The 62,381-nt window shown below is 42.9% G+C and overlaps 4 protein-coding genes across 13 annotated transcripts; 3 read left to right on the top strand and 1 right to left on the bottom strand.

Annotated features, from left to right (window-relative positions):
• The first annotated feature begins 10,995 nt into the window (after nucleotides 1–10,995).
• On the top strand, nucleotides 10,996–27,280 carry si:ch211-214j8.12 (uncharacterized). 9 transcript variants are annotated; one of them, XM_054731416.2, is made up of 6 exons: nucleotides 10,996–13,016; nucleotides 21,016–21,083; nucleotides 23,937–24,208; nucleotides 24,297–24,463; nucleotides 24,532–25,685; nucleotides 25,817–27,280. In XM_054731416.2, exons 3-6 carry the CDS (start codon nucleotides 23,980–23,982, stop codon nucleotides 26,181–26,183), a joined length of 1,917 nt encoding a protein of 638 aa, XP_054587391.2. In that variant the 5' UTR covers nucleotides 10,996–13,016; nucleotides 21,016–21,083; nucleotides 23,937–23,979; the 3' UTR covers nucleotides 26,184–27,280. The 9 variants fall into 9 exon arrangements, with proteins under 9 accessions (XP_054587391.2, XP_054587392.2, XP_070402173.1 ...); XM_054731417.2 differs by lacking the exon at nucleotides 10,996–13,016 and adding an exon at nucleotides 17,499–17,552; XM_070546072.1 differs by lacking the exon at nucleotides 10,996–13,016 and adding an exon at nucleotides 17,505–17,552 and having other exon boundaries at nucleotides 23,956–24,208.
• Nucleotides 27,281–27,299: 19 nt separating this feature from the next.
• On the top strand, nucleotides 27,300–32,754 carry entpd4 (ectonucleoside triphosphate diphosphohydrolase 4). 2 transcript variants are annotated; one of them, XM_015972378.3, is made up of 13 exons: nucleotides 27,300–27,445; nucleotides 27,769–27,879; nucleotides 27,974–28,171; nucleotides 28,254–28,459; nucleotides 28,563–28,713; nucleotides 28,826–28,929; nucleotides 29,100–29,159; nucleotides 29,270–29,400; nucleotides 29,857–30,023; nucleotides 30,101–30,425; nucleotides 30,553–30,638; nucleotides 30,715–30,876; nucleotides 31,674–32,754. In XM_015972378.3, exons 2-13 carry the CDS (start codon nucleotides 27,872–27,874, stop codon nucleotides 31,906–31,908), a joined length of 1,833 nt encoding a protein of 610 aa, XP_015827864.1. In that variant the 5' UTR covers nucleotides 27,300–27,445; nucleotides 27,769–27,871; the 3' UTR covers nucleotides 31,909–32,754. The 2 variants fall into 2 exon arrangements, with proteins under 2 accessions (XP_015827864.1, XP_015827863.1); XM_015972377.3 differs by having other exon boundaries at nucleotides 27,301–27,445; nucleotides 29,270–29,424.
• A 6,751-nt stretch (nucleotides 32,755–39,505) lies between these two features.
• Nucleotides 39,506–47,782, top strand: slc25a37 (solute carrier family 25 member 37). The gene is made up of 4 exons (XM_015972372.3): nucleotides 39,506–39,817; nucleotides 43,136–43,364; nucleotides 43,608–43,664; nucleotides 46,542–47,782. Exons 1-4 carry the CDS (start codon nucleotides 39,623–39,625, stop codon nucleotides 47,069–47,071), a joined length of 1,011 nt encoding a protein of 336 aa, XP_015827858.3. The 5' UTR covers nucleotides 39,506–39,622; the 3' UTR covers nucleotides 47,072–47,782.
• Nucleotides 47,783–61,099: 13,317 nt separating this feature from the next.
• On the bottom strand, nucleotides 61,100–62,087 carry nkx3-1 (NK3 homeobox 1). The gene is made up of 2 exons (XM_015972371.3): nucleotides 61,836–62,087; nucleotides 61,100–61,681 (listed from the first exon to the last, which is right to left on the bottom strand). The coding sequence occupies exons 1-2, from the start codon at nucleotides 62,026–62,028 to the stop codon at nucleotides 61,287–61,289; spliced, it is 588 nt and encodes a 195-aa protein (XP_015827857.1). The 5' UTR covers nucleotides 62,029–62,087; the 3' UTR covers nucleotides 61,100–61,286.
• Between the last annotated feature and the right edge of the window lie 294 nt (nucleotides 62,088–62,381).

The raw sequence follows: 62,381 nt of genomic DNA, 5'->3' as shown, positions 1-62,381 counted from the left end.
GAAATACATTCATGACAACAAGGATACATTTAGTTGTGTTTCTATACAGCATTGTGACACCTTGTATATCTGTAACACAATAAATAAATAAATAAATAAATAAATAAATAAATAAATAAAATGTTCTATAACAAAATTCAACAAAATATAAATTCTGGTCCTTTGGTCCACCTTTGTAAAATAATTCCTCCCTAATCAGTTAGCTTTTATTTATTTTTATTTATCTATTTTTTTTTTATTATTAAATGTTTGGTTAAGGGACGCATTGCTAATTCTATGGCGTTAGCTATAACGCCCCTGAGGACCTTGTACATCTAGGCCGTACCACCATTAACTGGCGGTTTGAGCCGTTAACTCCTGGGAATCCCATATGCCCTACCGCCGTTAACTGGCGGTTTGAGCCGTTAACTCCTATATGCCCTACCACCGTTAACTGGTAGTTTGAGATGTTAACTCCTGGGATCTAACGTCTAGCAGCCCACTGCTGTCACCTCGGTTGCTGTAATTAGCTTTTTGAATTTAATAATTTACTGAATTTAATCTCATTCACTCACCAACGCGCTCCAACGGTTCCCTCCTACAGAGGATTGGTTCACTCTGTCATCTCCACACAAATCTATAAGAATGGAATTAATTTGATAAGCTATTTAAGTTTCCTTTTTTTTTTTTTAAGTTGCATCGTTAGCTTTTTCTCTTCTTTTTTCTTTACTCACCGCGTTGGTTCCAAGTTCCTAGCTCTTATTAGAAGGAGTCAAGTCCGCCTCTCCCTCTATCTATGCGGCACCCAAATCAGGGTTCTTCACGGCCTCGACCGTTGTTTTTTTTTTTTCTCTCTCTCTCTCTCTCTCTAACCGCTCAGTCTTTGCTTTCTGTATCTGCGTGCTGCACAGCCGTTTGTCTCTCCTCTCGCTCAGCTGCGTCGCACGGTTTTATTTCGCGGAGGCGGGACTTATTTCTCTCAGCCAATGAAATTTCAGATTCCCACCTGGACCAATAGTATACAGCTTTCCTCTTCTGTTTCTGTTAGGGATGTTCAAGATTCTTGTTTTAACCGATGTTTAATATTAAACTCGTTATTTTAGTTATTCACCCTTCCAATAATTCATTATGAAATTATCTATTAGTTAATTAGATATCTATTAATTAGTATTGTTAATTTCCTTAATTTATATTTTATATTTTATCTAAATTGAGGATGGATCATATTAGTAAGCCAATTAGTTAATACCTCATTAAGGTTCTAGCTTCTGGGTTACATCCTCCCCCATTAAATATCATGCACGTCCCTGTGCATTGTTTCTACGGGGTACACAACTTCTTGAGTAAGAGAGTCAATAAAAGCTTTATTAAGTCCTTGGAAAAGGGACTTAACTACGGTCACTAGTGGATTGCCCAATTGAGAGTAAGTTAGTCTTTGAGGAGGCTGACTACTTCGTTCAGATCTCCTGACATACATCTCTGGTTGCACAGTATCATGCTCATCCGTTTCGGTTTGATTCTCAACTGAGACAGGACGAAGTGAGCTCTCTGTTTCCGACAGAGCTGATGAGCTATTCTCTAAGACTTTGGTCTTTTCAGATGTATGTGTCTGATCGTGTATGATGGGTTCAAAACTTACATCACGTTGCTGCGACTTTAGGACACCATCCAATTGAGGTAGGTGTGTGTTAGTTTCATCCCCCGTTTCTACGTCAGGTAAGTATACTTCGTTTTTTTTTGTTTTTTCAGGTAAGAATGTCGCAGTTTCACTCATTCTGTCAGGTAAGAATGTTTCGGTGTTGATGCCTTTGTCAAGTAAGGACAATTCAGCATTTTCATTACCAGCTAAGGTTGGTTCCTTGCGATCCCCTGTGTGTAAGGATAGTGTGTTTTGTTGTTGAATATTATTTACCGGTCCTGAATCTGCTATGAGTTCCCTATTTGGCAAGGTGACCGCTATTTGATAGGATGGTCGGTTTAGCACTTGTGGAAGATCAGAGTAATAAAACTCATCTACCTCTTCGTCAAGTGGCTCATCTGGGTAAGGTTCTAAGGCTGAACTCTGTCTTGTATGAGGTCTGCTAGGTTTCGTAACGCGTTCTGTTTCATTTTCTAATGAAGAGAGAAAACCACAAGGCAGTAAAAGATCTCTGTGGAGTGTTCTGTTGGGTCCTTCTCCGTTCTCTGGTTTTACAGTGTATACTGGCAAGTTTTCCATCTGTTTGAGAACTATATACACTGTTTGCTCCCATTTGTCTGCTAATTTATGCTTTTCTCTTAAGCGAAGATTTCGGACTAAAACACGATCTCCCACACCTAGTGTGGACTCACGAATGTTTCTGTCGAACCGTTCTTTGTTCTTCCTCGCTGTTTTTTGAGAGTTTTTTATGACAATGTCATAACTCTGTTCCAGATGACTCTTCAGTTCTTTAACATACTGAGAATGAGTTATAGAGGGCTTGTTCAAATGCGGTAACCCAAAGGCAATATCTATAGGCAACCGAGGCTGCCTACCGAACATTAGCTCGTAGGGAGAGTATCCCGTCACGTCATTTTTTGTACAATTGTACGAGTGAGTAAGTGGTTTTACAAAATCGCGCCAGTGATGTTTCTCAGTGGCTTGTAAAGTTCCCAACATGCTGAGTAATGTACGATTGTACCGTTCAACGGGGTTGCCACGAGGGTGATAAGGGCTCGTTCTGACTTTACGGATACCAAGTAAAGAACAAAGTTCCTTGATTGTACGTGATTTGAAATCCCGTCCCTGATCACTATGAAGACGCTCAGGAAACCCGTAGTGGACTAAAAAATGTTCCCACAGGTTCTTCGCGACGGTGGTGGCTTTCTGATCTTTGGTTGGGATGGACACTGCATACTTTGTAAAATGGTCTGTAATCACTAAGACATCTTTAGTGTTCTTACTGTCTGGTTCTATGGAGAGAAAATCCATGCAAACTAACTCCATAGGTCTGGTGGTGGTAATACTCACCATTGGAGCAGCTTTGTCAGGGAGGGCCTTCCGACGGATACATCTTTCGCAAGTTTTAACTTTGATTTCGATATCACTAGCCATTCTTGGCCAGTAAAAACGGGACCGAATGAGATCTGTCGTACGTTCAACCCCAAGATGCCCCATATCATCATGTAGGCTTTGCATGACTGTTGAACGTAATGAATCAGGCAAGACTAACTGCAATGATGTCTCTGGTCCTAATTGGCGTCTCCGGTACAGTAAATCATTTTGAAACTCAAACCGTTTCCACTCTCTCAAAAGGTTAAGAACCACCGGGGGTTCTGCAATAGTATCAGTTGGCGGTTTATTGTCAGTCATAAGCAGCTGAATGACTCGGCCAATGGTTGGATCTTTCCTCTGCAAGGAGACAAGGTCAGCATGGTTATACTTGGGCACAGCAAAGAAACTGTCACTATTGTCTTCCAACTGGAATAGGTCTGGAATGGCCGCTGCAGACATGGCAAGTGACTGAACTAAACCACAAGGAGAATCAGTCTCATCCAAGACCATGTGCTTTTGGCATGTTGCCTTCACTGCTTCGGCTTGAAGTTGAAGCTCGACTTCTTTGACAGAGGATAAAAGATGAGATCGGAACTCATCTAGTCGTTGGCATTCCTCAGTGAATTTTGAGTTGTCTTCAGGTTTATCATGCAGCCTCCTAGACAGGCCATCCGCGTCAACGTTCTGTGTACCTGCACGGTATCTGATGTCAAAATTATAGGTGGACAACGCAGCTAGCCAACGATAGCTCGTTGCATCGAGTTTTGCCGTTGTTAAGAGGTAAGTTAACGGATTATTATCAGTAATGACAGTGAATGTGTTCCCATACAAATAGTCATGAAACTTATCTGTTATGGCCCACTTTAAGGCTAGAAACTCCAACTTGTGCGCAGGGTACCTAGTTTCACTAGAGCTTAAACCGCGACTTGCATAAGCGATTACCTGTGTGACACCGTTTTGCACTTGGTATAGCGCTGCACCGAGTCCGGTCGTACTAGCATCTGTGTGTACTAGATATGGGAGTTTTGCGTCAGCGTAGCCAAGAACTGGCGAAGTGGTAAGTTTTTCAATAATAGTTTGAAAGGACTTCTCACAGTCTTGGCTCCAACGATTCCCAAAGGGTTCTTTGGGGTTCAAGTACTTTGATCTACATGGTGGTGTTTTAAAGTTTTTCCGTTTGGGTGGATAACCAGCCGTGAGAGATGTTAGTGGCTTGACAATATTTGAGTAATCTTTAACGAAGCGTCGGTAATAACCGGTAAATCCTAAGAAAGATTGGAGTTCCTTCAAAGTCTGAGGCTTCGGCCATGTTTTGAGTGCTTCCACCTTATCTGGATCGGTTTTTATGCCATCTCGAGATACTATATGTCCAAGATAACGCACAGATGTCTGGAAAAAACGACACTTATCTGGTGATAGCTTGAGTCCGTATTCTCTAAGCCGTTCAAGAACGTGAGAAAGTCTGGTTTCGTGTTCTTCCAAGGAGTTGGAAAAGACGATCAAGTCGTCTAGGAAAACTAACACTTCCTTCAGATTAATGTCCTTCATACACTTTTCCATAACCCGTTGGAAAGTGCTTGGAGCATTTGTTATTCCTTGTGGCATACGGTTAAATTCATAAAACCCAAACGGGCAAACAAAAGCAGTTTTAGGTTTATCCTTTTCACACATCTCTATTTGATAGTAACCTGACTTGAGGTCCATCACAGAAAACCACTGTGATCCAGCGAGAGCAGAAAAGGACTCCTCCAAGTTAGGCAGGGCATATGCGTCGCGAATGGTTTGCAGATTAAGCTTTCTATAGTCTATACATAGACGTACCTCACCATTCTTTTTCCGAACTACCACTATTGGTGAGGCAAATGGAGACTCCGACTCTCTTATTATACCGGTTTCCAAGAGGGCTTCCAAATGTTTTCTCACGGCTTCATAATCATGTGGATGGATCGGCCGAGATTTCTGTTTGAATGGGGTCTCGTCTTTTAAGTTGATGTGATGTCTTATCTGTTGTGTATGACCAAAATCAAGATCGTGGTGCGAAAACACATCGGAGTAAGTGTTAAGTTTGTTGGTGATCCTCCCTTTCCATTCTTCGGACAAGGGCGAAGTACCGAAGTCAAAACTGAGAGGAGGGTTTGAAGGTGAAGTCTGTTGCTGCGAACTACACGCCGCAAGTACTTTCTGATCACTTTTGTCAGGTTCTGGATATGGCATAACACGATCGGCTTTAACTAACTCAGCGATCACACAGTTAGTGGGTAATGTGATGTCATGGTTAGTTTCGTTTCTTAGTACAACAGGTACTTTGTATGGACCATGTGAAGGTAAGGAAATGAGGCAACAGTCTACAATTATACCCCCTGGTAGAGAACCATTGGTGGGTTGTTCAATGAGTGCATAAGGCTCATGCTTGTTTTGGCTGGGTTGCATAAACCCTTCTAGTAACAGTTTTTTATTTGCAGGGAGAACTTCTTGGGTTCTCCCTCGAAGCTTCACAACACCAACTCGTCCATCTTTGCTTTGTTTTTTTCTGACTGCTAAGGCTTTTAGCACGTGTTGGTACCCATAAGAGAGTGCCTTGGAATCAGGTAAGTTATTGGCAGACAATTGCTCATACAAAGGATCGAGTGTGTTTGTGCCAATGAGTAGTGGTGTATCAGAGTTTGAGCTTATATCCGGAACCACTAACGCAAGGGTAGGTAACTCAAGTCCAGACTGATCGAGCTCTTTTGGAAATGTGACACTTATCTCTATGTATCCTAAATAAGGAACTGCTTGACCGTTTGCGCCCTCGACTTCTAACAGATTACTGATGGGTTTAATTGAGAGGTCAGGTAAGTGTTCTTGGTAAAAAGAATTGGCAATGGTGGTTACCTGGGACCCTGAATCCAGTAAACAATTACATTCAACACTGTTAACTGAGACTGTAGCTGTGCATCGCCCACCCACTAATCTTTTGGGAAGTTTTGGCACTGAATGAGCGTGAACTGGCTTGCAAAAAAGTCTCTCTGTCCTTTCCTTAGAGGGACTTGGTTCTACTTTAGCACCTATCTGTCCCACGATAGGAGCTTCTACCGGTTTAAAGGAGGAGACTGAGCAATTGGCTTTGACATCTCCCACTCGCGCTGCTTCTGTCTAAGAGCAAGTCTTTTAGTTGCAACTAGTGCTGGATTTGGCTCGTTGCTACAGCTAGAAGCTATGTGCCCATCTTCTCCGCACTTAAAACAGTATCCAGGCTTTGGTCTGGGCACCACTGCTGTTATCTGCTGAATCTGTTTGGGCTCATCTGGAATTTTAGTCCCCACACGGGGTTTTGACTCTTTTTGAGTTTTCTTTGCCTTTTTATCTGTGTTGTTAACCTTAAGCTGTGCAATTTGGCTCCTGAGCTCAGCGATTTGTTTGCGTAAGTCATCACAGTTATCATCTATTTCCAGTTCACAAGTGTTTTTACTCTGAGAGCATGTTGTTTGCACATTTGAATACACTCTAGTTCGTTGTGCCCCTAAGTGTTGTTTCATGCGTGCTGCTTTAGTAGCCTGTTTGTCTTCTTCAGTGCGCAGTTTGAGGAGAAGTGCTGTAAAATGAGGCGGGTTGTCTTTCTTTTGTTCGAGTTGCAGGTTTGAAATCAGCGAGCTGTCCCAACAGCCTCTGCAAAACTGCTTGAGCAGCTGCTGGTCGGCGTCACTGGAGGAAATTCCATTCCTCTGAATAACTAGGTTTAACAAGGTGTATAACCTCTGAAAGTAATCGGAAGGTTTTTCACCACTGTCCTGGTTTGTGTTTAAGAAGCGAGCAAAGAGCTCGTCGCCGTCTTCGACAGCTGCGTAAGCTGAATCGAGATGTTCAAGGTACGTTTCCGGGTCGGATTTTGGACTAAGAGCTTTAACGATGCTCGCTGCTGGGGCTGACAGACTCTCCACGATTCTTCGTACAATTTGGGACTTGGTGAGTGAAGGATCATTTATGCGTAACACTACACTACTACGCCAAGTATCATAGTCAGTTTCAAAAGAAGGGTGTGGAACTCGCCCTGAGAACGGTTTTAGTCTGTATTGTGAAGTAGGCGGAGGGATAACCTCACTGCTTTTAACAATGTGTTCCACAATAACTCGCTGAACCTCAGGTGTGTTTAAAAGATTTGGTGGAATGCAAGGGTTTTGTTTTCCAGTCTCTGTAGGTGGACAATTGTCCTTTGAGTTGTTCATATAGTTAACTTCTGGTGTTAAAGGCAGGGAATATGTAACTTGGTCACTATGGAGCATTGGCTCTGGTTCAGTGACTGGTTCAGATGCATGGGTATCCCTTCCTAAAGATTCCCCAATTTTTGCCAGTTCCTCCATTAGAAGGTCTTTAAATGATTGATTGCTACGCGCAGCTATGTCCCTGAGCTCTGACAGATAGGCATCAGTGGCAGATGTGCTAGTTTCTAGACTGTACGCGCTGGCTAGGTCTTGAATATGGAAGAAAACATCTGGGTTCCTAGTACAAGGTTTGTCATAGGGTAAACATTGTTTCTTTAATTCCTTAACAGTGGCTTCATGTTGAAACTCCACAATAATCTGATCACAGTTTGGTAACTTAATGCGCCTGTTAACTGGTCCGAATCCTTCCATAAACCCAAAGACTTCGTTATCAAGGTCTGTATCAGTTAACCCACTGATTAAAACAGCATTTGAAACTTTGACCTTTTCTGTTTTCACAACTTCCATTTTAAAACACTCAAAAGTACCAATAATGCCAAAATGGCAAACCACTGTGACCTCCAGGCACTCTTATGATGTCAGTCAATGGTTAGCTAAGGTAACAACTCTACAATTCTCCTGGCTGGCTCGCCAAGTTTTATGTAACCGGATTACAGGATACAATAAGATAATTAAAAGAAAAAATAAACAAATGGGCCAATAATTAGGTTCGGGGAGAATTGGAGGTTGTTTAAGAATGACTGGAGTCACGGGTATAGCATGAAACGGTTTATATACTAAATTTTAATAATAATGGGAAATATAACACATAAAGATAACACACAAAAACAGATGAAAACAATCGACAATAGTAAAATGGTCGGTATGAGATTTGATCATATGAGTCACAAGTCAGCCGGCGTCAAGTCAAATCCCCACGCTTGGGGTGAAAGTCAGTCCGGTGGTGCGATTTTTTCCTACCACACCGTTGAGATTGTTCACAGAAGAGAGCAGTCTGCTCTTCAGTTACTTGAGATGTCCTGGTTCGTTCAGTGGTTAAGGCTCGCCATCTCCCTCGTCAGGAAGAAATCCAGTTCTCGTTCCAAGTGAGTGATCATAGGAGTCGGGATCAAACCCAAGGAAAAAAAAAAAACCCAGCCTGTAAACAACAGGACTGTTAGCGAGTTGGCATCGACCCTTCTCGTCACATCACAGCATAAAGTCTTACAGACTTAAACAAATGCTTCACTCTATTGGCATAGCCAATCATGTTTGGGTTCACAGTTCAACTAACATAACATCAATTTGATTGTCTATTAAAATAATTCTCAGTAGCTCTGGAAATATAATTACATATGACAACAATTGTTCAGCTCAATAGGCTCAGTTAGATTCTATTACTCTACACTATTCAACAAGAAATACATTCATGACAACAAGGATACATTTAGTTGTGTTTCTATACAGCATTGTGACACCTTGTATATCTGTAACACAATAAATAAATAAATAAATAAATAAATAAATAAATAAATAAATAAATAAATAAATAAATAAAATGTTCTATAACAAAATTCAACAAAATATAAATTCTGGTCCTTTGGTCCACCTTTGTAAAATAATTCCTCCCTAATCAGTTAGCTTTTATTTATTTTTATTTATCTATTTTTTTTTTATTATTAAATGTTTGGTTAAGGGACGCATTGCTAATTCTATGGCGTTAGCTATAACGCCCCTGAGGACCTTGTACATCTAGGCCGTACCACCATTAACTGGCGGTTTGAGCCGTTAACTCCTGGGAATCCCATATGCCCTACCGCCGTTAACTGGCGGTTTGAGCCGTTAACTCCTATATGCCCTACCACCGTTAACTGGTAGTTTGAGATGTTAACTCCTGGGATCTAACGTCTAGCAGCCCACTGCTGTCACCTCGGTTGCTGTAATTAGCTTTTTGAATTTAATAATTTACTGAATTTAATCTCATTCACTCACCAACGCGCTCCAACGGTTCCCTCCTACAGAGGATTGGTTCACTCTGTCGTCTCCACACAAATCTATAAGAATGGAATTAATTTGATAAGCTATTTAAGTTTCCTTTTTTTTTTTTAAGTTGCATCGTTAGCTTTTTCTCTTCTTTTTTCTTTACTCACCGCGTTGGTTCCAAGTTCCTAGCTCTTATTAGAAGGAGTCAAGTCCGCCTCTCCCTCTATCTATGCGGCACCCAAATCAGGGTTCTTCACGGCCTCGACCGTTGTTGTTTTTTTTTTCTCTCTCTCTCTCTCTCTCTCTAACCGCTCAGTCTTTGCTTTCTGTATCTGCGTGCTGCACAGCCGTTTGTCTCTCCTCTCGCTCAGCTGCGTCGCACGGTTTTATTTCGCGGAGGCGGGACTTATTTCTCTCAGCCAATGAAATTTCAGATTCCCACCTGGACCAATAGTATACAGCTTTCCTCTTCTGTTTCTGTTAGGGATGTTCAAGATTCTTGTTTTAACCGATGTTTAATATTAAACTCGTTATTTTAGTTATTCACCCTTCCAATAATTCATTATGAAATTATCTATTAGTTAATTAGATATCTATTAATTAGTATTGTTAATTTCCTTAATTTATATTTTATATTTTATCTAAATTGAGGATGGATCATATTAGTAAGCCAATTAGTTAATACCTCATTAAGGTTCTAGCTTCTGGGTTACACTAGCAATCAAATGCACATAAAAAGGCTATTAATATCTGGAAGTCTGGTGACATATGAACTTTGATGATCCAAACTTCATGCTTGATTGAATGTGAAATTAGGCTCTAATCAAAATTAATGTCTTCATTATACACTCCATCTAAATGCAACAATTCAACGGTTAAATTTCATAGAATTAATTTGGAGTGCCAACTGTTGCAGTTCACAAAGTTACAGTAAAAGCTATTTTATATTTATTACATGCTGTTGTTTAACATTTATTTAAATAATTCCATTATTCTAATGAGTGAGTTTGTTATGAATCCAGTTTGGTTTATTAGTTTTTCATTTAAACACTGATTCAGAATGCTTTATTGGATATGTGTAAACAAACCTGTGTATTTTTCTTGTAAGAATGTAAGGGAAAGTGTGACCAAAGGGAGTCTCTTTCTGGTCGGCTCATGGGTCCCCAGAAGAACAAAAGAAGAATGTCAATGGAGCTAAATGAGCTATTTTCTAATCTGTTTTGCCTTCTCTCTGAATCACAAATACGCTGTACTTCAATTTAAATAAACAATTAAGTGTGTTTCGACCACGCTTGTCTTGTACGTTGAGATTTGTCAGCTTGTAAAAATTCGTATTTACTATGACTTCAAATCATACGCCGGCGCGTTGCATATATGATGTCACTACAGACCCTCCTCTCCCCCAGCGTTGCAGCCACGTACTAAATTACAAGATTTATGCTGGTTCTTTCCTCCTGAAGAAAGGTTTGAAAGCTCACTGAACTTACAGCCATTTTACCTCTGCTGTTCGTCATTTCTGGTTCGATGACGGCAATTTGGTGATGCACGTTTGTAGTCCTGGATGTACAGTATAGTCACACACAAAACCTAAAACAACTTGTCCTAATATAAAAATAAGAAATTTCTATGCATCAAAATGTGTCTTTAAAAATTCACATCATATGTGAAATCCATGGCACATAACACACGGAAATAGAAAATAGCACTTTTAGCCACATAGACTTGCATTCATTGTTTTCGTTCTTCCAGGGAACCGTGGTCCGGAAGTAGATGGGCGTGACTTGTCCAAATATGAGTTAACAATTGGGGTGGGGGTGGGGGTGGGGGTGGGGTGGGGGGCTCTGAACAGGGACTTCCTCTCCTCACTGACATGTGAAAATCCCCTTTATGTAAACAGTCAACTAAAACACTTTAAAAATCATTGTTTACAAATAAACAAAAAAGAGTTTTTTTTTTAGATAGAAAAGAGGGAAAAACAAAGTTCCAAAAGATAAATACAGAAATAAATTATCACAGAAGACAAATTCAGACAAACTGTGCTGGACTGATTTCAGCCATTAAGCGTGAGGCTTAAAAAAAAAAAATAAAACAGTTAAAACATTTTACGTTTCAGTCACACTAAACAAGTCGATCCTGTTGACATGATGTGCGTTATTAAACCATCTAAACACTATTTTGGCGCTCATGAGAAAATGCGGTTTTGTTGAATCTGTTTAGTTGTGCCAATAATCAAATATTGTGCCCACGTTGTGTTATGAATACCCTAAAATCAATCATTTTGTTTGCAAAGTTGCATGCTATTTATTACGCTTACAAGTGGAAGAGTTTGCTTGTATCCAGGTTATATGATGTAACTTCTGCATTCATTTATTATGATTCCAAAAGTGTTCTGTTTGTTATGGGACTCCACGTGCAACAGGTAGTTAGACCCAGGAACACTAATGGTTCTTCTATGGAGTCCATTGCCTCACTTTTGTTGCACACCCTCTGGGTCGAGGCCAGGGGGGGGGACTGGGACTAAAATTCAGCCCTGGCATTTTCTGTCGAGAACAGCCCACTACAATATCAGTGAAAACTACGTTGAAGTTTACAAATCTCGCAACATCTCGTGAATACGACAGAGTCATGTTCCTTGATAGCGGTTAACAAACAAAGCATGTAACTGAACTCACGGACTAAAGCTGACGAGTGCATCAATCAATCAGTCTTAATTCATTAGTGTCAAATCGCAACAGAAGTCATGTCATGACTAGGAGTGGGACAAGACTGACAGGTAGAACCCTCCTCATAACCTTTCAGTGTATTCTATGTCTGAGAAAATCTTTTGGCGAAATGAATTCGATTTCATGAAACATAGAAAAATTATAAACTCACCTTATTAGAGGAGACTAAACAGCCAAACTTTAGTGCAGTGAAGGCAGAAAATGGAGGCAGAGTGAGAGGAACCTCTCAATCGTGGACAGAGGAGGAACAACTCCTCAAGCTCTTAAATGTCAAGTGGTAAACTTGAGAGGGACATGGATGCATTAAGTCTCAGATCATCACAAATTAAGTATGAGTTCATAAACACGGGAAAATTACAAACTCACCTTATTAGAGGAGACTAAACAGCCAAACTTTTGAGCAGTGAAGGCAGAAAATGGAGGCAGATTTCTAGTCCAGCCACGAGATGCAACCACGATCTGCAGGTTAGATGTTCCACGTCTGAGGTGTTGTAGTGTCTGAAATCACTTGCAAGCCTTGCAGAGAGGCTTTGACCTTGAGGTCACGATGCACACTCCACACGCATCGGAACAGAGTTAAAGTCCAGCCCCCAAGTTTGATTGCAAGTTTCTTGGCTGCAGCTTGTAGCACGGGATGGCCAATATCATCCGGCTAGCCGCTAAAAGGGGTGTTTTTGTTTATAAATGGGAACGCCCACTCCACAACGGGAACATCGTATTTGCTCCTGAAATGTTCACTTCACCTCTGGTGTTTCAAAATAAGACATTTTCTCTGCTCAGCTATCTGTTCTCCATAATTTTTTATTCAGTTTTTGATCGTCTGTGCTCACTCTGCCCTTTCGTTTTGTGTAGGGTGACCCTAATTCAACACAAGGATCATAAACACTGAACAACAGAAATACAAAAGATGGATAAAGGAAGCTATAGAGATAAGGAGACGTGGATGCGGGACTATGAACAGGGACAATGGGGTTTACACATTGGATCGCGCATGGGACTGCATCATCGGAGAGGGGAGAGCGGGCAGCAAAGGGCGACAACGTCCTCTGCTGCCCGCGGATAAACGGAGTAGGAAGTGACGCCACCATCAGCGTCAGCTTGTCAGGCTGATCAGACTGGATGAAGGAGACGAACAAGGTGAGACGTTTAACAGTTTTATTATTTCTCTGGTCGTATCTCGGTGAGGAAGAAACGATGACTGAGATGAGAAGCCGGTCACGGCGTCTTCCATATATAGCCTTGCTTGGCTGTGACGTGGAGGGAATCCCCGCGAGGAGCAAGCTGGGAGCTCCCCACGAGGAGCATGTCGGGAGTTGTGGTCCAAAGGTCAGCCGGGAGATACCTGAGTCCTGACAGGACCCCCCGGTCCAGGGACGGCTCCAGAAGTCCCAGCGCGACCCCGGCGGACCCAGAAGTCAGAGATCAGGGAAGGGTCCAGGATGGACCGAGCCGGCTCCCGGGAGCGTCCCTCGGGGCCATAGTCCTTCCAGTACACCAGGTACTGCCAGCCCCGACCCCTGCGGCGAGCGTCCAGGATGCGCCGGACGGTGTAGATAGGCTCACCGTCGAGGAAGCGGGCAGGAGGCGGCGCCGGAGCCGGAGGCGGGAGAAGGGAGGACTCCACGTAGGGCTTGAGCCGGGAGGTATGGAAGGTGGGATGGATGCGGAGAGTAGCCGGCAGCCGCAACCGGTACGTGACCGGGTTGATGACCCTTTGGATGGGGTATGGGCCGAGGAACCGAGGGGCGAGTTTCTTGGACCCGGCACGGACCCGAAGGTCAGCCGTGGACACCCAGACCTTGTCCCCAGGAGCATAGGAGGGACCAGGACGGTGTCGACGGAGATGCTGGTGAGCATAGCTGGTGTTAGCTCTGGTTATGGAGGCTCGTGCTTTGATCCAGGCGCTCTTGCAGCGTCTCACCATGGCTTCCGCTGCCGGAACGGCGACCTCGGGTTCTTGGTGGGCAAAGACCGGGGGCTGGAAGCCATAGCAGACCTCGAAAGGGGACAGCCGAGTGGCAGATGAGGTGTGAAGATTGTGGGACAGCTCCGCCCAGAGGAGGTATTTAGGCCACTGCGAGGGTTGAGCCGAGACAAAACAACGAAGGTACCGACCCAGCTGTTGGTTAGCCCGCTCCGTCTGGCCATTGGTCTGCGGGTGGTAGCCTGAAGATAGACTGACCGATGCTCCCATCAGCCGACAGAAAGCTTTCCAGAACCGGGCCGTGAACTGGGGCCCCCGATCCGAGACCACGTCGACTGGGAACCCGTGGAGGCGCACCACGTTCTCCAGGAACAGTTCCGCTGTGCGTTGGGCTGAGGGGAGACCCGGAAGGGCGATGAAATGGACAGACTTGGAAAAGCGGTCCGTAACCGTCATGACAGTGTTGAGGTTATTGACCGGCGGGAGACCCGTGACGAAGTCCAGCCCCACGTGGGACCAGGGGCGGCTGGGCACCGGAAGAGGTCGGAGGGCACCAGCCGAGGCCTGGTTGGGGTTCTTGGAGCGGGCACAGACGTCACAGGCGCTGGTGTATTCTTTCACATCCCTCGCCATGCCTGGCCACCAGAGGGCTCGCTGGAGGAATTTAAGAGTTCTGGAGAAACCAGCGTGGCCAGACAGGCGTGATGAGTGGGCCCAGGACAACGCCTCGCTGCGACAGGCCGTGGGGACATAGAGGCGACCCGCGGGGGTCTCTGGAGGCGCGGGGTCGTCCCGGAGGGCGTTCTGGATAGCTTCCTCCAACGGCCACCTCAGTTGGCCCAGGAAGCGGTGTTCCGGGAGGATTGGCGCTGGCTCGGACGAGGGCGTGGAGTGGGTGAATTGGTGGGAGAGGGCGTCCGCCTTCTGGTTCTTGGCTCCCGGGCGGTAGGTGAGATGGAAGTCGTGGGTTCAAAGAAGAGGGCCCAGCGAGCCTGGCGAGGGTTAAGCTGCTTGGCAGATTTAATGTGGGTCAGGTTCTGATGGTCAGTCCAGATCGTGAAAGGCCGAGTGGTGCCCAGAAGCCACTGCCTCCATTCCTCCAATGCCCATTTTATGGCCAGTAACTCACGGTGGCCCACACCATACTTCTGCTGGGTGGTGGAAAACTTCCTGGAGAAGTAGGCGCAGGGATGGAGCCTGTCGTCGGGCCCGCCTTGAGACAGGATGGCGCCGGCGCCGACGTCAGAGGCGTCGACCTCGACCACAAAGGGAACTGCAAGATCTGGATGGCGGAGGATCGGGGCCGAGGTAAAGCGGGTGACCAGGTGGCGGAAGGCCCGAATGGCGTCGGGAGTTAGACGAAACAGCTGGCCAGGGGAGCCTGGTCGAGTGAGAGAGGTGAGAGGGGCTACGAGGGTGCTATAGTTCTTTATAAAACGGCGGTAAAAGTTGCAGAAACCCAGAAAACTCTGCAGTTGTTTCAGGCTGGTTGGCAAGGGCCAGTCCTTCACCGCCTGGATTTTCTGAGGGTCCATGGTTATCCCTTCGTCCGAGATCATGTAGCCCAGGAAGGATATGGACTGCTGATGGAAGGAGCATTTCTCTGGTTTACAGTACAGGTTGTGGTCCAGGAGCCGGGTCAGGACGGCGCGAACATGATGGATGTGTTCGGCCTCGGATTTGGAGTAGATCAGTATATCGTCCAGATAGGCGAACACCCACCGTCCCAGCATGTCGCGGAGGACATCATTAATGAGACGTTGGAAGACAGCAGGGCTATTGCATAGTCCGAAGGGCATAACCAGGTACTCCCAGTGGCCGGTGGGTGTTATGAACGCGGTCTTCCACTCATCCCCGGCCTTTATACAGACCAGATTGTAGGCGCTCCGGAGATCCAGTTTCGTAAAGATCCGTGCCTGGGAGATGGCATCCAGAGCGGTAGTGAGGAGCGGCAGAGGATGGCGGTCCTTGACCGTGATCTTGTTCAGACCCCGATAGTCTATGCAGGGGCGAAGATCGCCTTCCTTTTTCTTCACGAAGAAGAAGCCAGCGGCACCCGGAGAGGAGGAGGGTCGGATGAACCCCTGCTGGAGGGCCTGGGCGATGTATTCTTCCATCGCTTTGGTCTCGGGAGGCGCGAGAGAGAAAAGGCGCCCGCGGGGAGGACTGGTTCCGGGTAGCAGCTTGATCTCCATATCATATGGCCGGTGAGGTGGCAGGGAGGTGGCGCGCCGCTTGTCGAACACCGCGGCCAGGTCCCGATAGGGCAGCGGCAGGTGGGGCGGTGTGGAGCCGGGGCCCCCGTCCGGAAGACCCGCCGAGGATGGAGGAGGAACGAGGTGGGTCTGGCACGAGGTCCCCCAGCCCAACAGGTGGTTCTGGGACCAGGAAATATGAGGGTCGTGGAGACGGAGCCAGGGGAACCCCAGGATTAGAGGAGAAGAGGGAGCAGAAATGACCAGGAAATGGAGGGTCTCCTGGTGGCCTTGGGTGATCATACGGAGTGACTGGGTTCGGTCTCGGACTGGGTAGGGTTGGAGAGGCCTACCGTCCACCGAGGTCACTGGTATAACTCTCTCCAGGGGTTGTAGGGGGATCCGTAGGCGTTTTGCCAGATCTAGGTCCATGAAATTGTCCGCGGCCCCCGAGTCCACCAATGCGTTTACGTGGAGTGAGGCCTCACCATGGAGGAGGGTGACAGGCATAAGGAGACGGTTAGTAGCGACAGGGGTAGAAGAAGACCCAGACTGAGCGACCCCAATACTCAGTGGGGCCCCCCGTTTCCCGATCGTAGCGGGCAGTCCAGGCGTCGGTGGTCGGGAGAGCCACAGTAGGCACAGAGGCCATCGCGCCACCGTCGTTGTCTCTCCTCGGGGGGAAGGTGGCCGAGCTGCATGGGCTCCTCCGCCAGCATGGGTACAGGAGCTGGCGTGGGTGAACGAGGGCGAGGCACCGGCGTCCTGGGTGGACGCGTGGATAACTTGGGTCGAACCAGAACCCGCTGGTCGATGCGCAGCGCCAGATCAACCACCTCATCCAGGGTCTGAGGCAGCTCCCTTCCCGCCAACTCATCACGGATGTAGGGTGCCAGCCCCTCCAGGAAGGCGGCCCGCAGAGCGGAGTCATTCCACTGCAGCTTGGCGGAGATGGTGCGAAACTCCGACGCATAAGCGCACACCGAGCGTTCTCGCTGGCGGAGTTTGAGAAGGCGTGTCTCTGCTCCCACTTCGCTGCTGGGGGGAACAAAGGTCTTCCGGAGAGCGGACACAAACGCAGCATAGTCGTTGCAGGCAGGGGATTTGGAATTGTAAAGCGCAGCAGCCCACTCCGCGGCGCGTCCGGAGAGCAGGGAGGTGAGAAGCGCCACTCGGGAGCGCGCAGATGGGTAGCGTCCAGGTTGGCACTCGAACTGCATGTCCAGCGTGGCGAGCAGACCATCGGGGCTCCCCGTCTCCCCGTTTCACCTCTCCGGCAGGCTGAAGTGGGGCTCCTCCCTAGGAGCAGAGCGGGTTGGCTGCTGGAGTGCAGCGATCTGTTGCTGCTGATCGTTTGCCTGTTGTTGGAGAGCCGTGAGAGCCGTGGATAGACGCAGGGTGTGGTCGGACAAGGAGTTCACCTTGGTGTTGAGCTGATCTACCATGGAACGCAGCTGCACGTTCTCGTGGCGGAGACGATCGATCTCCGTCGAATCTACTCGGATCTCAGTCATCCTGTCGGGCTGATCAGACTGGATGAAGGAGACGAACAAGGTGAGACGTTTAACAGTTTTATTATTTCTCCGGTCGTATCTCTGTGAGGAAGAAACGATGACTGAGATGAGAAGCCGGTCACGGCGTCTTCCATATATAGCCTTGCTTGGCTGTGACGTGGAGGGAATCCCCGCGAGGAGCACGCTGGGAGCTCCCCACGAGGAGCATGTCGGGAGTTGTGGTCCAAAGGTCAGCCGGGAGATACCTGAGTCCTGACACAGCTCTGAGGATGTTTGCAGACACAAATGAAACTGTTAGCAAGGTAAAGAGAAACCTTTCCTGTGTTTTAAAAAAGAACCAAAAATGGAATTAGAAGCCAAACACAGAAAGAACGTATCAAAGATGTAGGGTGACCCTATTTCCATTTCCAAAATCAGAGGATGGGGATCTGTGCCTATGATGTCACACTATGGCAGGGGTTGTTAAGGTTTGCCTTGGCCCCCAAAATGCCTTGAAACGGCCCTGGGTGTGTGACTGAGTTTTGAAGGTGATATGAACTGTATCAAATGTATAAATATTCCATGCGTATTACTTATTGTTTTATACAAACAACATGTAGTGGAGATAAATCTACCTAATTTTTGCTTTTCAACACTTTGTTTTGTTTTCTTGTTTTTATTTAACCCTCCCACGGTCTTTATGGATGACCCCGTGAGGTTGACCATTGAGCATGGTTGATGGTTTATCCCTTGAGGTCCACGTGGCAGGGGTGAGGTGGTGCTCACTCTGCACCCCTGCCACATGGACCCAAGGGATAAACCATCAACCCTGCTCAATGGTCAACTTTTCTCACGGGGTCACACCCATTACAGTGGGAGGGTTATGTAAAGGGTTAATTTACATCTAATTAATGGACCATAAGCATGAGATTCCATACCAAATATGAAATCAACCTTGTGGACCTTTGGGTTATTTTAACCAGAAGATTGGAACTTTTTATTGCAGGGATTATGTAACACTTGTATTAACTGAGAGACAAAGAGAGTCACCCTTAAAACGTTTAAGATTTTTTTCTAAACAATTTTAAACAATATTTAACAAGACTAACTCTAAGTGATGAATGGATCTGGTGTGAATGAGACGTGAGATGAATGGTGTATGTGTGAGTGATGTTGTAATCAGAACTCTTGTATCCGGAGAAGCAAGTCTGAATGATGTTGTGATGTTTTGCTTTAGCTATGATTGGAGTTTGATCGGAGTTTCATAAACACATGAGACGCCATATTTGTCGCTCCACACATACCCTTCAGATGAGCCCTCCGTACAGATCCAGACAACCAGATCCTCGAACCCCCCTTTTGGTACTAGAGCCGATGAAACCGCATCAGCAGTACGACAGACTAGTCTTTGGATTGCCTCCAGGTAAAAAGCGACAGTTGGTTGACAGCGTCAGATGGGCACCCCTTGGGTCAGTGAGTTCAGCTTTTATTCTGAAAGGAACCGTTGCTTGGTTGGTAAACTGCAACCGATTTTTACCAAGCTTGTTGGTTCTTTGCTTAAAAAGGAAGTCCGGTGGCTGGTCCGTTACTTCTCTTAGCATGCGGTGAACTGCAGAGAGCTCCCGTGAACTGATGAGAACTGTACTTAAGATGGCGTGGGACTGGTTTTATTAATCTGGATGTTTTGATTTCTGGTCAAATCAAAGTTGGCAGATATATAAACACAACAGAGACTATGCCACGCTTCAGAAAGGAAGGTTCTGATTGGATGTGTAAGCAATGTGTCACGTGTTTGCATTATGTGCCATCAGAGTGTCTAGTGCAGTTAGATTAGTCATATTACTTATTAAAGCATACTAATCACAACATTGTCATTTCACAGATTGGTCAACATTATATTATTGACTAACACTTGTTGTGTATTAAAAATAGAGTTCTTTGATTTATTAAAAGGAAAGAGTCCTTCATCTTCATTCTTCTCTTGAGCTGGAAAGTAAGCAGTTTAGAAGCAACTGCATGACCTTGAGGCAGTCTCATGCAGATTAGTACTGTGTCAGAGGCATCTGTGGAGGGAGGGTTAATAACCTTCGGTGGAATAGCTTCTTCATCATGTTACAGTTAACTATTTTCCTGTCCTGTCTCTCTCATCTTCCTGAATCTCCTCCAAATTCTCCAAAAAAAACTGCTGCCTGGATTCTTACTTTTTCACCTCATCAGTTACTTTTGAGCAGATCAAAGGCACCTCCTGACCGCAAAGCAGACTGCTCGTTTCGATGCTGCATCAGTGAGGTGAAATCACCGAAGCACATGTGATGAGCTCTGCAGTAGCAGAGCGCTTCAGGCACAAATAAGACAGAAAGTAGAGAATATGAGTAGACATGAACGATCGTTGTAGTTTTTTGGTTGTGCCTCTTTTTGCTCTTTGAGAATGGACCGTGCCCTGGATGCAGTTGCCTGGAGCGCGGTCTGGTACACGGAGAGTCCATAAATGATGTAATATAGGTAGAAACCTTTTTTCTGGCTCTCCCTGGATGTGTAGGATATCCAGCTCCTCCATAATTCGATCCCTGCCTCCGGACAGAGAGTGAAAAGTGGACATATCCGGGGAAAAGAGGATGTGTGGTCACACTAGCTTCTCTGTAAAAAATAAATAAATAAATAAAGCCTAGTTGCTGCACCCTCTGGTGGGCAAGCACTACATAGACTGAACCCTTTAATTTCACCACTCGAGTCAGCAGTATGCACATGTCTTCTGGTGCTACAGAGGAGTGGAGCCGTTTGCTCATTGTGAACATGTTTCCCGTGCGCTATGGACATTAGGATCCACTTATACATCGTATGTTCATAAATAAATCCTCTTAAATGCCATCCCATCTCTATCCAGATTCTCTAACCAGAATCTAGTCATACTGCTACCGCCTCAACCAGTTAAATTTATTTAGTAGGCTCTAAGAATACTGCCTATATTACATGGTCCTTCAAGCCGGATTGAGTGCACCCTAGCATACAGTAAGACAGAAGCAACTGCAGACACTCCAGAGCTCGAGGCAAGGCCACGCAGAAAGCGTCACTTGCTCTCATCTAGAAGATTATGATGTTGGATACAGACCTCTATTGCCTCATCCTACAGCTGCTTCATCCCACTCCAGCAGCCATTGTCAAAGCCTAACTAGGAAATCAGGCAGTTCTAGGTCCTGCTCCATATCCAAATGTAGTATGAGCTATGTCTTCTATTGGCCACTATCCTCCATCTGAAGCCTTCAATAGTGTGCAGACTGCTCTTTTGGAGGAAGAGATAAGGCAATTTGAGCTAGATAACCTAAAGCGGCAGCTGGAAGAGGGCTCAACCGCTGATTTGGAGTATCACTGTTTGCAAACTAAAGTCAAGGAAGCCCAGTGTGCACAAAAGGAAGCACTTCAGGCTACAGAGGCTTTATATAAGCATCAGGACAGGAGTCGTCACTTAAAGAAGGCAGAGAGGAAACTAAAGATGGCTAAACTGGTCACTTCACTTCTCTCCTCAGATGTGGACAATGCGGTACCTGAACCACCATTGACTCCTGACAGTTACATCTCACCACCTCAATTCAGAGTGAGTAATCAGTGTCCATTCATCAGCCGTTAACTAAGACTTGGCAGGTTGCTGTACCCACTAGCTCTACAGTCAACAATACTGCCCAATCTGTCATCCCCGCAGTAACGGCAACCTCAAGTATCCCAGCGATTAAAAGGTCTCTCCTGCCTTTGCCATGTCTGGAGCTGATATACCAGACAGCCAGGTGCACTTCTCAGCAACATGCTCCAGTTGCTACAGCTCCGCCAGACATTAACTTTCAAGTACCATCTGGTTACCATCCGATGCCATATCCAGTTGCTACAGTAACTACAGCTCCCCAGCCAAGTCCTGCATCTCTACCCAGAACTGATCTACCGATTGCCTCAGTATATGGCATTCCCAGACCCTCACTGCCTCTCTTGAGAGTGACTTTGCTTTACTTAAGATGCCACTTGACAACCTTGTGAGCAGCCACACACACACGCATCTCAGCGAGGCGTACAAATATCAGGTGCTTCTTGGTCAACTAAAGTTTCCTAGTGCGCTGCAATTAGCTAAAGCATACACGTACCACCCTCAGCCCTACACTGCTGCACTTCGAGCACTCCAAGATAAGTATGGTCAGCCACGACAGCGTGTCCAATCAGAACTGGGTGTTATCTTAAACATGCCAGCGTTCAAACCAGGAGATGCTGCAGCATTTGATGCCTTTGCCCTAGCTGTACAGACGTTAGTGGGCATGTTAAGGACACTTGAAGGCCAAAATAGCTATGAGCTTATGTGTGGCTCACATGTGGACTGCCTCCTGAGCAAAATGTCTGCAAATCTTTGTGATAACTTTATTGAACACTGTCTAAGTCGGGGCATCATACAAACTGGTACGGACATGACGTACACCCTCCCAGATCTAGCTGAATGGCTCAAGTTACAGGCCAAACGAATTTCCAGTCGGGCTACTTCGCTCTTTTATACTGAATCATGTAAACAACTAAAGTCAAATAAAACTGGACCACCTAGAGATAAGACTACACCAGATCTGCTGACCCATAAGGATACACCACAGCCTTCACCCTTCACTCCGTCAAAGGCCGGCACCAAACCCAAGGCTTGTTGCCCTCACTGTAACACAGACCATTATCTAAACTCTTGTGATGAGTTCAAGAAACTCAACACAACCCAGATAGTGACATGGATACAGAGTGGCAAAAGATGTTGGAGATTTGGACATACTCATGCAGCAGACACATCTCACCATCCTTCATGACACAGTCCAGGCCACTTCCGGAGCTGTGCTCATGGTCAACCTTCCTTTAACACAAATCTATTTAGATCGACCCAACAGATCTCAAAGAATTATGTTGAAGTTGTACGTGTCCTAATACACAAAAGTGACAAGTCACTGGAAGTGCATGCTATTTGACGGATCGGAAAGAACAGTCACCCTCCCCTCAGTGGTGCAGCAGCTGGATGTTACAGGTTACTCGGAGACTTTAGCCTTCGAACAGTGCACCAAAGCGTGAACCACCTTGACATATCACCAATAGGGAAGCTGATGCTTTTTCATTGGCTCAGATGCACCTCACCTACTAACCCCTATTTAACCGATATGTAAATTTACTGTACAGAGAATGAAAAGTGAACATTTCCAAGAAAAAGAGGACATATGGTTATCTTACTGTGGCAAGTGGTAGTCGTGATAAAGGAAAAAGGCGATTGCAACAACACCACCCTGGGTTAACCCACGGGTGCAGTTTGACACCAACAGCATATGCAGCTCCGGTCTGCGATCACACGATACAAAACACATTAAGATGGAGCAACGAGCATTAGCTAATGCCGCACAACACAGGAGGGAGAGTACTTACAACCACTGCTTGCAGTTGGGGTTTCTCATTACCCCAGCACCTGAAGCACCAAGCTGTCCTGCTGAAAGAGCAAGCAGCTTTCTTTTATTAGATGACTCACTCCACCCTGCAATCACTCTAATGTGAGCCACCTGGCTCCTTACTGGGATGGGACCAAACAAAATCTGTCTGTCCCATCACATTACCATATGGGCCCCACATGGTGTGTTGAAGGACGTTTTTAGCTCAAGTTTTCTGCATTGCTGATGTATTTCTTAGTTTTCTTTTATGCTCAATACGTTATTATCCTTGAGGTAATTTATAATTTAAGGTGTTTTTTTATTAATGTCGTAAAACCTACAGCATTAATGTGTACTTTGAGTCATGGATCATATATATTTATCATATGTCTGTACCTCGAGCATCTAACTTGGGAGTTAGGCCCCTGCGCATAAACTCGTAGGTACCACTGAGACTAATCTTCATTGTCATACATTTTTAAAATACATGTTGTCTGTTCCTGGTTCGGTCTTGAGCCTTTAATTGAGGAATACTCGATTACTTTTATTCGTCTGAAACAAACCTGCCCCTGCCGCGCCGTCCGAGAGAAAAAGTGTTCCTGGAAGACATTGCTCAGGGATTTTCACTATCCTGAAGTAAACCGGAAGTCCAGTTGGAAAAGACTAGCAACATTTCCACACTTTAATTTTCCTTCTTAATTCTTTCTACTGAACAGATTTTCAGAGCTGTACGATATTTGCGGTATGAGTTTTTATACAATACTGATTATACTCTTCACGTGTCTGTCGCTTTTTAGCTAACTGTATGTAAACAGTTATTAAAAAACAAATCCATAACAATAACAGTTCTTGGGTGAATATGCAAGTGAGTGTACAGTGTGGATTTTTTAGCCCTATGCTATTAAATACTAATACGTGTACCAAGACTACATATGTATTTTAAACGTATTAAGATATTATACAGTTACGTAAAAATGGAAAACGTAATCATGTTTTCCAGAAAATATTTGTGATGTTTCACACAGGTGCATCGTCCTCCTTTAGCGCAGAAGCCAGAAAAGCCCCATCATGCCTCTGTTTCGAGCTTTGGATGAACAAGCTGGGGTCAAAGTTCAGCCCCGGCGGAGGAAGGGGTTTGGTAGGAGGGCACAGGATGATTCCTCTGTCTTTTCGCTGAAGTACTTGTGTCTGTCAAACGTGGCTGACAACATGAAGGATGTGTGGGTGAAAGACTACGCTGACAACTACCTCGACCAGTATACATTCAGATACATTATGGGGCCTTTCAACATACTGCGTGAGTCTGTGACAGATTATGTGGCACAAACCAGTGATTACCTTTTGTTGCTGCAGGCGTTTATATTTTCATTCATGTATGTCTGCAGCAGGCGATCTCATAGAGGAGCTGATGTTGTTGCTATGCAGCAGGAAGCAGCTGTCTCGAGCAGCTCTTCACCTCCTGCTGGTGCCCCAGCTCCGAGGCCTGACTCTGGAGAAGTGCTCAGCGCTGGTGACCCCGGGACTCTGTGCTCACATTGCTGCACGTTGCCAGGTAGAACACTTTCAGTATTCTCTTAATTTTTTGTCTTGAAAATTTAGATTTCTCCTTTTGTTTCTTAGGGGTTGTTCATTCTGGACCTTTCTGGAGCCAAGCAGATCCCTTCAAAAGTTCTGTGTGAAACCATCCACAGACTACCTGCTCTTCGCTCACTCTCCCTGGCTGGCGTGCCATGTGACGGGAGCGTAATCCAGACAATTGCCTGCTGCTGTCGTTCGCTGAAACATCTTGACGTATCGCGGTGTCATTTGCTTTTCCCAGCTGCACTGCTTCCTCTTGGAGGTGTCTATCCAGCCTCTTCCTCGTCATCTTCGTCATTGTCTTCTGTGTCCTCCTCTGCCCTCCCCTCCATTACACCAGCCCCATGTCCTCTCCCTCTCAGCAGCCTGTTGGCTCTGGATATAGGGTTTACAGAACAGGGGGAAGACTCTACAGTAGCAGCAGCCTATCTGCTCCTGTCCTTGCCTTACCTGGAGAGAGCTGCCCTGGAGGGCCTCTCACAAGCCTGCTGTCTCCTTGAGCAAGAAGAGTTCAGCCGTGCAGACGGGTTTGCTGAGAGGGAGGGAGTTCCCAGGCTGGAAGAAGTGTGGAGAGAGAGGATTCAGTGGCAAGGCAAGACATCTGAAGATGTAGCATCAGGTGAAAGAGGAGATGAAAGGGAAGAAGAAGAGGGGATGTACTTGGAGGAAGATGAGAATGATACTGCTAGAGATGAAAAGTTTAGTTTTCAGAGCCAAACCGAGGGAAAAAGTGAGTTTTTGTCTCATTCAGGTCTGGTTTTTCAGCTGAAGGATGTTAGAGGCGTCACTTCTGATTCCCTTCAGAGTTTAGGCCGTTTATGTCCAGGGATTAGGTCCATAACTATGAACATTGATGGAAATGAACATAGCAGTGGGAGAGGACGGCGACAGTGTCTGCTGGACCTCCAGACGTGGTCAGGACAGCTGCAAACGCTTTCATTTCACTGCAACGGCCCTCTAGCGGATTTCCTCCTCCCTTTGCAAGTGGCAGGCTCCCGGCTGATTTCTCTCAGTCTGGATGGGGTGAAAACCAGTCCTCACTCTCCTCTACTGGAGGTCATCAGGGCCTGCCCCAGACTCAGAGACCTGCTGATCTCCGCTGAGCCTCCCAGTTTACCACAGGAGCAAGATGAGAACGATCAGCTGGATAATGTGGCACTCCCACAGCTTCCTCACCTTTGCTCTCTCAGCCTCAGGTACTTTTTAGGAACAATTTTTAGTTAGTAGATTTAGACATCTTTATTTATTTTATTTTATTTATTTATTTATTGCACACATCAAAAACAAACTATTCATTTTATTTTCTCTGTTTCCCAAACGTTTGAAGCTTCTCCTATGAGCACAGTCAAATGAAGCCTGTCATGTCCTGGATGTCCCTGAAGAAGGTGCTCAGGTGTCTCCTGATTGGTTCTCCTTTACTGGAGAAGCTCTCCCTGGTCTCGTTGCCATGCCCGCTGGACTGTGTTTTACAGGACACGTTGCAAAGCGTGAACTTGAATTCCCCAGATGTGCCCCTTGGACGGCTGGAGCGGGTTGATCTGAAGCGAACAGATGTGCAGATGATAACAGTGAAAAGCCTAATTCAGCTGAACAAAAGGCTGAAGCATGTGGATGTAAGTTACTGCTGGCAGATCAGTCAGCTCCAGTGGTCGCAGATCAAGAGGGCCAGAAAAGTGGAAGTTGTCTGGGTGTGAAGAAGACGGGGCAAGTTTTTAAGTCATTAAGCACTTGAAGGACGGCGAACAGTGGCTTGGGTTTTATGAAAAAACACTTTATGCACTGCCAGTTTTATAACCAGAACAGTCCTTATTTCTACAACTCTTTTGCTTATGTTTATGTTTGCATTCACAGTGGTGTGTGTGTGTGTTTCATCAGATTTTTTGTCTTTTAAAAAGTTAATCCAAATAACATCAAGACTTGTATATCTTTAGTGGTATTTTAGTAATTTGCAACACAAAGTTTCTACAAATATTTCTTGCCTGTGTGTTTTTCTGCTTAAACATTTTTGAAGACCTGTTTGTAAGCCTACAGCACACTAGGCTAAAAAAATAACTATCACTCAAGCTTATGCCATTAGCCTCATTAGTGTTGGTGCTTTTTAGTCTTCATCCATAATGCTACTATCAGTTAGAATTAGAATGAATAATATCAAGTAATGGTGTTAAATTGTTTTATTTGGTTTTATTGTACAACTACACTTCGGTGTCAGACTAAAAAGCACCAAAATAATTCAAATAGTTTTTTTATTGCTTGTAGAAAAAGTTCTGATAGTTGAACCGAAATACCAAAAAGAAACTGACAAAATAAATTCTGCATCACTACGTAAAAATTTCATCAGAAGTTATGAAATTGGCAGCGCAATCAATTGGATGCATTTTAGTAGCAGTGCCTTCTAGAAAAGAGACACTAGGTGGCAGTAATGAGTCTTAGTTCCTGTTACAACACAGCATTAAGTGCAAAAGAAAGGATCAGTTTTGGTGTTGGTTTGTGTTGCTAACTGGACTGCCCGGTTTTGTACATCAACCAGGAACGAGACAGTAAACGCACATTTTGAGAGTAACATGGATAAAATATTTTGGAAGTAATAGAATATTCGGAGGAGTTTTATACGAATGGAACTTAAAATAATTATTTACTGAGGTAGAACTTAAAAAGCTGATGCCACCTTTTGTCTAACAACACATACGTGTCTAATATAAATAGTTGTGGCATCGCTGATAGGTACACGTTATGGTTTTAATAGTGGTTAACATTATTTGTCAAATAAAGAAAATCTGTTATTTCCGTTTCACTTGTTTTGTGTTTGTTTTTTGCTCCGGGATGCGCGGAGGCTAAAATCAAACACACCATGGACTCTGTAACACGTCACTTAGCGAAGCTGTGAACGTTAGCCAGCGGTGAGCATCTGGCTGTTGCTCTGTAACAAGCATGTTTACTGAAAAAACGGGCTTTATTGGTAAGTGTCGCATATGGTGGATACAATTATTGTCTTAAAATGTAATATCCATTAAATTGAGGAATTTAGAGTATATTTTTGCTCGCGTTTTCAATCATACGAAGTCACGCGATACTTATCCTATTTAAAACCAGCGTTTTTGTTATAAACGGACAGATGTTTAACAAACTAGCTTTATTTTTTGTCATTTTTAGTACAATTACGCCGATCTTTGAAACTTGTACACAGGCTTCGGTTTTATCTCATTTCCGGACACCTGACACTTCTGCTGGGCCTTTAGGGTTCAAAAGCAAGACCTTTAAAGTTTGTGATGTCTCCTTTAGGTCACAGACACAAGTGACTTACAGACAATGGAGCAGTGGGGTGAGCTAAGTCTTCTTCCTTCAGCCGACTGATCAGTCATAAACCAGTAAGACGATCTGAACCATGGGAAGGTGGGTTTTAGTTGCTATTGTGGCACTTTTCATTTGATTTAGTCATGTTCCTCCTATTTGTGACATTTAAGTTTCTTGTTATTCTTGTTGCCAGGATCAGCTTTTCCTGCCTTTTCCCAGCCTCATGGCATTTCAGCCTGTCATCCCAGGTTCTTCCTCGCCTTCTGGTACCTTCTCTCCGACAGCTGCTCTTCATCAGCCTGGTGATCTTCCTCATAGGACTGGTCTACCTGCTGCTTGCTGCTGCAAGGGGACACGCCAGCTTTTTAACAAAGGAAAACAACTTCCACCGGTACTTTAAACCAACGTTTTCATCATCGGGTATCATTGATACAACATGCAGTCCACCTCAACAATGATTTGTTTTTTAAAAGGCGCCTGGCGAGAGTTACGGATCTAGATGCCACAGACACAAGCAACCCTAACCTGAACTTTGGCCTGGTGGTGGACTGTGGCAGCAGTGGCTCCAGGGTGTTTGTGTACTGCTGGCCTCAACACAACGGTAACCCCCGTGAACTGCTGGACATCCGGCAAATGAAAGATGTGCACCGGAAGCCAGTGGTCATGAAGATCAAGCCTGGTAAGATGCTCACTGCTCATCAGAACACTAAAGGAGGGGATTTAGTCTGTTCTAGATATTTACAGTAAAATGCATTCTTGTATGTCTGGTGTTCCCCCTGCAGGGATCTCTGAATTGGCCAAAACACCCGAAAGAGCCAGTGATTACATCAAGCCACTTCTAAGCTTTGCAGCTCAACACATTCCCAAATATAAGCACCAGGAAACACCCCTGTACATCCTTTGCACAGCTGGAATGAGAATCCTACCTGAGAAGTAAACATAGGCAGAATTGGCGATACGTACTTTAAACTGTTCATTCGTGTGGAAGTAATTAGACCTCAGGGTTGATCACACCTAAAAATTAAATGTTTTTGTAACTATTTAGTCAACAAGAAGCCCTTCTCGAGGATCTACGCACAGATATCCCAGTCGACTTTAACTTCCTGTTCTCTGATTCCCATGTGGAGGTGATTTCTGGAAAACAAGAAGGTAATGGAAGATTTAAAGATATTTGTAAATATAAACAGTGTTTTAGCTAAAATCTATTTCATGTAGAGTTTTATTACCACCACCTTTGCTGATGGGTTGACACAAAATTTAATTGTATTAAGTTTATGTAAAAATAACATTGATTTTTGAATTTTTTTTTTTCTTTTTAGGTGTCTATGCATGGATCGGGATAAATTTTGTCCTTGGAAGATTTAACCACGTGCACGATGGTAAGTACTCAGGTGTAATGTCTATAAGCTTCTAAACAGCTTGGTTATCACATATAATCTCTTTCAGAGCCGTGGCTACTTTCTGACACTTCTTTCTGCTGTTTATCAAGATGAGGACGCTGTGGTGGAAGTCCATGTCCCAGGAAATGATCAGCAGGTGGCGCTGATGAGGAAAAGGACAGCTGGCGTCCTGGACATGGGTGGTGTCTCCACACAGATTGCTTATGAAGTGCCCAAAACTGTAAGCTTTGCCTCGCCACAGCAGGTTATTATCCACGACCAATTCTGTTCTCGTGCCGTCTTTGTGTTTTGTCACTTACACTTTGTTTTTCCTTCCTCCTTCCAACTTTTATTTTTTGTCATTCCCTGGTTAAACTTCTCTGAGACAATCCTCTCTCCACCCATCACTGTTGAACACACGCTGCAAGCCAGCTGCATGAGTCCAGAACAGGATTTAAGGCTGGAAACACCAGAACTCTGAACACAGTGGTCTTTGTTCTTGTCAAATTAAGTCTTTTGTTGTTTGTTTTTTAATCATTTCTTTACAAAAAGCTGTTTTTGCACCCTAGTCTTTCCTGATTACACTCTTTAATTCTTATTTTCATATAGTTGTTTAGTTTGTTATGTGAGAATGAAACCCATGTAGACATTTCAAGCCTTTCACTATTTCCTAAACTGATTTCCGCTTCTTTAAAAGGAGGAAGTCGCTAAGAACTTACTGGCCGAGTTCAACCTCGGCTGTGACGCACACAGCACAGATCACGTTTACCGTGTTTACGTTTCCACCTTCCTGGGGTTTGGAGGAAACGCGGCGCGCCAAAGATACGAGGAGAGCTTCGTCAGAAACACCGTGACTCGCAACCGGTGAGCTCTGTTTTACCTTTCTGATCACGTGGGAACACGACGCTGTGTACTAACCCGGCGTCTGCTGATCTCCTTAGGCTCTTAGGCCAGCACGTCGGCGAGACGGCGGAGTCTCCGCTCCTAGACCCGTGTCTTCCCACAGACCTGCAGGATGAGATCGGATCGCCCGCACAGAAGCTCTACCTGCGAGGGACGGGGGACTTTGACCGGTGTAGGCAGCTTCTCCAGCCGTTCCTGAACCGCACCAACGACACGCAGTCCTCACTCAGCGGCGTCTACCAGCCAGCGATAGACTACAGAAACAGCCAGTTTTATGGCTTTTCTGAGTTCTACTACTGCACAGAGGACGTGCTGCGTATGGGTGGGGACTATAATGCATCCAAATACATCCAGGTTGCCAAGGTAACGCCACACAAATCAATACAACAGTAAAGAAAACAGAACATAGAGAAGTGAGCTTTTGAAAACCGAGGTTGATGTTTTTATAGCTTATTTCCTGACTGAAGACGCCTGATGTTTCTATTTGCAGGGTTACTGCGCCACCCAGTGGAAGACCCTGAAGAAACGCTTCGACTCCGGCCTGTACGCCTCACACGCAGATCTTCACAGGCTGAAGTAAGTCTGGTTTTCCCTGGAACCTTCTTAGTCACAAACACTCTGCTCACCAGATGTTTTGTGCTGCTGTCTGCAGGTATCAGTGTTTTAAATCAGCATGGATGTATGAAGTATTGCACTCCGGCTTCTCCTTCCCCACGAACTACGAAAACCTGAAGACCGCCTTGTTGGTCTATGAAAAGGAGGTCCAGTGGACACTTGGAGCGATACTCTACCGAACTCGCTTCCTACCTTTGAGGTGAGATGGAGTCTCTCTCACGTTTGCCCCAATCTTGTTCCTCATTACTCTTGAGCAGATTAATCTCATTCGGCTGAACCGGTTTTTTCAACACGAACAGATTGGGTAATCTAGAGCTGTGTGTAGTGGTGGATTTCCCCTAAAGAAAGGGGGTGTAATTGTTTCCAGCTGCTAGCTGGAACAGATTCAGGTTTGTAGACTTTCGCTTTGTTTAAGCTGAGGGAGAAAATCTGTAGAAATGTCTGAATAAATGGGTCAGTTAAAGTTCTGATGAGCTACCAAAGTCATGAAAATCTGGAAAAAACGAGACTTCACCACAGCACTGGCCTGATCTGTGAAAGTGAGACCTGAGTCAGAAACCACTCCCAGGTCCCTGAATAAATACTAAAGCAGAAATGTTGAGGAAGAATTATCCGGCTATTTGGGTTTCTCACACCTCCACCTGCCAGTTTCTATTCAGTGTTTCAACTTTTAACCCCAGACATTTAATTTATGAAAATCTGTGATAATCTTACAACGCGATCATGTCAACTGTTACGATTTGTCTGATTCTCGCCGCAGTTTTTAATGACCACTATATTTTATCATAATGTTTATTTTTCTCAAAGCCTTTTCTGCTCGTTTTGTTTGATTTAGCCTTTTTCTTTCCTTCTTATTCGCTGTAAAGCACCAAAATATCTGCTGTTCGTACAGTCCCTGCTTAACTGATATTAAATAAAAAACATCAGTGAGCCTGTTGAAACACTTCAGATGACTCTGGTAACAGCATCTTTTACATTTCCTTTCATCTCCTCCAGGGACATCCCACAGGAGAGTCTGAAAGGAGCACACTCTCACTGGAGACACAGCTTCTCTTTTCTCAGCAACTGCTACTTGTTCCTGGCTTGTTTCTTCATCGTGTTGCTCTCCATCATGCTGTACCTGCTGCGCCTGCGCCGCATTCATCGGCGTGCCGTGCAGCGTTACACCCCCTCCTCTGTCCCATGGTTGGAAATGAGCCTCGGCTCTCCGACGCTCCCAGTCAACCTCTAATTCGGGGACGGTCTGGCGTTGCGACACCAAAATCTCCCTCAGTTCTGAGGCGGTGTTCTTGCTCATTGTGGCTTTGATGGCTCCATCCTCCGATCTGTTGAGACTGACTGAGGACATTTAGAAAAACCTGTCATTATCATCATAAAGTTGCTTTATTTTGAGTTTTTTTCCCCCCCTTTTCTCTTGTTTTGGTACACTTTTATTTAAAGGCAGCAGCCTTCAAATGTCTTCATTTTATTTTTCAAGCAGACACGATTGTACTTTTACTTTAAAGAAAACGTGAGCGTCCTTTTGCTCTTTACCATTCAGTACACATGTATTGTCTTCATTTCGTTTGCTTTTGCTTTGGATCAATGGGTATTTTTCCTTTGTTTTATAAATGTTTGATCACGTTTTTGTTGTTAGAATAAAAAGTCTGTATATGTACAGAAACGTCTAATGCAACAGGACTTATACATGGAGGTCGAAGCACTTCGCAAATCAGTTGAACTGCATGCCCCAGCTGAAGGATGTTTGTGTGTGTGTGTGTGTGCCCAAATGTTTCTGCATATTTATATTTCAAGATCAGAAGCCTTTAATAGCAGTAATAGTGCAATACATGTCTTGTCACTGTTGGGATGTTACCCCCAAACCATTTGCCTTTTCAACAAGGGAATCAGTCCCAGAAGGCCCTGCTGATTTTCTGACTTTTAAGTTGGAAGTTGGTACACCTTTTGATTTTTGGGCTTCATTTTCAGAAGCTGCCATGTCACTACTGTGAGGTGAATCTGTGTTATTTAAATTTTCACTAAGAAATGTGAAATATCTATTGTGCATCTGGAATACAGTAATAAAAGTTTTATGAGATGTTTGTCTACTTGTTAGTTGTTAGTGTGAGCATCATGTCTAAGCAGGTCTGGAAGAGGATCCAGTTACTCACATTGTGTGTGTGAAGAAAGACGAGTGCACGAGCTCGACGCGGGGGATTCAAGTCATTTCAGGACTTGCTGAAGTAGACAAAAACATGTCTGTTGGTGGGAAATCTGACCTGCAGCGAGACTATTGATGAGAATGGTAATGCTTCTTCTAAATCCCTTTAATGGACTCCAACCAGGAATGCACCAATGTGAAAATGTAGGCCGATATCCGATATTGTCACTAAATCAGATAACCGATATTTACCGATATTACGTTTAGATAAGTAGAGATGTAAGAAATTAACCACACTGAAATATCCAATATTTTGTGTTCAGATACTGAACCATTATATGAAATCAGTGTATAGATTTTTGTTGAGATTTTACATGCAAACATTTACTTTATTGTGTGCTATTCAAAGTCTGCTAGATGACAGCAGTTTTACCACCACCATCATAAACTCTGGTGATGGCACTGAATGTGGTTTACAAGCATCTGACCTGAGTTGTTGAATTAAGTTCAGTCCAAAAAATTGCAAATATTGTCTGACTTTTATGCACTGCACTTTCGTGGTTCAAATCGTACCTTTCTGACCGTTCACATTTTGTTTAAATAATGTTATCCAAATCTCACCTCACACCACTTATCATGTGGGGTCCCTCAAGGTTCAGTTTTGGGTCCGATTTTATTTATATCTGCATTCTTATGGGCTTAAATAAGGGCCATAATGTTTGTGTAGTTAAAAGAAAAATTTGAAATTGAAAATATGTAAACTGAAAGCAAAAGTCAAATTTTTAGAGTGAACTTTGAAAAGGAAAGACTTGGATTTAAAATAAAATCAAACGTTTGGAATATTTGTAAGAACTTGAACTCCAATGGTATTTTTATTTAGAATTTTTCTGAGTAAACTTTACTAAAGAATTTTCAGTAATTTTTTTTAATTATTGTTTTTTTAAAAATCCATTCAGTCTCAGGTTACATTTTTTTCACATTCAGATCTTTTTAATTAATGTACAAAAATTTCTTCAGGTTCAGATTTTTCTTTCAGCTTCAGATTTTTTTTTTCACTTTCGGATCTGTATTTTTCAGTTACAGACTTTTGGCCCTGTTTTGGCCTGGTGGGCGTGGCTACACAGAGAGGGGCGGGGAATCATGAGTGACAGCAGGCCGCTGGAGGCTGTAGACGGCCCATTTTTCATGTTGCCTTCAGGAAACCTGGGAATAAACACAATTTATCAAACACCTCCTGCACTGTATTATTTGATAATGGTTAGATAACATGTCATGCATAACTGCTTAAACTCAGTTACTAAAGCTCTTTCAATCAGTAATGTGTACAAATTACACAGTGACTGATCAATTATGAGAAGTTTTCCCAACCACTACGTGAGAAGTGATCATTTCCCATGCTCTCATAGCTCTCAAATGCGTGGGTGCTGCTGTTGTGCCTCAGGGAACGATGGTGTCGTCTTCCAACAACACTGCTGGTGCGAACAGTCAGGTGAGTGTTTAAGTTTGGAAAAGTTACACTGCAGTCTGTGAATGCTAAGAATTTACGAAGTGGCTATTGTTATGGTTAAAAGTAAGATTCATTTTTCGGCTATTCTGTTTTTTTTATTTAATTTTTATGGTGAAATCAGTAGCAGTTTTAGGCACGGACAGACAGGGAAGTTGTCCGGGGGCGGCATTTTTTCATGACACAAAAGGGACGCACAAGCGCTGAGTAAAAAAATAAAAAAGAAAGAAATCTGTGCCGCACCGAGGTTTTCTATTCTATCTGTCATATCACAGAGTCTGGATTGGAAACAACAAGTTGGCGCCCCCTGCAGCTGCAGGCGCTCCTGCTGACTGAGAGGGTTCAGGTGCACTGTGAGTGTATGAAGAAGAGGAAGGGGAGGGGTGCGGCGGGGGAATTCACCTCTGGGTCTTTCCCAAATGAAATGAGCGGGTAGGGGCTGAATCAACTGTATTAACATGGCTAAAGTCAATCACATCTTGATGTTCTTCCATTTAACACACATTTCATTCATAATATCATAAACACAGGCCTATCATTCTTTCAGGTTTTTCTGAATTGTGTGAAATGGCCGAATAAAAAAAGGAAAAACAAAACGATTTTGTGGTCACCCCCCCCAGGTCAAATTGTTTAGTCCTGACTAAAGGAAACTTATTGAGTCAAGAGCCAAACAGAAGAGATGAACATGAAAAAGCTAAAACCACCAGCCGCATTGTGGGGGCCTGGGAAAGACCCAGAGGTGAATTCCCCCGCCGCACCCCTCCCCTTCCTCTTCTTCATACACACACGGTGCACCCACCTGAACCCTCTCAGTCAGCAGGAGCGCCTGCAGCTGCAGGGGGCGCCAACTTGCTGTTTCCAATCCAGACTCTGTGATATGACAGATTGAATATAAACCTCGGTGCGGCGCAGATTTCTTTCTTTTTTATTTTTTTACTCAGCGCTTGTGCGTCCCTTTTGTGTCATGAAAAAATGCCGCCCCCGGACAACTGCCCTGTCTGACCGTGCCTAAAACGGCTACTGATTTCACCATGAAAATTAAATAAAAAAACAGAATAGCCGAAAAATGAATCTTACTTTTAACCATAACAATAGCCACTTCGTAAATTCTTAGCATTCACAGACTGCAGTGTAACTTTTCCAAACTTAAACACTCACCTGACTGTTCGCACCAGCAGTGTTGTTGGATGACGACGCCATCGTTCCCTGAGGCACAACAGCAGCACCCACGTATGCTACTTTGAGAGCATGGGAAATGATCACTTCTCACGTAGTGGTTGGGAAAACTTCTCATAATTGATCAGTCACTGTGTAATTTGTACACATTACTGATTGAAAGAGCTTTAGTAACTGAGTTTAAGCACTTATGCATGACATGTTATCTAACCATTATCAAATAATACAGTGCAGGAGGTGTTTGATAAATTGTGTTTATTCCCAGGTTTCCTGAAGGCAACATGAAAAATGGGCCGTCTTCAGCCTCCAGCGGCCTGCTGTCACTCATGATTCCCCGCCCCTCTCTGTGTAGCCACGCCCACCAGGCCAAAACAGGGCCAAAAGTCTGTAACTGAAAAATACAGATCCGAAAGTGAAAAAAAAAATCTGAAGCTGAAAGAAAAATCTGAACCTGAAGAAATTTTTTGTACATTAATTTAAAGGATCTGAATGTGAAAAAATGTAATCTGAGACTGAATGGATTTTTAAAAAAAACAATAATTAAAAAAAAATTACTGAAAATTCTTTAGTAAAGTTTACTCAGAAAAAATCTAAATAAAAATATCATTGGGGTTTCAATTCTTACAAATATTCCAAACGTTTGATTTTATTTTAAATCCAAGTCTTTCTTTTTTAAAGTTCACTCTAAAAATTTGACTTTTGCTTTCAGTTTACATATTTTCAATTTCAAATTTTTCTTTTAACTACACAAACATTTTGGCCCTTATTTAAGCCCATACATTCTCCCGCTAGGAGAAATTTTAAGGAAGTATAATGTAAACTTTGATTGTTATGCAGATGATACTCAAATGTATATCTCTTCTTCATTGGTTGAGTCACTACCTACTATGACTATAACAAGGTGCTTAAGTGAAATACAGACCTGGTTTGCTAATAATCTCTTGAAACTTAATGGTAATAAAACAGAACTCCTCATAGTTGGAACCAAATCAAAAACGGTCAGATCTCATAAGCTATCACTCAATATTGATAATCCTCCTATTTCATTGTCAGCTCAGGTTAAAAATTTTGGTGTTATCTTAGATAACACTCTCATTTAATGTGCATGTAAATGGATTGGTTAGGTCTACGTACTGTCATTTGCGCAACATTAATCGATTATGTTTATCTTTGACTGTAAATGACACTAAGGTTCTTGTAAATGCCCTGGTTACATCTCGTCTGGACTACTGGAATGACTTACTCGCTGGTGGTCTACCACAGAAACCTCTTCACAAACTTCAGTTGGTACAGAATGCGGCAGCACATACCATTAACCGGACACCCTCCTCTCAACAGATTCCTCTTATTCTTGAGGAGCTTCATTGGCTCCCAGTAAGTTACCGCATTGAATTAAAAATATTACTTTTAACATTTAAAACTCAACATGGCCCCCGTGTCTACTCAGTCTACACCACCTCGTACACTTTGCTCAACTTCCAGTAATTTGATTGTTATACCTCAAGTCCGTCTATCCTCTATGGGTCTTACGTCTTTTGGCTCACTGGCTCCGTGGTTGTGGAATAGTATCCCATCAGACATCCGTATGGCCAGTTGTATCATCCAGTTTAAATCACTACTGAAAATGTATTTATTCAGGCCGGCTTTCTCGAATACCTAATGTAACTGCAAACATTTGTTTGACTATGTACTTCCTAATGTTCTATCATGTAGATTTTAACTAACGTGTTAATGTGCAATGTATATCTTTATAATAATGATCTATTGATTGATTATTTACGACTTATCTGTTGATAATTTAAACTTGAATTATTAGTTTAGTATTTTAGCATTTTACTGTTTCCGTTTTTAACTTGTGTCTGTTTAACTGTTTGACTTGTATTTTAACTTAAAGAGTGTTTTAACCTGTATCATGTAATTTCTGTTAAAGTGACCTTAAGAGTCCTGAAATGCACTTACAAATAAAATTTATTTTAATATTGCAATAAATTATATCCTCTCTCTTGTTTTGAGATTTATATTGTATCGTCAGGTCATTGCCATTACACACTCCTAAATATCCAGCGATTGATCTCATGACTAAACAATCACACATTATCAGCCCCCTCATATATTTGGTTGTAAACGGACCGATACCGATATGTTAAAAAAAATGACATCAGCCGTTGCAAAAAGCTGATGGGTCTTCATGAACTATTTTGATGGTAAAGTCAGCGTCAAATAATTTAAATCAGAATGGAAGGATTTTTTTAAAATATCATTTATATTCATATTTTAATGGTATATTTATGATGGGATCATTTTGTGATTTGGAAAGTCATTTTTCTTGTTTTAACTGGGAATATTTATCAAACCAGTTTGAGGTCTTCATCCCTGACAAGGTCTGACCACCACTTTCACAGATGAGTAACAAATCAAAGAAATTCCCGTTCACACCTTCAGGAATAAAGAGTCAATTTTGGACAAAGATGTCCCATTAATGAAACATTCACTTTGGTTTTCTCATGTTTTAACCTAATCAGCTGTTTCTATCCTAGATAATCAGAGACAGATTTTTTTAATTAAATCGGAAAATTAAAAAGGAAAAAGGCTGTTGAGTAGAAAAAATTGACCCGACTCTTAAAAGGCAGAACAACAACAACAACAAAAAAGGTTCAGATGAAAAGCAAAGTTATTGTTTGGTAATGACCAGGCCCATATCATATTGTTGAAGGATGCTCAGTCAGGAATCCAAACAAAAAGTCAATAAAGTCCAAAAAGTGAAAATGTTTTGCACATAGAAGCAAAGTAAACTTGTTTAGTCGTGTTTGAGCTTAAATTATACCTTAAAAAGTCATATCATCAATTACCTGCAAGATGGATGGATTCTGTTTTTAAATCTTTTTATGTGTTAGTTATTTTTACTGAGAATTAGCTATAGCTCTGCTTGACATTTGTCTCTCTAACGAGCCAGTCTTATTATAATACCCAGTCACTGATATGGCACATGTTTAGTCATGGACGTAATTTTCACTTTAGAAGTAGGGGGACACGGTAAATTACGTCCATGTGTTTAGTCAACACCCACAAGGATAATACTTAGCTCTTTGTGTGTAGAGCTTGTGTTTCAGGCCTTGGCAACCCGAGGTAATTTATCAGCCCAAACCTGTTTGTGTGAAGAAATCAAATTTAATTAATAAATTGTACAAAAGAAAAAGATCCCTGAACACAAAAGGTGCATCAAAAATAAAATACAAAATCCAACTAATCACCATGTTTAATTCTGATCAAAATAAACACAGACCTGAAAGTCTGAAAATAGAAAACAGCATCATTCGGGTAACTCAAAGGCTGGAACTTAACAATAAATGTGTGAATATTGAATAAGAGGCTTCGTTCTTTCACTCCAGGCTAATTCATGTGAGTGATCACACATGACTGTCAGTAGGACTTATGTTTTCACACCAATATGTTCAAATTCAACAAAGTATTGGGTGAAAGGGCGCAATAGATTTTTTTTGACTAAATAAATTACATTTTTGCTGCTGTCTCATCCGTATTATTACTTTTGACGAAAACATTGTTTTTAGCTTCCTTGGGGTTTTTTCTGGAGCTGGAATTAATAATTTTACCTTTAACTGAGTCATTTGAAGCAGAGGAAACCCTAAGCTACTTATCTATTTATTTGTATTAGACCAACTATCTTTGAATTTATTTCAGTGGTAAACAGTGAGATGTGATGTAAGGTAGGACATTTTGAACAGAAAACAGCTTTATTTCCTGAACACGTGACGCCTGATAGGGAGGCCACACCTACTTATCTAACCCAAGCAGAGCAGGGAGATAAAAAAAAAGCGCTTCTGTCAAACCCATTCAAACCTATGGAAGTACACATCACACGGGCGGGGTGAAACAAGAATTCACCATTGAGACTTTTGATTGGATCTTCACACTAAAAGCCCGCCTCCTTAATATATACTTTGAATTTTATTGGCCTATGTTGGGCAAACCACGCCTCAAGGTGGATACGTCATCCGGGCACTGGGAACTCCAGTGAAATAGTAGTGATGCCGATGTTGTGGTTATCCATGCCGCCACCGTTACCTCCACCAGCGTGAAGACCGCCGTTGAGAGGGCTCACCACCCATGGAATTGAGCTCGGACCGTGCGGTGGCGTCGCTGGAGATGCCGCAGGACCAAAGCGAAGACGATGGGGCATTTAAAAGTGAGGGGGAATACGAGAGTTTACCACCTCATGTCTCAGTGCTGACCCACATGACAGCAGGAGCTGTGGCAGGCGTGCTGGAGCACACGGTGATGTACCCCGTGGACTCAGTCAAGGTAACGCACTCCGAGGCAGTTGGTTAATTAGTTACGAGTGTTTTTTACCTCCTTAGCTCTTATGCTAATTAGCCTAACTAGCCACTAATTATGTGCGCTAACGGGCGTTAGCTGCGAAATTAGCCTGAGTGTGTTAGCTCATTGAGCCACTTCAGGCTGTTTCCAAACAGACCAAACAAACTAGTTGAACTGGTCACTAAAGTTAATCAGACTAGGAATTAAAACTTCCTTCTTGAAACGAGCAAGTTTTTGAGTCTCTGTGCAGTCACCAACTTAGCTATCAACAAACGCCCGGCGAGTCACTGTAACCCCAGATCAAACTCGCTATCACTTTTAAATTTGAGCATTTTAGCAATTTTAGCATTTTAATCATATAAACTCGGTATTTAAAAGTTTTACACCTATTTCTAGTTCATTTTAATCGTTCATTTTATCGTTAACAGTTAAATAAAATGTGCTTACTCATTTTCCAGCCATTATGTAGGCTTAGTGACGGTCAAGGTTTGTTCTATTATATATCTCAAAGTGCCTTTTGAATAAAAACAAAACCATATTAACCACCCCACTGTTTATTTTTATCTGGGATATAAACTTCTACTAGCGTGTGTATTAATAGTGAATATGTGAACACTATCATCACCCTGGACTCTGTTGAGCTCTAAGCATTACTTAAATAATCCAGGATAAATAAAGACTAGATCAACACACTTGAAGCTCAGTATTTTTGTGTTTACTTCATTATTTACATCAGATTAATTATTAAAGGCATGATTACAATAAGTAGCTACACACAAAGAAGTAATAATTTATTTTCTGTATATGTTTACAAATGCTACTCAGCTGTAGCAGTTTTGCTGGCCAGGTATTAGAAACATTTAATTGTTTCTCAACAGTTTTGTATATATTTTTTTTATCTCTTTCATGCTTAAAATACTTATTTATTCTTAATGACTCCACTGAAATTTATTCCAGGAGAAGGCATTGCAAATCTGTGTAAAACCCTAACTCCAAACATTAGGATGCTGAAACATCTTTGTCATCTCCATGTGTGCCATCCAGCCTTGGGAATAGGAGTTAGAAGCTTGTATGTAGTGGGTGGCTGATCTTTTCAATGAAAAATGCAAAAAAAAAAAAAAAAAAAAAAAAAAAAAAAAAAAAAAAAAAAACTAATCAGAAACAAAACATTTTTTTATAATTATTATTTTGAGGTTATGTGATAAAATGTTATTCTTGATTTTTTATGCACCTTCAACACAACTTGACTTGCGTAAAAGTAAAGTGTAAAAAAAGTTAGTTTTTCTGAAATGAATAATGTGATAGGTCCAATTTTTTCTTGGTGTGCCATGAAGGCGGCAGGATTTATGCTTCTGCAGTTGGGTTTCAATCAGTTTTCTACATAATGAGTTAGCTCGTTATGAGGTTTCCCAAAGTAAATGGCAAACTGCTTGTATGGACTTTGTCCCTGCAGCCCACCCACCCCCACAAACTCCCTCGTTTTGCTCATTCATTGTTCTCTAACAATGCAGTGTTGTTTTTTATAATTTGACATGCTTGTTTAACCAATGCATCAAAAACATAACACATTCACTATACTAAAGTAATTTAATCCACTTTATTATATCATCATCTTAGCATTTGTACACATTGACTCATAAGGTTTTATTACCCAAACTAGTGTTGTCATTTCCTCTTCGAGTTTCCAAGCTTTCACAAGAACTTTACGGCTAAAGACACCTACTCGTTCAGTTTTATTAGAAATTATCTGGAAATTACCCAGCTCCTTCTTCCTATTTCACCATGCCATCAAAAGGAGTACCGTACATAGCATTTAAATTGAGAAGCATGTGAGAGGAAGTGTTGAGTTGGTGTCTGACGCCGGTTCAGGGTTTAACAGAATAACAGAAGTCAAACAGTATTTATTTGAATGTTTAGAGCTAAACGTTTGTCTTATTCTCCACTAAAACTCATAGTTGTAGGAAATCTGGGAGTAGTCGTTATTAACACTGGGAGGGGTGTCTTATCAGCCACACATGTTTGGAATCGGCCTGGTGCAGCTCAGGGTGTGTGTGTAACTGCTTTTCTGGTGCTGATTAGTATACAGCTGCTGAACCACATCTGACCAAGGTTAAAGGATAAGATGCCATACGTGGTAACGAATGATTGTTAAATCATTTGTTTTCTTGCTACAGCTGATGTTGAAACTTTACATAATATATATTTGAAGTTTACAAATAAATGCAAATTTGATAGAAATAAAAAATTGATTAGTTTAGTTCTTTTTGACCTAGCTACCTGTTAGTCTCATATTCCTTATTTCCTCACTTGGTTTAATTAGTTTCACAGATTTCTTTCTTTCATTTAACTTCTGATTAATGTAATTTTAAATATCATTCATCGTTTAGCTGTTTGGCAGTAACGGTTAGGCATTGATCGATGTACCAGGCCGATTTTTATTGTGTTTGTATGTATCGGCCAATTAATAACTAGTTGAGCTGATTTAAAATCGGGCACATTCGCGGGCAGTCTGGTGATGCTGTTGAATTTTATTTAAATATATATAAACGTCTGCTTAATAAATCCTGCAGAACATTATTGTCAGCTGTTATTTGTTTTTTATTCACCTGTTTTATTTTATACTTGAGCAGTTTATTGAATTGTTTAAACTCTGGCTAAATGTTTAATTTGAATCCTGATTAAAATTAATCTGATTAAACCTGATTAGTCCGTATTAATATTCAAGAATTGGTTAAATTCATTGTTCAAAAACAATTAATTTCAGAAATATTGCACATTCACTGTTATTAGGGACATTTTAGCATGTAAATAAGGCGTAAACCCTTAAAATTGGCAACACATATCGGCCTCAGCAGACCATGACCTCCTCATATTGGCATTAGACAAACCCATATGAGACAAATCCTGCATGAGGGGAATCAGCAGTATAAAGTCACAACCGTTTAAATTATAATCCATGCTGCCAAGTTTTGCGTGCCAGAGTTCCCAAATTTGTGTGCAGCGGAAATGTAACTGATATTTTATTGTCAAACCGAAGGAAGGAAACACAGGAGAACATGCTGAGGAAGACAGATGCAGCCTAATCTCCTCACATCTCTTTTCAAATAAAAACACACTTTGTGTTGTCCAGATAACTTGGCATGATGGAGTAAAACAAAGCGCTGCCACTGCCTCCCACCCTCGTTCAGACAAGACCTCAGTGGTGCCAGGATTTTCATCTGACGATTGTGGCAGTTTTACAGTAGATGAAGAAATCAAGAAGTTAGCATCAAATTATTAATAATTGTATTTTATTCACTGCAGACACGGATGCAGAGCTTGCAGCCGGACCCTAATGCACAATACAAAAGTGTGTATGAAGCTCTGAAAAAGATCATTCGAACAGAAGGGGTCCTCAGACCGCTGAGGGGCCTCAACATCACAGCACTGGGAGCGGGGCCCGCTCATGCTCTCTACTTTGCCTGCTATGAGCAGGTGAAGCGCTCACTGAGTGACATCATCCAGAGTGGAGGCAACAGCCACATAGCCAACGGTACAACCTCCACACAGCTGCTCACAGCATCCCGGGATAATTCATACACAGTTTACTCTAGCCAGGACAAACGTGCTAAACACCAGAAATTCTACCCAGTCTATGTCATCGTTTATTTATTTTTATTCCTTAGAGAGGAACAGGTTGTTAATTCAGTCCAGGATGTCGTAGGATTTTGCCTCTGATTTATGAGAAACAAAGTGAAATGATTTTTAGACTCAACAGGATTTGTTGTTTGATCAGGTGTGGCGGGGAGTGTTGCTACCGTTCTCCATGATGCTGTCATGAATCCAGCTGAAGGTAATGGAAACATCAGACCTGTTGTTTTTTATGTCACAATATTTCAAAGATACCTTTCTATATTACTCTGCAAAAGGTTTAACCATACATAAACAAAAATAACACTTTTCAAAGTAGTTTTTTTCTATCCTGGCAAGTTATGTTTTATATGTGAATATACAATCTGGCCACAACCCATAGAGAGAGTTCAGTTGTGGGGTGGAATCTATGGCTGTCTTTCAAGCAGTCTTTGCATGCTATTGGACAATGCTAGGACCAATCAGAGCTAGGGATGGGTGCCTTTGACATTTGAATTGATACGGTACTAACTCCCAGTACCTAGGAAAAACCATTAAATTAAACTGAAGCTAATGTCTTTGCCGTGAACTAAATTTAATGTGTATCTTCATTTCTATTGCTGTTCTTTTTCAAACTGCTGATTTTTCCTACTTGGAATTCAGAATTTCTAGGGGGAATCAAACGCACTTTTAGCTGAAGTTACCAGAAGCTAAAATATCAAGCTAACGTCATCTTAAACAGTTTATTTACCTGCTGGAGCAGATTAAGATGATGATGCTTCACTTAGATTGTTGTCATCATTTTCAGTCACCCATCACAATTAGTGATGAGGACCCAAACTTTAGAGAGCCAAAGTCTACTAAAGTCTTAAGGTGCCAAAACAAGGCACCGTTTTATATCGCGTGAATCTGTCTTTGGTCAGTGTCATGGCATTCAGTCAGTGCCTTCAAAGTACCGAATTCAGTACCCATCCCTAATCAGAGCAATGAACAACATGACATAATCACCACTATGGATGTCAGTCAGCGGGACAGTACACCAGTCCACACGATCAAAGATGATGCAAATACATCCTTTGTCTAAATGAAGGACTTAATTACCTCTATCTGCTCTTGACTCAGAAAAGCCCAAATCTAAATAGTCCAAAGTTGATGACAGTCATTCCAAATGAGCCACTGCCATATTTGTTGGTTCCCTTTGTGGCAGCGCTGGTGCTAATCCCTGCCCACCAAACCATTGAGAGCTGTGATTGGCAAGATATAACACTGCTCAGGCCAATGATAGACGTGGCTAGACCAACCACAGACATCATATACGTAGACACCCAGTTGGTGCTGTCTATCAGAGCTGGCATAGCAGTGGGCCACCATCTTGAATGGGTCCCCATTTGCCCCCAATGCATTTTTTTACTGAGGAAGTTGCTTAACTAACTAAAAAACACATTTTATTATGCTTTTTCACAAAGTCAGACATATAGTATGGCTTGATAATTAAAATAATTATTAATTAAGCAAAATAAATAAAAATATTAAATACCAACAGGTAGGCTAGAAAAGTCACTAGTAGTGTGATCTGTTTTCAGTAGTTGTTGCAACCGTAGGCTACTCAAAAAACGGGCATAGTAGCTCACTCAGAGTTGACTCCAGTTAGGTTTGGAGAGTGAGGAGCCCACACAGTATGGCGGTGACACTTAATGTTCTCCAGTACCCAATGGGGTTTCTACGTATTCATGTCTATGAGACCAAGAAAAAGCATAGGAAATGGTACAAATGTGACCCTCTGAAGTGACCCCTCATGGTCATCGGTCAAAAGGGCTCCAAATCTCCTCATGCATTAGTTTTTATTCTTAGCTTGGCCCTACCCATTTGGTGACCTGGTACATTTCTTTTGGATCAGTACATAAAGATCTGTGTCCATCAAAAATCTCATTTTACTCGAACAAGATGTGAAAATCATGGCTGCTGCCGCATCTAATCTGACTGTGTAAAGAATAAACACTCCAGCATACTTTTCTGTGCAGGACAGATAAACAGTGGATACATGACCTAAGTTGTGCCCCAGATCAAATAAATTATCTAGTAGTCTGCTACAGTCTATTTAGATTTCTTGGCTATTTTTTACAGCTTCTTTCACTGATTTTCCATCCTCATGCCAGACCGCATATTGTGCAGCTTAGTCGTTCTGCAAAGTGAAGAAGTAAAGGGCAAAAGAAGGAGGGTCTTCCCAAAAGAAACTGTTGATGTACCCCACGTCTTTAAGAAGAAAATAAATACGGATAATCCAGTAAAGACCTGAAACCGGACTTGAGAGATTAATCAAATCTCACATGATTCACTCTGAGTTTTCAGCTAATGGCTCTTTGGGAGTCATCCTGTTGGAGCAAAATTACTATTTTATGTATCAGACTGAGTTATCTTTGGGGGTTTTCATAGTCATTAAACAAAAGCACTCCTTATGACCAAATTATAAAATGGATTGTTGAAACAACTTAATACCTTTTTGAGTTATGAATGGTTGATTTAACGGTCAATATTTAGTGTCTTAACAAACAAAAACACATTCCTCTGAAAATGGTCAGGCACTGGTCTGAGGATCAGCCAAGAGGATGAAGAAAAACTTTGACAATCATCCAGAAATTGTGAAGAATTGTTCCTCAACTACTGGAAGTCCTGACAGCTTGGAAGCAAAATATTAAAGGTGCACAATAATTATTACTTCATGTTAGAAAATCATCAACTTAACAAAGATGCAATGATCTTTAACTACTAAACAGACACTTTTGCAGCAGACATCTATAGTGCTGTTATGTCGTCATTAGTTGTAGCTTCTCTTGATACCTGAGACTGTTTATCTCTGAGAAACATTCTGCCATAGCTCCAACTCCGTGAAGGACGCTACGTTTTTTTCTACACATTCGAAAGTCACAAAATGTCAAAATAAATAAATAAATAAAGTTAAGTGAGTTTTGATTTGTCCCTGGCAGAAAGGATATTTTCTTTAAAAACATAATTTTGCAGCACATTTATCAAGAACCCTTAAACCCCACTGCCTGTGTGATAAACCATGCTAACACAGGTGTGCTTCTCTCCCGTTGCCCAGTGGTAAAGCAGAGGATGCAGATGTACAACTCTCCGTATCGAGGACTTTTGGACTGTGTCCGAACTGTAACGCACACCGAGGGCATCGGAGCCTTCTACCGCAGCTACAGCACACAGCTGACCATGAACATCCCCTTCCAGGCCGTTCACTTCATCACCTACGAACTGATGCAGGAGCAGTTAAACCCCCACAGGCGCTACAATCCCAGCAGCCACATCGTGTCAGGAGCTGTGGCGGGAGCTGTCTCTGCCGCTGTGACGACCCCGCTGGACGTTTGTAAAACGCTGCTCAACACTCAAGAGAACGTAGCGCTAAGCTCCATCAACGTCAGCGGCCACTTGACAGGTATGGCTAATGCCTTCAGGACGGTGTACCGGCTCGGGGGGGCGCCGGCGTTCTTCAAAGGGGCCCAAGCTCGGGTTATCTACCAGATGCCCTCTACTGCCATCGCCTGGTCGGTGTATGAGTTCTTCAAATACTTCCTGACGAAGCAGCAGCAGGAACAGGAGGCAGGATCCGGTCCGCTGTAATGGAGTTTGTGTGGTTTTACAGGTGCGTTAGCTTTTGTCTGACGGGGAAGTCGCGGGTGGAGCTGTGGTGTAGATTTCCACTCCTTATTTTTTCCTTTTATTATGGGGTATTGTTTTCGTAGTTGAAGTGACGACGCACAACCACGCTATGCAACAAAGAGGACTGTATTGAAGAAGACAAAGACTGGTAAACGTTCTCCACTTCACTCCAACCATAATAATTTCTCCACGTCATGATGTTTTTTCTTTGTTTTTCTAAGTATTGGAATTTTGTTTTTATTTATTTTATTGGCTTCTACTTTGTGGAAGTGGAAGAGACCGAGTGTCATTTGTTTATGGTTGTTGTGTTTATGGAAACAGATGTTTTCTTTCCACTCCTCACTGACTGTCTACTCCAAGTGCCTCATGGGTATCACACACACAACCATTTTCTCCTCCACTTTCTTCTTCTATCCACATAGGAAATAATCATACATGTTGGGTTTAACGTATGTTAAAGAACGCACAAAATACCATAACAAGCCGTTTTATTTAGAGTTTGTCACGTTTGACCTTGATGACCTGAATGGTATTTTTAATGCTAGTAAATGTCATCTCTGTCTATTTTAATGTGCATTTAGTACCAAGTTACCACTGTTTCCTCCTCAGTTTTAATCAGCCAGACCGGTCCAGTGGTTTGCCTTGTAAGACTACAGTTATCCTGAGTCATGCACAATGTAGAGCTTTTGTTTTTGCTGTAAGACACCTGCTTATATGTGTCAAAGACATAATTATATTTAAGTTACCAGTGGCTACATCTGTAACATCTCTATACGTAGGTCCAAATGCGGACCAGAGATAATCTGTTACATTTTCTGTCTCTTGATGTTTCGTTGTCATAGCAGACTCGAAATTTTCAGATATTATAAATATACAGAATAGATGTTTAGCTTCTCATGCAGATTTTGTGATTGCAAGCCTGACAGATGAAGTGTTAGGAGCGATAACAATGTGCAGACTTTGGAAACCGTGATCAAATTTAATCTTTTATTTTTCTCATCGTGTTGAAGTTGCACATTTGCTGTGTGTTTGCTGCTTTTTCCATCCTTTTGTCTAGTTGTAATACAGTCAGGACATTTTGACAGGTCCTAAAACCAGAGAGCAGGCTGATTCATTTGTCTTGAAGTTGGTTTATCTGTGAGGGGGTGCCTCCTGCTGTGTACAGCTATGCAAAGATTAACAAACCAAAGACTTGCTGTCGCTTTCTGCTTTTGAGTGGCTGTAAACTCTCATTCCCTCTTAGTTTCCCCCATGTAGTATTAAATGCGTAAAACTTGAATTTTGCAGCTTTTCTACAGTTGCAACAAAAGGGGACATTTTTATATATCTTTAATTTAAATTGTATTAGGAAAATAAATGTCTGACGTAGTTTTTGTCAGATGATCTAATTGAGCTAGACTGACTCATGTTGGCTTTGATGCCAAATGGATTTCAGCACTAATATCTAAAGACGGACCTAAAAGGTAGCCTAATTCACTTTGTAGTTCTGCTGTTTAATTGTGATGAATTCAAGCTAAAATTTCTTTTTTGTTTAGAAAATCAATATGAACATTTAAAAAGGCTTCCAGGAGGAGAAGGTTTTGAGTCTGAAACACACACTTCATGCACTCCATATCATTTTTATTATTGACCATAACTTGTAGATTGCAAAATGTTTTACACCAATTCTTATACAGATTTTTTATAAAGAGGAAAATCGTTGATCTTTGTGGGAAATTTTATATTGTAAATAGTCGGATGCTATTTATGCACAGTTGATGTAAGATGGAGGTGGGAGGGGGACCACATCCAGAACAGGAATGATTAAAAGTGTAAACAATAAATGATTGTAAAAGTATAAATAAATGCTGCTACAGTCTGAAACACTGGAGCTGAAATAAAAGTGGAAACAAGGAATGTGATGCGTTTGTGTTTTGCTCATAGAAATCATTGGGTTACATTTATTTCTAGTCAAATTGTACTCACAAGATGGAAACGAACTGAAATTTGTGGGAACTCTTAAAAACCCAAGCATTGTCGGTTTTTGTGCTGAAGAGGTCATCAGTGATTCATATCTGACCCGTTCTAAATATGTGATCATCACAATGAGGCTCGTCAGAGCCGCATCCTAACAGCTTGGGTTTAGACATTTTAAGCCAAAGGTGAGCTCTTAGTTTTGATATTTTTTATCATGAATATCTAAAACCTTTTTTTCCTAACAACACCTATGATTTACAACAGCAGCTTGTTGTAATGTTTTGCAAGCAGCATCTCGTAGCTTCTTTTTGTATTTTTTGTTGTTAGTGGCTGCAGAAAGAGAAGCTCTATCTTTAGTAGATTGGCCAGTCTCTCTCTCTCTCTCTCTCTCTCTCTCTCTCTCTCTCTCTCTCTCTCTCTCTCTCTCTCTCTCTCTCTCTCTCTCTCTCTCTCTCTCTCTCTGACATTGCTGGATCTAACTCCGTTTCATTTCCTTATTGCTATTCAGAGCGACCTTGGAACAGTCTGTTTCATTGGGGTGGGAGGAGATTCATTTATCTCTTTAGTCTTTTGAAGTTATTTTTGACCGATCCTGCTTGTAAAACACATTCAACAAGTATTTGACAGCAGAAAAGAAAAATTAAACCTTGGTATTTTACATGAATGTTGAGGCTTTTTCCTGATAGTGTGCCGTTAATGCACAGTTTTAATATATAGGTATTTACAGCTAAGATATGTGGAAAATCTAACATTTCTGGGTAGAATTTTATATTTTAACCATAAATATTGTGTAATGTGGAATTGACAGCAGTGCTAAGCTTAAAATTGTGTATAATTAAAGCCTACGTGTGAAATGCTTTAAGGCTTTTGAGGCTAGAATTTCCCTAAAGTTACAGAATAACAATTTGTAACTTGTTCAAAAGTTATTAATTTTGTTCTTTTGACAGAAACTCAATTAAAAATATTTGCACTTTTCTTTACTTGTTCAGCAAAATCTCCATAGCTCCAGAAGAGGGCAGCATAGGATCAGACAACTATAGATTACAAGCAGAATCAGAAGGATTTATTGCCATATGTGTGAGCAGGTTCACAACATTAGAAAATTGCTGCAGCACTTAATGCAAAAATAAAAAGTAAGCACAATAAAATAATAATATATAGAGGAAAAATAGTTAGGAAAACGACTTACATGCACAAGACAGAGCAGGTACTGATCAGACAAAGCAGGAACAAACACCACAAGGTCAGGTGACTGAAACAAAGCAACTGCAGATCTAGGATTGTCATTCGTGACTCTGACTGCAGAGGGGGGAAAAACTGTTCCTGTGGCAAGAAGTTCAGGTCCGAATGGATCGGAACATCCTGTCAGATGGAAGCAAGTCGAAAAAACTGTGTGCAGGGTGAGACAGGCCAGCTGTGATCCGACCTACACGCCTCAATGTCCTGGAGGTGCACAGGTCCTCTATAGAAGGAAGCCTTGACCTTCTCAGCAGAGCGCACAACACGCCGCAGCCTCTTCATGTCCCTGATGGTGGCTCCAGCAGACCACATGGTGATTGAAGAGATGAGGATGGACTCTAGGATTGTGGTGTGGAACTGCCTCATCAACTTTACTGGCAGCTTGAACTTCTTCAGCTGCCTTGGAAAGTATATCCTCTGCTGGGACTTAAAACCGTCAGTTTATCATGAGCAGGGGTCACCACCAACCTTTGGGAAGCTGAGAGCTACTTCTCGATTATTGAGCCATATGAAATGCTACCACTCTATACACCAAGTTTTGTCATGCACAAAATACTGACCTTTGAACTAGAATAGATCTACATTTCACCAAACTTTATGCATAATAAACACATTTTAAGGCTTTTTTGAACAATATCATTTCCAAAAAATATATAAAAATGCAAGTGTGGTAAGAAAAAACATTTTAGGCTTGTCCCTTCAGGTGTCTCAACAGCCAATCAAATGTCTCCATTTAGTCACACCAACTAACTTCATGTTCTTTTTCACCACATCCATAAATATTCTTCATGGTCTTCCTCTCAGCCTCTAGCCTGGTGGCTCGAACCTCAGCATCCTTCTACCTATGTCATCGTTGTCATCACAAAATCTAAGCAGACATTTTTAAAGACCAAGTTCACTCATGTTTTCAACACAGTTGCAGTGGTGTCTAGTATAAATGAATGCCTATTGACTTGATCTCTGTCGGAAAAATACTATGGTGCTCCACTTTGAGGAACTAGAAGTGAGCAAGAGCAGAGGGGAGCTGAAGACTGCAGGATTTGGAGTCTTATTTCCTGATTTTTGGACAGCTCTCCTCTGATTGGCTAACAGCAACACGATTCTACCACTGCCTTTGTTTGTGTTGGAACATTGATGTTTTATCTCCACAAATAACACAAGCCTAAAGGACCTCTGCCATGTTATGGAGTTGCTAATGCTAACAGTTAGCTTCTACTAGCCGAGACGTGCACTGCTCTCCCCTGTATGCTAAACCAACAACAGCCTTCCCCACCGCGAGCCAAGATGGGTGAGTCCATGAATGTTAAGTGACAGTGTGATATAGATCTGTCACCCCGGCTTTCCACGGGAGCCGTCAGCAGCACATTACTGCAGCAGCACGTCATAGCTGCTGATAGGAACCACTGTGGTCAACAGAACCTTTTCCACTGGAGCCGTCAGCAGCCGTCAGCAGCGCGAGTCGGCCGTATCTCAGGAGCAGCATGTCTTGGCCTTAACGCACCGGTTCTATTTTCTATGCGCGACGCCTCTGAAACGGGTCAAGTTCGACATTTTTGGGGAAGGAAATACAGGAAATCAGACGCGGAAATGGAGAGAAGCTCCCGAGATTTTCAGAATAAAGAAACGTACTGCCTTCCGGTTGCTTTACTTTAAAAAAAAGGTACTAAATGTGCGGCCCCGTGAGAAGTTATCACCTAGCTAGCGGTCTCCTTTGTTTTTCAGGTCCGTATTGGCGATTATAAAACGGACAGAACATAAAACACAAACCTTTTGGAGCCATGTTGTAGTTTTCTCTTGCTTGTTGTTGTGTTTACTGACGAAGTCACTCGTGTGACTTCGTGCTCGGTCGGTGACAGCTGCTCCCCTGCTGCTTCGCGTCTCGTGGGAAGGGCCAAGCAGCAGCTTACGCGAGCAAGACGTGCTGCTGCAGTAACGTGCTGCTGACGGCTCCTGTGGAAAGCAGGGGTCAGGCTTTTCTAATTCGAGGGTTTCCCCCTTTATTATACATCAACTACTAATGCAGAACTAACCCAAAATAAGGGTATGAGACTATTTTCACATTCAGCCTGAACTCAGAGTGATCGATAATTCTTTTAAGTAACAAGTAAAAAACTGTTTTTTAGTGATCTTCCTCTTTAAATGTAAAAGAAAAAGAGTTAAAAGTAAAGAATTTCATCCAGTTTGCAAAATGAAATGATATAATTTTCATTACACGACACTTTCCGAGTCCTGTATGTAGCAGAAATCTACCTGAGAAAGAGAGATAATAGAACATTTATCATTTTCAGATTTTTTTTGCCCCTTCTTCTTTAGATTTGCTAACGTGCATCACTTTGTTCTGACACATGCCTCTGGACACGTACACTTGTGTAACCATCAAGTGTTTAGTTTTAGCCCTCGTCCATGAGCAGGTTGTTTATATGAGGAGCACAATGAGTGCCCCCTTGGTTCTTGTCTTCCGTCCTATCATCCTTTTCTCTAATCGCTTTCATCTGCAGTAAACTGTCTTACCACTTCATAACTATCTCAGCGATAACAACACTGGAAAATGACATTTCCCCTGTGGTCTGCGTGTCTTACTCATGTGCTTGGCCTCGTTTTTCTCCCTCACACACAAAGACACTATTTTCAGCAGCACAATTGAAGTCAAACATCGGATAAGTTAGATGGTGGATTTGTTGATGGGAAAAGAAAGGCAGCTGCTCTGCTGGGTAACGTAACATCAGGGATCCAGTTACAATCAGAGGAAGTTTTTTAAGAGTTCCCATAAGAAGATCAAGGCTGCGTTAAACCATCTTATCAGCTCTGAAAAGTTTGTCACACAGTCACGGCATATTGGAGCACTGACAAAAGCCGTCTTTGTGGCCAGGGTTACTTTTCTCCTCATCTCTTAGAAAGATCTGCTTGTTGCTTGAAAGCCTCATTGGCCACCTTGAAGAGCTTAACATTAATTTCCATAATTTCCTGTTCAGACCGCAAAAACATGAAGATAAATGACTAAAAAGTATGAAGGCAGTTGTGTTTAATCTTAAAGGAGCAATATGTAAGAATTCTACAGTGAAATAATCATAAAACAGTCTGATGTCAGTCAGGTTGAAAGGAAGGTTATACTGAAACAGCTGGCTGGGGGTTGACAGTTGTTCTCCTTTCCTTACAAACAAACGAGGGACATAGTCACTGTTCACTATCTGTGAGCCTGCGAGGTTACTGAAGCTCTTTTTAGAAGACACGCCATGCTGGCAAACCAGCAAAAGCTCTGGATCACACCAGCTGTGAAGCGCCGCAAAGTGGATCGCTCACAAAATTTGTGCGCTGTCCGCTCCTCTCTGTTTACATCAGGCGAGAATTTTCAACGAGCGCTTCTGCTCACGCCTGTCTTCCAAATGCCCCAACCCCATTCTTGTGCCCTTGCTGTGTGTGTGTGTAAAACCTGTTTGCCCCGCTTGTTGATATCGGAAACCGCGCTGATCCTACTGATGTGTATTTGTTTGTATTCACATTGATTAAATCCATCGTTTGCTGTAAAAACTGCATTTAAAATTATGGAAACATTTTGTTTTTCCGCAGGAATGTGTGTGTGTGTGTGTGTGTGTGTGTGTTTGTTCATTTTCGTCTCTCTAGTCTGTTTAGATACACAAAAATGATCACATTTATCAGTCGCGAAGTTTTAGTTAAATTTACCGGCCTGCCTCTTCTGCTTCGACTTCCTGCCAGAATTGATGCAGCTCACTCACGGCTCACAAAAAATAAATAAATAAAAATAGAGCTCACGCCAAAACGATCGCTGCACGGCGAAAGCCTTCGTGGCGCTTCGCAGCTGATGTGACCAAGAGTGTAGGTTGACAAGGGCGTCGATTAAAAGTGCTCGTCGTTCCACGGCACTTCGCGGCACTGGCGCATCATTGTGCTTCCACGTCTGGTGTGTTCCGGGCGTAATACTGCCGCCACAGTGTGTCTTATGAATGTGCCATGGTAGCATGGCGATGCGGGAACATTGAGGCATTTGTACCGCCACTCTTGTTAGACGGAATGCATATCACGCCTTGGCGCAACATTTGGTGGTATCATGTTCACGTGGGGAGTTACTGCCAAGCTCAGGCAGGAAACTATTAAAAATAAGTTTCACTTTTGTAAACAGAACCAGCTGAGATGATAAAATGGAGTGATGCAGAGCTCCAGGAGCTTATCTCCATTAGAGCTGGAGGTCAGATCGCAAACGACTGCACAGGGACTGTGGAAGATAGACACCTTTAGGAGATACCAAGAAGATGCCACATCCAACAAACTCCCTTCCCTGCTCTGGATACCTTGACATCATCAAAGTCCTTTTTCCACCCCCCTGCGTGTGTGTGTGTGTGTGGGGGGGGTGGGGGGGGGTGGGGGGGGGTCACAAGAATTATTGGGAACCACTGCTTTAATGAGTCATTTAGAACTATAGCAGCAAGCTAACAGTGGAACAGCAACCACACTTCTTTTAATGTTGGGAGGCAAATCATCGTAATAAGTGTAGTAAGTGCTCCCTACCGTAAAACCCAAGGTTGCTAACACCAGTTAGGATAATGTATTTATCTACGTATCAACTTCCTGTGAGTGACTCATCTTCGCTTGTCATCTAGAATCCGATTTATAGCTGGTAACCACCATGAAAATCACAGAACGACAGTGAGAAAGTAACTTTTTTGTTTTAAAAATGGCTGCAGTAACCAAATTTGACCACATTCTTACGTATTGCACCTTTAAGTCTAATTGTCAGCATTTAGAACATTTTTACTCATAAAAGATGTTTATATCGTAAATAATGAAAAATTTGAGTTGAATCACATTATTTTTATCATTTCTTTTCTAAATCCAGTTATTCCACGTGACAGTTGTGCAGACACACCCCAAACCTGACGAGATGGAAACTGACAAGAAGATGTTGTTTTAAGTCTCTGCTTTGGGAGTCAATGTACCATGTCTCTTTGAGCGTGCGGAAGCACAGGTATCACAACCTTCAGCTTCACCCTTCCACAAACCCTCGTATCTGATGAGCCTGTTCATGTCCAACCTGAGAGACAGTCGGGTTCTCAGTGCCGTCAAAACAGATGCTATCTGCCCTCTTCGTGTTTAATTACCTGTTTACTTTGAGGGCTCAGTGAATACTTCAGCTGCTGCTACAGAGGATAAGAACTCACTTTAGTTTAGGGAAATTAATGCAAGTTTATGATTTGTTTTTGATTTGAGGCATTGCTGTCATTGCAAGTTAAAATAACTTTTTCCTTTTAGGAAGACAGTCAGCTTTTCCTGGTGTCATACATTATTCCAGCCGCTCAACCAACCGGGTCTCTGTGAAACCAGATTCTTCATGAAGTCAGACAGATTAGTAGCTGAGAGCTCTCAAATCTTCCTCTATAATCAAACCCATCAACCCTCAGCTCACACTTTGGTTACATTAGTGGAAACGTGCCCTTCTTAAAAATGTAAAGTCCCTGATCCTGCATTCCATCTTATCGGCGCTGTTAGTCGCTGCATGGAATCAGAGCACATCACTGCTTTCATATAAATAGATCCAAAATGATTTCAGTAACTCAATGGAAGATTAGATTATGTATTATCTAATAAATTAGAACAGCAGAAGATTTGGCATCCTTGTGTTGGCTCAGAGACACTTGATGAACAGAGTCATCTTTGTTTTTGGTTCGGAGATTAAGCGTTTGCTCAAATGCCTAAATGAGTGTGTTCTTTTAGTTTAGCTAATGTTTGACTTTTTTAAATTCAAAAACTGAAGATCAGACTGATTTGTGAACAAAACTTGCATCGGACTCCCAAATCGGACTGCTTTTTATGAACTTTCTGACCAAAATCAGAAACTCAAATATTTCAAAATTAGAATTACAAAATGAAAATGAACAGAGAACCTAAACCACTCAAACTGAGAGTCAGATTGTTGATAATGTCATTAAAGACATGTGACCTGGTTCCTGACTGACTGAAGTTTGGCAGCAAACATCTGATTATTCTGGTCTAGTTGAACTCTACCCGAGTGGTTATTCTTTTCTTAGCCAGCCCCGGGGTTCTGGTCGTGGTGGAGGCCTAGCTGTTGTTTTCAGAGACCATCTTCCATGAGTCATGTTTGGGGGAAGGCGTCTAACCCAAGACATGCAGAACACACCACAGACCAAGAATGGGGTAAAAATAAAAAAATAATACATTTACTGAGAAGAAAACTGAAGATGCACAGAATTGTCTGTGGCTGGTAAAGCTACAGGAGCTCTGCGTCTGGAGGAGGGAGAACACTGGTGAGCAAAAGTTTAGTTCCTGAAGTCCATTTCTAGTTAGAGTAGTTCAGCAGAACTTACAGTAGGATGTGAGTTGCTGGCTGGAGGAGGGAGCAGGTTGAAAGCCAGGGGAGCGCAAGAGAGGGAGCACAAGTGGAGATAAGCGGGGCGTCCTGGTGGATGGGGACACGGAGAGTAATGCCAGAGGAGTTATAGAGATTGGTGAGTGGGTCAGTGTTCTGAGTATCCAAAATCCTGGAGTCCTGAGGTAAGTATCCAAAGCTTTGCGACCAGAGAACAAACACAGGAATCCTGAAGGAGGGAATAAATCCAGAGTCAGCTCCTGGCGGTTAGCAAAAATTCCACAATCTAAAATGCCTAGAGCAAAAACACTACAAGTAACATTAATCCTAGAGATCCTAGAGATAAACTCGAGTGGCTGGGTACTACCAAGCTGAGGCAATCTTCTGGCGTTGGATTGTGTCCTCAAACACCCCGCTGATTGCTGATCAGGAACAGCTGGGCACTTCCTCTCCTGGCAAGAGACTCAAAGTTGTTAAGGTGAATGAGGAGTACTCACCCCGGCTCATGACACCATGTAGCTCTACAACCTCTGGTTGCTTTGCTTCCTTTGAACTGCAGCTGATTAAAGTCGGGCGTAAGGGCCCGTTCTACTGTGCTGTGGTCTATCATCCACCTGGTCCAAATAGTTCTTTCCTTCAGGAGTTTAGTGACTTTCTATCCTCCACTGTGAAGCTGTCCAGACTGGTGATTGTTGGTGACTTTAACATCCACGTTGATGATCCATCTGATCACTTTGCCATGAATTTCTCCAGCCTTATGGACTCCTTCAGCTTTACCCAGCATGTTTCTGGCCCCACACACACCAGGGGGCACACTCTAGACCTTGTTTCAGGGGCGTGTCCAGGCAGTGGCCTGGGGTGGCACATGCCACCCTTGGAATCTGATTGGCCATCCCAGGTGCCACCACACTAATTTACTTTTAAATAGGCTTTTCATTGTCCACAAAAGGCTTGGGGGTAAAACAAAAAAAAAGCATTACCATTGGTGCCACCCATGCACAAAGCTGTGCCTCACCTGGGCCACCCCATTTTAAAAGATCTGGACACGCCACTGCCTTGTTTTTACCCTGGGTCTAAATGCTGGCAGTGTTTGTCCTGAGGACGTTTATATTTCAGATCACCATTGCATTTTCTTTAACTTGACAGTTTCTGCATCCCCACCTCCTGCTCGCCGTATGGTTAGTTCTCATTTTCTTAATGAGAGCACAGCTAGCTATTTTTCTGCTGCTTTTGATCCACCCTGTTCTTCTGATAATGACCCAGATTCCTTAACTTCTCAGTTTAACGAGCACTGCCTCTCCATTCTGGACAACATCTGTCCTGTCAGAACCAGATCAGTTCCTGCAGTGAACCCTACTCCCTGGTTTAATGACAGCCTTCGCAGCCTGAAGCGCCAATGCAGAAAAATTGAGAACTTGTGGAAGAAAACCCATCTCCATGTCCATCTGCTGCACCTAAAGGATCTTCTGACATCCTTTAACTCTGCAGTCAGAGATGCTAGGGTTTCCTATTTCTCCAACCTGGTGTCCCAGAGCAAAGGGAACCTCAAGGTGTTGTTTAACACCATCAGCAGCATTGTCTCTCCTGCCTCTCCTACAGCCTCCATCCATTCTGTTACAGACTGTGAGAACTTTCTGTCTTTCTTTGTGGTCAAAGTCAATAAGGTTAGATCTAGCATCTCTCCTTCAGCCTTATCGCCGCCTCTCCCGACTCCTACCAGGCCCATCATCCTAGATAGCTTTGCTCCTGTTTCTTTGCCTGAGTTAACCAAACTAGTTAACTCTATGAAGACCTCTGCATGCCCCCTCGACATCTTACCCTCATCTTTGTTTAAAAGTGCTTTTCAGTCCATCGGTCCCAGCGTGCTCTCCATTATTAATGCTTCTCTGGTTTCTGGTCAGGTCCCTGCTTACTTTAAGAACGCCGTAATCCACCCGCTTTTTCAAAAACAGAGTCTCGACCCCTCTCTCCATAGCAGCTTCAGACCCATCTCTAAACTTCTGTTCATCTCCAAGATCTTGGAAAAGGCTCTGGCCAAACAACTCACAGCTGCTAGCTTGCAGTCAGGTTTTCGTAGAGCTCATTCTACTGAAACAGCTCTTCTTAGGGTCTCTAATGACCTTCTGATGCACAGTGATGCAGGGGACTGTTCTGTTCTGGTCCTGCTGGACCTGACTGCAGCCTTTGACACTGTTGACCATCACCTGCTACTGGAGAGGCTGAGAGACTGGGTAGGCCTATCAGGAACTACTCTGGAGTGGTTCTCCTCTTATCTCTCTGAGCGCTCCTTTTCTGTGGCCGTCTCCAAGTTTAGGTCCTCCACCACCCCCTTGCCCATGGTGTCCCACAAGGTTCTGTGCTGGGGCCTCTGCTCTTCCTCCTCTATCTGCTCCCTCTTCAGCACATCCTGAGCTCCTTCAAAGGAATGTCCTACCATCTTTATGCAGATGACATCCAACTGTACATCTCCTTTAAGCCCCATGAGATGTCTAAGCTGCAGCTGTTACACACCTGCTTAGACTCTATCAAAACCTGGATGGTGGGAGCTTTCTTCAGCTGAATGAAAATAAGACTGAGATCCTCATCTGTGCCCCAGACAACCTGGTTCCCAAAGTCAGAGATTCTCTTGGGCAGCTTGCTTCTCACACCAAACCCTATGTCAGGAATCTGGGACCTTAGACCCAGCTCTCAACCTGGATTCTCATGTCAGTTCTCTTGTTTGCTCTTCCTTCTTCCATCTCAGGAACATTGCAAAGCTGAGTCCCATTCTGTCTCACTCTGAACTTGAGACAGTTATCCACACCTTCATCTCCTCACGCTTAGACTACTGTAACTCTCTTTTCACGTGTCTGAGCAGAACCTCCCTGAACCGTCTACAGGTGGTTCAGAATCCCTGTGCTCAGCTTCTGACCAAGTCCTCCAAACACACCCACATCCCCCCGCTTCTCCTCCAGCTTCACTGGCTGCCAGTCAACTTCAGGGTTAATTTCAAGATCCTGGTTCTGGTCTGTAGGGCCTTATATGGACAAGCATCATCTTACATTGGTGATCTTCTTAGTCCCTACACCCCCAGCAGGTCCCTGAGGTCCAGTGATCAAAGCCTACTGGTTGTGCAGCACCAGGCTAAAGACCAAAGGTGACAGATCATTTGCTGCTGTGGCCCCCAGACTCTGGAACTCTCTCCCCCTGAGCCTGAGATCAGTGGACTCAGTGAACTCCTTTAAAAAGCAGCTGAAGACTCACTTGTTCAAGCTGGCTTTTGTATGACCTTCTTCACCACTCTCTTTATTCTGCTCTCCCCACCTATTCCACCTTCCTCAGGATCCACTGATTTACCTCTTTCCTACTCACTCTCTCTCTTTCTTAACATTTTTAATCACAACTGTCTATTTTTTGCCCATTTTAAATATATTTTAAACCATTTTCTAAATTATTTTTTATATTTTTACATTTTTTGTTTTTGTGAAGCGCCTCGTGATTTTTATCTTGAAAGGCGATATAGAAATGATGTCTTCTTCTTCTTCTTCTTCTTCATCTTCTTCTTCTTCTTCTTCTTCTTCTTCTTCTTCTTCTTCTTCTTCTTCTTCTTCTTCTTCTTCCTGCAGGTCAAAAATCACCAACTAAAACCCTACAAGGGCACTGAACCGGGACATTTAAAGTCAGATGTGCTGAAACTTATGAACCAACATGAATGATGTATGTGAGGTGAAACCTTTTGTGACCCCGCCCCTCCCCGTATCTTCTATATGTCCCACAGCAGCCATCGTCTTAGCAATCAGGTTCTGTTGCTCTTCCCTCTCTGCTGCTTGATTCTGAAATGACCCACATGTCAGCTGTTCTGCTTCATGCTCTAGTTGCACACAAAACTAGTCTTTTATCTGAATATCAGCTGCAACAGTTTGACACTGATCTGCACTTTAACCATCTCAAATGTAATGTTCAGATTTTCACCCGTGATCACTCGTGTCAGTCATGTTCCTTTGCACCTTTTCGGTCCACTTGTTTTACTTTTCTGGACCTCTTCCTCTTTTGCATTTTACCTAAAATATCACATCTGACATCACGGTTTAGGCTCTGTTAAATAAACCCCCTGACTGCCTCACACTTGACACACGGCTGTGATGCCATCTCTAGGAACCTGAAGAGCTGTTTATCTGCATGTAATCAGATCAGAGGCTCTTTAAAGGAATCAGTTCTCATTCTTCGGTTTACTGACAACATCAGACGTATCTCTGCGGAGCCGTTGAGTTTAACTCCACGCTGATAGTTCAAATGTTTCCAGGAAACATTAAAGTGTCAGTTAACTTTAAAATTAGCTGAATTTTATTTTTTGTTGTTGTTTTCTGTAACTTGGCAAACGTAAGATGATGTTTTCAGAGAAGCGTGCCTGTCTTGCAGCTGGATCTTTTCAAAATCTGGGAAAGTTTTCTGCACAAAGTTTAAACACACAGTAACTTGTATGAACAATAATTTATTAGTGAATTAAACAACAATGCACAAACCACACACTGCATGTTTGAACCTTTATGGTAACAGTCTGCAGACGTTCAGCACATAAACATGAACTGAATTCAAATGTAATGAATAGAAACGAATCTGAACAGTTTTAGTCTTTTGATTCATAGAAACCGTTGCTCATTTTCACCATAACATGGGACCCCAGGCGCCGCTGTAGTCCCACAGGTAGGGTCTGCACTGATACGCTTTACAGAAGGAGCTTATTAACGAAGATCTGATCAAGTCCTCCCTTAAGCCTGGTCCATCTGCGCCATACGCATCCTTACAGTTCTCTGATGTCTGCTGCCTTCGTTTCGTTTTGTACCGCCGGTTCTGGAACCAGATTTTTACCTGGGTCTCAGTCAGTCTCAAGGCACTGGCCAGGTGAGCCCTCTCCGGGGCCGACAGGTACTTCTGGTGGTTAAATTTCTTCTCCAGCTCCAGCACCTGGAAGTGTGTGAAGGCAGCTCTTGAGCGCTTTTGTTTTCCCACAGAGGAAAAGCCTGACTCTGAGGAGTTGGGACAGGATGCGTGGGACTCTGAGAAGTGAAGGACAGTGTGATGTTTCAGTTGCAACTTTTCACAGTCCAACCTTATTCAGTTTTGGATTATAAGCTTAAATTCCAGTTTTCAAGCATTTAAAGACACAATACTTTTGTTGCATTGCTGAAATTCAATCATTCAGAATCTCACCTGTCTGCATTCCAAACACTGACTCCCGACGACGAGGTTGTTCTGACCACTTCCCAGACTCCTCCGTCCTCTGAGAACATCTGTCTATCTTTGGCGAGCAGCATTTCCCATCCAGTGGTGCTCCAGCTTTACTGGACAAGATGTCCTCGATGAGGAAAGACCTCACAGGCTTGGATGTGCCGGACATTTCCATTATGTTTGCACCAGAGGTGCAGCCGAGGAAGCGTGTGTGTGTGTGTGTGTGCTCACACACTCGGGTTTGAATTTATGTGGAGAGTAGGGGCGGGTTCATTCAGACAAAAGTAAAGGAGGCGGGACAAATCTGCCCGATTTTTCTTCAGATTAACTTGATATAAACCACTGAGATTAAATTTATCATAAAAAATGCATTCTGTTTTTATTTGTTGCACATTTTGTGGATCATAATTGATGTTCTATGTTTATAACATGCCTTCTTTCAGAGTGTTTATGATAAATTTATTTACATGTTAAAACTAGTCAGCGCATATTCAATATGATAGCAGCTCCTTTATTTTATAATAAATA

The sequence above is a fragment of the Nothobranchius furzeri genome, chromosome 17, assembly GCF_043380555.1.
Source record: "Nothobranchius furzeri strain GRZ-AD chromosome 17, NfurGRZ-RIMD1, whole genome shotgun sequence".
NCBI classification, from domain to species: Eukaryota; Metazoa; Chordata; class Actinopteri; order Cyprinodontiformes; family Nothobranchiidae; genus Nothobranchius; species Nothobranchius furzeri.
Note: the sequence above shows the minus strand (reverse complement) of the source record. Positions and strands in the feature narration are given on the sequence as shown.

Coding starts and splice junctions, on each gene's coding strand:
- entpd4 (XM_015972377.3), top strand. Junction 28,714..28,825: donor ATGAGAATCCTACCTGAGAA/GTAAACATAGGC, acceptor GTAACTATTTAG/TCAACAAGAAGCCCTTCTCG. Junction 29,160..29,269: donor ATTTAACCACGTGCACGATG/GTAAGTACTCAG, acceptor CTGTTTATCAAG/ATGAGGACGCTGTGGTGGAA.
- slc25a37 (XM_015972372.3), top strand. CDS start 39,623: ATGGAATTGAGCTCGGACCGTGCGGTGGCGTCGCTGGAGATGCCGCAG. Junction 39,818..43,135: donor ACCCCGTGGACTCAGTCAAG/GTAACGCACTCC, acceptor TATTCACTGCAG/ACACGGATGCAGAGCTTGCA. Junction 43,665..46,541: donor TGTCATGAATCCAGCTGAAG/GTAATGGAAACA, acceptor CCCGTTGCCCAG/TGGTAAAGCAGAGGATGCAG.
- nkx3-1 (XM_015972371.3), bottom strand. CDS start 62,028: ATGGAAATGTCCGGCACATCCAAGCCTGTGAGGTCTTTCCTCATCGAG. Junction 61,682..61,835: donor AGTGTTTGGAATGCAGACAG/GTGAGATTCTGA, acceptor TTCACTTCTCAG/AGTCCCACGCATCCTGTCCC.
- si:ch211-214j8.12 (XM_070546066.1), top strand. CDS start 20,715: ATGTCTTCTATTGGCCACTATCCTCCATCTGAAGCCTTCAATAGTGTG. Junction 24,464..24,531: donor ACATTGCTGCACGTTGCCAG/GTAGAACACTTT, acceptor TTTGTTTCTTAG/GGGTTGTTCATTCTGGACCT. Junction 25,686..25,816: donor CTTTGCTCTCTCAGCCTCAG/GTACTTTTTAGG, acceptor AAACGTTTGAAG/CTTCTCCTATGAGCACAGTC.